The sequence below is a fragment of the Citrus clementina genome, unplaced genomic scaffold (genome assembly GCF_000493195.1).
Source record: "Citrus clementina cultivar Clemenules unplaced genomic scaffold, Citrus_clementina_v1.0 scaffold_3, whole genome shotgun sequence".
NCBI lineage: Eukaryota > Viridiplantae > Streptophyta > Magnoliopsida > Sapindales > Rutaceae > Citrus > Citrus x clementina.
Genome location: NW_006262339.1, coordinates 46,210,222 through 46,278,143, shown reverse-complemented (window position 1 = coordinate 46,278,143; position 67,922 = coordinate 46,210,222). Strand labels below are relative to the sequence as shown.

Here is a 67,922-nt window from a genome sequence, read left to right as displayed (position 1 = left end):
TGGTGATTTTAAGATAGTTAATTCACAAGAGAGTACTATGAAATTTAACATGTCCAATGTTTGTATCGCTTAGATAATTTTTCTTACAAGACTGTGCTCTATAATAGAACTATTATTTGAGGCATTAAAATGTAATTTCTTATTTATGTTAATAAAGAATTAAATATATATGAGGTTGTTAATAAAGAAAAATATAAGAAATGTCTAAATTAATCTAAAACTAGTAATGTCATTATTGAATATTTTGTTGTTATATGTTAACAAAATAGTAATACTCTTCTTATAAAGGTTTTAAGTTTAAGTCTCATTAGGCGAATATGGGTGAATTCTAATAAGGCCTTTGCAAGAATATACAAAAAATATTTTACATTTTTAATAACAACAATATTTTTTTCTAAAGAAAATTATAACAAGATTGATGGCTGAGAATAAATATTGATTTATTATCAGTACAAAATAATAAGTTAATGGGTATTATTAATTATTATTTCTCTTTCTTCTTATTTTTCTTTTGTAATTGATATGCTGTATGCGTGATAATTTCCACCTATGCCTATAAGTTTTGATAAATGTCAATGCATGCCCATAAGATTGATGGCTGAGAATAAATATTGATTTATTATCAGTACAAAATAATAAGTTAATGGGTATTATTAATTATTATTTCTCTTTCTTCCTATTTTTCTTCTGTAATTGATATGCCGTATGCGTGATAATTTCCACTTATGTCCATAAGTTTTGATAAATGTCAATGCATACCCATACGTTTCGACGTGTCATCAAATCACACCCATTCATCAAATTTGACCACTATTGGAATATAATTTGAATAGAATATAGATGTGATTTGATTACATGTTGAAACGTGTAGGCATGCATTGATATTTTATTGATGGATCCCTCTAACATACATTTAATGTATGTTACAACCACTCACATAAACAGTGAGTTGTGTGGGATCCACTCACTGTTCATGTGAGTGGAGTAACATACATTACATGTATGTTAGGGATTGCCTTTATTGAAACTCATGAGTGTGGATGAAAATTTGTCCCCTTTTATTTTTCAGTTTGATTGAATTTAATATTAAAACAGATCATTATGTTCTTTTCTTTGAACAATAATAGTAAAATTTAATAGATGGGTGTGATTTGATAATTTGTCGAAACTCATGGGTGTGCATTGACATTTGTCCAGATTTGTAAGTGTAGGCAGAAATTAATATGCTCTGATTCTATCTCCTTTCACCTGTATAAAATGGGTTAAAATAGAGTATCATTTGCACACACAAACCAGTAAAGAAGATAAAAAAGAGATGAGTGAAAGAAACATACTAAACATTCGTAATTTATCATCAAAGAAAAATGACAGATATCCACTAATGACCAACTAAGCCATTTGTTCATATTAATTTTTTTTCATTTTTTTTCTAGATAGGATTTAAGTGTGGGTTATTAATGATATATACTAATTTTATTAAAAATAAACCAAATTGGTACTGACTAATTCTTATAGCTTGAATGACAAATTACTTCCAAAATTAATTTTTATTAGTCACAGCTCATACAGTAGTGAGAACTGCGTTTGACATTTTGATTACACTGAACCTTCAAAAGCAGCAAAACCTGAGAGGGAAATATACACCACGCATAATGCATGGCACCAACCAACCGATTGCAAATAGTATTTAAACTTTCTTATTTACAAGAATATTACATTATATGTGATAAGGAATTTACATCTCAACCTTTTTAAGTACACCATTATTATTATAAACTTAATCGCACATTCATTCAACTCTCGTGAGCTCAGTACTCAACATTATTGTTCAAACTTTAGCTTTTAAAAATGAAAGTAGCGGTAGCATATTTTGAATGATTTTTTAAAATACAATGAATAATTAGACATTTTGTCCGTACTATAGGAATTAAATAAGAATTTACTAATTTAGTTTTTAGTGCACGACAACGTAGAATACTTTATCAAACAAAATTGAAGTCATATTCCATACGCAATAAAAAAAAGGGTGGAATGTTGGGCACCATAATATATTGCTCTTTCTCCATTAAGTTTTAGTCATAGGTGTTTAAATATGTTTTCATGAATGATTAAAATTATATATTAAAAGATTTAAAAGAAGAAGGTGAAAAGTGAAGCGTAAAATCGCTGACAACTAATGATAAAAAACGTCAACCTCTCTCTTTGTGGGGTGGGGGGAATTGCTATACCATCAATATTTTAGCGGAATTTTAATGTAACCACTAATGAATATTGATAATTCATCTATACTGCTTAATCTTTCAAATTATAGTATTGAGTTATTTTTCTGTTACCTTCGTCAGGATTTGTTAAGGAATCTATGTAAAAATATCATTTTACCATTGTAAAAAGTGGTTAGATGATATAATTTGAAAAATTACCTGGTATAGAGTAATTATCGTAATTATTTAGTAGTTACATGTACTTCTCTAATAGAAAATCAAAGCAAAATTATTTATTTTTAATATTTTTAATTACTCTAAAAAAGAAAGAAAGGAGACAAAAAGCACAAATTCAGCTATTGTTGTAATGGGTGGTTGATGAATGAGAAAATGAAGAAAAATGAGGGAAAATGAGAGAGAAAGAGATACAAAAGAAAATTATAAAATATAAAAATTCAAGTTATGCTGATAGATATTTAAGTTAATCAAAGTGCATAATTGTTTAGTAAGATTGTTGAAGCTATCAATGGTTAATGAAAAATCTAATGGTCACGGGGTGGACGAATGGCTTTTAAAAAATATCGGGGAGAATAATGATAGTCAATTTATTTTGGCTATACAGTCAAAGTTATCATATACTCAAGAACTCAGCTACGGTAGGAAAAGGACGTCTTTGTTCTGTAATAGTATTCAACTACGGTAGGAAAAGGGCCTCTTTGTCCTGTTTCATGATTATCATTTATGGAACAACTGTCTGACGTAACATAAAAGGACCCACGAAAATAGCTTTCCTTTAAGGCCTAAACTTTGCTATTGTTTTTATTCCGCATGAGTGAGGATTCGAGGTTGTTGAGTCAATAATTGCGGATAAGAAATTTTTGGGTGCTTTATTTTGACAAAACTTACACCCACAGGAAAGGACAAATGACGTTTTATGGATTATCACTCAACAGTTAGCAACATGGGAAAATTGTATATAAATTACGCTTATTTTGACCTTTCCATGCTTCACTTCAAAATTTAAATACCAAAAACAATACATGATTGGTTCACTCACCATTTCCTCTCACGTCCACTGGCAAACATTTTGCTATTTCTCCAGCTTTTAGTTCACATTTTCGTACTTGAACTTAGAGAAATCAATGGGAAGAACTCCGTGTTGCGAGAAAGTAGGACTTAAGAAGGGGAAATGGACAGCCAAAGAGGATGAAATATTGACCAAGTATATTCAAGCTAACGGAATAGAGTCGTGGAGGTCCCTGCCGAAGAAAGCAGGTAAGCAATGTCGTTTCCTTCATCATTTCTATTTGCGAGCTCGCATGTGGGTATATGACGTTATTGCTCGTACGTTTTTGGTGGGTTCAAAGGGTTGCTGAGGTGTGGAAAGAGCTGCAGATTGAGGTGGGTAAACTACTTGAGAACTGATTTGAGGAGAGGGAACATTACTACTGAAGAGGAAGAGACCATTATTAAGCTGCATGCCTCTTTGGGAAATAGGTCGGTATTTTTGCTAGTCTTATTGAACCATTATAGACATGCGAAAAATGTGCAAATATAAAACTTACAGTAGACTTGGAAAAGTAATTTTAATGCAAGCCATATTCTATTTCAGGTGGTCGGTGATAGCAAGCCATTTACCGGGTAGAACAGATAACGAGTTAAAGAACTACTGGAACACACATTTGAGCAAAAAAATTCACACGTTCCAGGGTCCAGTTGGTGGTGAAACCCTATCGTTGCCAAAGATGGTGGACGTGGCCAGCGCTAGTGCCGCAATCGACAAGAGGAAGGCCGGCAAAACAAGTAGATGTGCTACGAAGAAAAACAAAAGCTACATAATTAATAAAGACGATGTTACAAGTAATGTCCCCACACAGAGGCCCCAAGTTAATGGTTCTACTTCTACAGATGATATTGGTAATGTATCCGCTCAGAGACCTGAAGCATATGCTTCAACAGACGTTGGTTATGTCTCCACACGGAGGCCCCAAGTAAATATTTCTATTGACAATGATGCTAATGTCTCCACTCCTAGTCATAGACCTGAGGAAAATGTTTCTATTGAGGAAGCCGCCACACCATTGCCAGCCACGCCAGCGCAAGAGAAAGAGGCTTTGCCCAGAACTGTTATTGAAGGCTGCGTGGATTTGGATCCCTATGCAGAAGATGAGGAAATATTAATGGACCCAATTGCATCTAATCCCTGTCAAGAGACTGGTCTGGTTTCGAGCGAGAAAAGAGAAAGCTTCGTTGTTTGCTCTGGTACGGAGGAAACAACAATGAATATATCAATATTGTGCTTGTGTCCCAGGGGCGAGGAAGAGCAAAAAGAGACTGAAGTTTTAGCACCGTTTGATGAAGACATTGATGCTGAAACGTTGTGTTTCAATAACCTTACGGATCTAACTGAGGTTTGGACTTTACTGGAGGAGACAGAGAATTGTGCCAAGAATATTATTAGGGAGGAAACAGAAATTGGAACCCGGATTGTTGCGAACAATATGGCAAAGAGTGAGGAATTAGAGAGTGCTAATTTGGGTGCAACTGAAGAAAGTGTTGCCTGCTCTTCCGTAACTTCATTTTTTGATGATAATAATTTTGACTGGGATTGGGAGAGTGTTGTTCAAGGGCACGATCGGCAATGTGATGAAGAGAATAATATATTTTCTCGGCCGTGGGAAACCGACAATATGGCTGAAAGAAAAAGTCACGAAATTGGAGAAGTTTTAGACTATGATATGCCAAATGACATGGTTGCTTGGCTTCTCTCTTGATCAGATGATGTTGCGCAACACTTGTTATTTCCATTTTGTATTTCGTTTGGACACATGACACAGTAGAGGTGAAAAATTAATGTCTGTGGCTGCCACCAGGCACTTGCTAACTAGTTACGATTCTTTAAATTAAAAGTGCCCTTCAATGAAAATTCTTGGATGCTTCCGGTGCCCTGCTCCTTTCCATTCACTGTTTGTCTTGTACATGCTTCAACCATAATATACTTACACATAAATAATGAGTGGATCAAGAGTAATAGTTCAAGACTATACCAAAGATTCCAAGTCTTGAAACAGTTTGTTGTATTAAAACTATCCCCTTGAAATTGTACGAAAAGAAAATTATAATCATCAAATCCTTGATTAATTAGTTTAGGATGCAGTGTATGGGACTTTTGGTTATTTTGGCTTTCTAAAACAATTCGAAGTGATATATGGGTGTGGCTAAGTTACACTATATGTAGCTTAACTCAAGAGATGTACCCAATAAACCAAGTGTTATTTAATTAGATATAAATTTTGAGTTGAATGTAAGTTATATATAATATAATTTTAGTCACACTCTAACGATATATAATTTGTGCAGTTTCTAGTATTTTACTAAGCTAATAGGCCATATTTCTGGTAAGAAGCTTTTAATAATCAACATGCTGTAGGGAAAATACACATAATACACAATATAGGAATAAGTTCTAAAATTACAAATAACAAATTAGGAGTTTACAAAATAACAAACATTATAGCTTATATAACAATTATTGCAATGAAGTAATAACATAAAATAAAACATAAACTGAGACATGTGTGATACTACAGTTCCCTTAAAACATATTTGTCTCTTACTCTCGGGTGCTTTAGAATTCAAACATCATCTGTTTCCTGAGATATAACAATGATGAATAGTTCTGATAAAAGAGGAGGAATTGAAGATTATCTAATTCTATCATTCTTTCTGGCTATTCTGTATGTCTCTTACTCTCTTTATCATTTCCTTGAAATGAAGAAGAATGTCAATTTATAGAATTCAGTGGTGTAATTAATTACTTTTTTTGTTCTTCCCATGATATTTTCATTTGTCAAAATTTAGCATCTTATTTTTAGACAATGATATACAGTTTGGGAGTTCATTTTTGTTGACGTTTTCACCTTAAATTTTAAATTTGACCACTTATTATTACCTCTCATTGTCAAAATTTTTACAAAAGAAACCCATTCCAGTCACAAAACAACAATATTTCTTTTGATCAAAATTTTAATGTCGAAGAAGTAATAAGGATATTAAGAAAATTGTAAAAACTAATTGATAAAAATCCAAAACTGTGGGAAGAAAGTTATAGCTAGACGATAATTCAGAGGCTTTAATATCTTCTTCATTCCTTAACTCGATAATTCGCACGGTCCAGACAAGCAAAATCCGATGATTAATAAAGTTATTCGGTTTGCAACTTAATCCAATTACATGTGTGTTGGTTACGATAATAAATCATCTCATACTCCCATGATATTCTGCATCATTAATTTTCTTTCGTACTTGTCATGAAGATCTCGATAGTTTTCCCATTTCTGTGGATTATTTATGAAGGGCAAAACTATGTTGCCACGTGCCTTTTTTGTATTTTTCTGGGTCAGAATAGAATACTGGAGTCCTGTTATTTGTTATTAAAAAAGAGAGGAGATTTTATAATTTTAACACATTAGTCCTACATTTACAAATTTTCAATTGCAGTGATGCTTTTAGAAGCCACAACCTGTTTCACACAAGTGCCTTTTTCCAGACACCGGCATGAACACAATACTTTGGCATTGTGGAATTGTTAATTTGGACAATATAAGTCATCTTCGTTAATGCAATATATGTAGAAAATCAATGCATAATTTGCTAGAATAGAAAAAAATTCCATTTCACTACCAAATTTATAAAAAAAAAGTTGGTGGTGGCCATTGTGCAGTTTTTTAAAATATTATGGACTTATATATCCAAATTTTAAAACTTTTGATTTACTGATTTTGCATAAATAATAGGGACTTTTAATTGGACTACTCATGGATTAAATCAAACGGTGGATTTGAAAAAGATAAAAAATGGGCACCGAAACCATGGGTAACAGGCCCTATTTATAAGATGTAAATGTACGTAATGAACTTATTATCATCCTCTTTGGTCTAAGCTATATGGAAGAAAGGCATTTCATTTTTTCTTTTTCTTTTTTTGTAAATAATAGAAACTTTCCACTAATCTCAATTTATTTGAATTTTCTCGAAAAATCATGTATTGTTCATATAATTTGTCATTACTTTTTTTTTTTTGTAATGACACATTTATAAAGTTGAGATATAAATTTTGTTTCACAAATAATATGACACTAATACAAACTCACCATTTGAGTAAAAAAGTGATGAGACTTAATAATTAATAATCATATGATCCTATAAAATATAATCATATTATTTATTATATTCGTTGAGATATAAACTTTGTACCTTAAATACTTATTTATCATATCGTTATTGTTTTTGATTTAATACTTATTAGTTTTTCCTCTTTTTTTTTTTTCAATTTTAAAATTTGTGGTCGATTTCATCCAAAACCAACATCTTCGCAACAGTTTCTCCCCCAAAAAAAAAAAAAAAAAAAAGCAACAGTTACATCCATGAATTAACTTTTGGGCTTTGGGCCTTGTGATGTGGACCCAACATTTTGTTTATTAAAGTCTTTGATCAACATTTATTCACGAGTACTCGCAAAGATACTCTTATCAAATAAACTTATTAATAATAACAATGATATAAAAGGTACGGGACCATGACCATCCAGTAAAATTACTTATTCGGAAACGTGGAATCCACAAAGGCTATATTTAGGTGTTAGGATTAAGAGTAGAATTAGGTTAATTATATAATTAATTATTTATATTATGTTTAACAAGACTCACCTTAGATTAGATTAAGAGATTAAGACATTGTTTGGGATCGAGGTTGGGTGGCAGTAGTTTTCAGCGCTAAAAGTTTTTGTAAACACTAATTGTCGTAACTTGAAAACTATGTTGATATGATTTTTCACTTGTATGATAAAAAATTTATTATATCTTTAATAATTTTGTAAAAATTACTGTTTAAAAATTGTATTTACTGCATACTATTAACTTTTGTTTCATAATTACATTTTTTTCCACAGCATCTATAACTTAAAAGTTATAGTACCTCAATCCCAAACATGACTAAGTTTGAATTTAATCTTAGAATTATGAGATTAACATCCCAATTTATACATGAGTTTAGTTAGGATTAATTTTGAAAACAATTGTCCATTTAACTAATTAGTACTTGTATATCTAATGTAGTATTTAATTTAACCACCATTATACTAAAAATTAATCATGAGAATTAATATATATATATTCAAATTATATTTAATTTAATTTAATCTAATTTAATTTATTTTTTTATTATAATTATGACTACCTAATAAATAATTTTCTATATATTTAATTTTTATTTATCATCTTTTAAATTAATTTTGTTGTTAAATATTCATGAATAGTTGAAATTTATATTTAAATGTTAACTTAAATGCTATTAATTTCGTTCAAATATAATTTAACATATTCCAATTAGATACTGTACCAAATATTATACAATCCATCCTATTTCAATCGAATCGATTCCAATTCAATCTAATCTTGCATGACAAGCATAGCCAATGGTTTTAATTTTGATGGAATGGCTAAATATTTAAATACATGTTCGAGTTTGCTATTATTATTGATTGGGATTATTGAAACTTCATTAATTCAATTAATGACTCGATCTCTAGTAGAAGTGAGCTTGGCAAATGGTAAGGGAGTTCAATAAACCAGGGAGCTTTAGTATGATCATGCCTATTTTGTTCTTTCAATTTTGTGCGTAGATCCTGTACTGCATAATGTGGGAAAATCATAATTTCAACTTTGAGTTTGATTAGTGTAGATTGAAGCATCTTACAATTCAACAACTTCTACCCGTTACCTAAACACACTTGAGATCAAGCTTTCGCTTTACGCAAACTACTGCACAAACAGCAAAGCTGAAAGCCTGAAACTCCTTGCGCGCACAGTTATCATTGGGGAGTGTTGTGGCCTGGTGCCGTCGAGTATAAGGTGTCACTTGGAAGTGTTGATGGATTAGCTTCGGGGTGTAATTAGAAAATATGAAAAAAAAAAAGGGATATAGGCTGATCTGATTGTCGGCTGGGGCCCAGCGTGCTGAGATTGTAGCGCAGCACCCCCGTCTGCCTCTCACCACTCGACACGTCATGAGACCAATGACGCAACGCCACACGCTGGACCTCGGTCCCAAATAGGAGCACGCAACGTCAATCGGTGAATAGAAAAGGTTCTGTTACTCATCCACGTCTCAGTAACTAATCATGGAATGCCACATCAGCAAAATGAGGGTAAAGCCCATATTAACGGCACGAGGCTTTCCACCCTTTAGCCTTTTCTCATTTACAACCAGAAGTCCACTGACCCAACCAAACACGGACTCTATATATAATAATGAAGATCGAGATCATATCGATGAGCGGAGTAAAAACCAAAATACCTGCACAGGGGGAAAAAAAAAAAATAAGAAAGAGAGAAATGGAGAGGTATCAGATCTGGCTAGCTCTAGGCACTTTAACCTTGTTCTTCGTATCAGCTCTAGCGGACGATGTCGTTGTGCTAACAGAAGACAACTTCGAGAAGGAGGTTGGTCAGGACAGGGGAGCTCTTGTTGAGTTTTACGCTCCTTGGTAACGTTGTTTACACTTCAGTCTCTCTTTCGTTTCTATGTCTTATTTTTAGTTGTAATTTAATAATTTATCCGCTGATCGCGATTGTTTGTTATGTTATATAGATCTGTGTGTGAAATGGATTTATGTTAATAATGTTGAGCGTATATGATTGCATATTAGATGGCAAGGATCAAATAAAATGATTCTTTGAGGATAGCTTTTGTCAATTGAAGCTGGGAGACAGTCGGATCACTGATCTTGTTGAATATTAAGGGAAGCTGTGGTGTTGTTATATTAGAAGTTTGCTTTGAAGGTTGTATTTGGAAAATTAGAAGAAAGATGAAATCAATTGTTAGCTTTATTTCTCTCCACAGCTTTTGGCAAGAGGAGTGATTTGAAAGTTTATTCTTCATACTTTATCGGTATCAAAGATGATATTTTTCTCGTACGACATTTCACCACTCTTTGAAACTCTTGCCGCCTCAAGCCGCAAAGTAGCAGGATAGAGTTTGTTAAAAACTTGCTAAAAGTACTTAGGAGTCCTTAACGGTTCAGGCAAACATTCTATACTCATAAAAGGCTATAGAAGTTTTCAAGATGTTTTTGTTTTTTAGTTGCTGGTCTCTGAATTATGAATGTCAGATGTGTAACCTGAAACAATGTTCCTGAATGCGTTTTGTGTTAAATGTGACAGGTGTGGCCACTGTAAAAAGCTTGCTCCAGAGTATGAGAAACTTGGTGCAAGCTTTAAGAAAGCAAAGTCTGTCTTGATTGGAAAGGTTAGCCCTTTACAATTGCGTGCTCCTATCAATATAAACAATTGAATGTTTTTGTTGAACATGGGGCACTTTCTATTATGACTAGTTTCTTGCTGTTTCTTGAGACTCAGTTTTACCTGATGCTTTTAATTTCACTTCTTGTTGCAACTTTTGATAACGTCATTTATCAAAGGTCATATTATTCATTCTTCTCATATTTTTGCTAATATTGTGTAGGTGGACTGTGACGAGCATAAGAGCTTATGCAGCAAATATGGTGTTCAAGGATACCCAACAATTCAATGGTTTCCTAAAGGTTCTTTGGAACCCAAAAAGTGAGCTTATTTGTGTAGGGTTCACCTCAAATTTTGTTTCTTTCTAGCTCTGTGTCTATCTATATTTGCTGAGTACAATAAAATTTAATCTTTTATAGGTATGAAGGGCCACGATCTGCTGAAGCCCTTGCTGAGTATGTGAATAATGAAGGAGGTAATATTGCAAATTTACTTGGCAAAGAAAGCTATATCTTGTTAATGTTAAATTCTGTAGAAAGAGCATTTTCTTGAGGGGGGGATGATGCTAGAACATATATATGCTTTTAATTTGTGTAATGCATCCTCTCTATGTGGTATAGAGCTTTTTGTGGCAGCATGTGCGGTTTGGTTTCTGTTCCTAATCAAATCAATGATCTACAGGAACCAATGTGAAGATAGCTGCAGTCCCATCCAATGTGGTGGTACTAACAGCTGATAATTTTGATGAGATAGTTTTGGACAAAAGCAAAGATGTTTTGGTTGAATTTTATGCACCATGGTGAGTATGCATCTTCCTTTTGTCAAATTTCTGTTTTTATTAGTGTGATCTTTTCTTTTTGATGTGATCATGTTATTTGTTAATTGGTTTCTGGATTGTGCTTCTATCAGGTGTGGCCATTGCAAAAACCTTGCGCCTGTAAGTAAGAGTAACTTTTCTTTGTAAATTGGTGTTTGCTGTCACTTTTGTGCCAATGAGCATCTGTGTTGACTCCCAATTTGTTGCTCCAGACATATGAAAAGGTGGCAGCCGCATTTACATTGGAAGATGATGTAGTTGTTGCTAATTTGGATGCTGACAAATACAAGGATCTGGCTGAGAAGTAAGTGAAACTTCAACAAATATGCTTGGTTATCTGTGAATGATGCATTTTCAATGTTACAGCCTTGTAAGAATGAATGCCACTGCTGTATGTCCAGGTATGGAGTTAGTGGATTTCCTACATTGAAGTTCTTTCCAAAAGGCAACAAAGATGGTGAGGAATATGGGGGTGGCAGAGATTTGGAAGACTTTGTTTCTTTCATCAATGAAAAATGTGGCACCAGTCGTGATGGAAAAGGACAACTTACTTCAACGGTTAGTAATTCATGTTTGTAGTGACCATCATTGCCTTTCTATTAGCACATTTGCTTGAATAATGATTTTGAGAGTAATGTTCCACCTCCCAAGTAATGTCCCAAGTGATGAGACATTCATCTGGTGGATCTGGAATAATTAAGTAAATAATTTCACAAGTTACAAATATTTACCATCTAATGCATGAATGACAGCGCGCTTTCTAGGAAATCTCTTGGGATACTGCTTGGAAGTGTAGTGCTACAGAATTAGTGCCATTATCTGGTGCATTGATTTTAGTACTGTTTGCTTGCATATTGATTATTGATTTTAATATTGTTTTGACAGGCGGGTATAGTTGCGAGCTTAGATGCCTTGGTGAAGGAATTTGTTGCTGCTAGCGGTGATGAGAAGAAGGCAGTCTTCTCAAAGATTGAACGGGGAGTTGAGGTGCTTGAGGGTTCCACTGCCAGGTACTCCTATAGCTATCGGAGAGTTTATGTGCATCACAAAACACAATGTTATGCTTACATTTAGGAAAATCATTACTTTAGCCCAAACTCTCATCTATGAAGTTTCTGTTAGATGTTGATTTATAATGCTCGTCATATCAAATTTCTAGGCATGGGAAGATTTACTTGAAAGTTGCAAAGAACTATATGGACAAAGGGAGTGATTATGCGAAGAAGGAAATTGATCGCCTCCAGCGTATGCTTGACAAGGTGAGGATTATCAATTGTTTTACCAGTTGAGCAATTATTAAGGAATGTTGATAACGTGGTTTACAATACATACCATCTTGCTCTGTTTCTTTTGTTACACTGTCTGTACAGATAATATTTCATTAAATGTGATAGAAAGGTTTAAAGTTATAGTATTATCAGGCAGTAATTAAACAGGATTAATTTTATTTTCTTAAATACATAGAACAGTAAGTTTGTTTAGTTTCATCACTCTTTTGATGTTTGTCGCTTAATAGCTACATTTAGGTAAGAAATATCATAAGTTACTAACATTGGAATTGTATTCTTTTAGTGGCTTTTCTTCTCAAATGACTCCTTCAAAATATTGAGATTTTCTTTTTGTTGGATTTTTTGTGCAGTCAATCAGCGCGGCAAAAGCGGACGAATTCGTCCTCAAGAAAAATATTTTATCCACATTCACTTAATATGTGGGATTATGTTTTTTTATTCATCTCAAATTGGGCTGGGGTTACCTATAAGTCGACTTTATGGAGATTGATGGACCACAGCCATCTGATGTTGCTGTGAATTTATTTGAGCAGAGCTTCTTTTAACGGGGAAAGATCTTGAGGTCTCAGACATAAATGACCACATATGATGAAACTTGTGTTAAGAGAAGTACAATTAGGTAGTGTAATGATTTAGATAAAACGTTCGTTCACAGTTACAATTTTGGGATGCTTTCTGGTTTCTAAACGTTAATGTCGCCGCCGAGTTACTTATTTTGTTTCATTTAGGAACATGGAAAAAAAACTATAATTAGAAGTGACTCATATTTAGAGGCACTTAAAAACTTACTGGGATTAACTTATATTAATTTTATTATGACAGTTTCGATATACTTACTCTCATTTAACTATGGCCAATGGGCCGTGCCGGCACGGCCCACCAATTGTCGGCCCACAAGGGCTCGTGGGCCGGCACGGCACGGCCCACCAATTTGGTGGGTCGTGCCGTGTCGTGCCCACATTTTTTTCAGTTGAGCCCGGCACGGCCCACGGCATGAGCCCTCTCGTGCCGTGCCGTGGGCCGTGCCCAAAAAAAGCCCACTAATTTTTTTTTTTTACGTGCTTAAAAAAGCCCACGTGCCTAACGTGCTTTATTCAAGTCTACGTGCCTGACGTGTTTTTTTAAGCCCACCAACATAATAATAATAATAATAATATTCAAAATCATAATCATATTAATTTTTATTAAGAGAGCAATTAATATTTTTCTTGTGTATAAAATGAAAAATATTTCATTCACAAATGAAACATATCTCTATTAAATATTAATTAAGTTATGATTTAATATTAATATGAAAAATATTTTATTATTAATTTTGTAAAAAAAATTATTTTTTATTTATAATATATAAATTTATGATATTTATAATCTTATTTATTAAAATCATGATATTTAGTTATTTACTTATTCATTTAATAAATTATAAACGTAAATAAATAATTAAATAAATATCATAAATAAAATTAAATAACATTATTCATTTAATAAATATCATAAATAAAATTATGATATTTATAATTTTATTTATTAAAATCATGATATTTACTTATTCATTTAATAAATTATAAACATAAAAGATTAGAATATTTATTTAAACTAAGATTTAATGATTTAAATTAATTTTTAAAAGTCTATGCTAAAAAATATATTAAAACATTTAATTTCAAGATATTGTACTTTAATTTCATAACATTTTATATTTACTTTTTGTTAAAAAAATTTACTTAGATATATTTGGGCCCACGTGGTATTAATGGCTCACGGGCTGCGTGCTAGCCCACTAATGAACCGTGCTTATTACGTGCTTTTTCGCGTGCCGTGCTTTGGCCCATCTCTTATCGTGCCGTGCTTTAAGGCCCGCGTGCCTAAAATTCTAAGCCCGGCACGGCCCACGTGCGTGCCGTGCCGTGCCTCGTGCCTCACCGAAATGTGCTCGTGCCGTGCCGTACGGACATGTGCCGTGCCCGTGCCGTGCCACGTGCCGCCCGGCCCATTGGCCATCTTTACTCTCATTAGTATTTGAAGGATATATTAACTTTATCCATAACTTTATTGGGGAGATGTTCATTAATTTTACCCAATTATAAATATGATCGAGAATTTCGGTCGCAGGACTAACAAGAACTAGCAAACTGGTTCATTATTACCGGAGGAAACTCGGAGAATTTGAGTTTAAGAAGCCTCTTTCTAAATTCCACACGTGGCTATCTATTTTCCTCTTCGTGCAGGGGTAATTTTTAAATATCTCAAAATGGTTAGTGGACTTAATATCCCGGTCCAAAAAATGACAAGACAGCTAATGGCAAAAATTTTACAATTGACTTGGGGCTTCGGAGGGCGATTGGTCGTCACCATCCGCCGCACTGCCTTTGTGGAGTTTATCTGCATACTTTTTGATGTCAAAGTAGCATTTCCCCTCCGAAAATGGCCACCAGCACCAGCAGATCATAATGTTATTTCCATTCAATCTTATTTTGTAATGACTGAATTAATCACCATGATTTTTTCTAGTTATTTGCTTGACAAATGCTGCAAAACTGTGAAGCATCAAAGCCAAATACTTGAAAAGAATCATTAGCGAAATATTAAACAGAGTCCATTACGAAGTTGCAATCCTGTCAATTGGTCAGACTAGTAGCTCAAGATAGTCTGATACAGAAAACTCTTTCCCCATTGGAGTTTCAGCAAGTCCTTCCACATATTGTATGCAATGATGAGACGTGGACATCTAATCCTGAGATTCATCTCTTTTCATACTCAACACCCTGCATGACTTGTCTTCACTATATCCAGGCTCTGACATGCGCAAAGAAGAACATTCCTCAATCTGGTACTCCCGTTCATCTGATAAAGACTTCATATATGAGCATGTCCGCTCTTCAACTTCTATATTAGATACAGGTTCTTGTGCTGAACCAAAAGACAGTTCAAATGATGACAGGCTAGGAGGTTGTGCTCTCATCTGCACAGATCTTAAGAGAGCAGCCCTCCTCAAATCACCGGAATGGCAAATATCACTAGGTGATGATGGGAACCGACCCTCGGAGTCTGAACCTCGTTGACGAGGCTGTGAAGAGGTAACACTGCTGACAGAGCATCCATGTGAGGGATATGAACTTGTGGAAGGAGCAGAAGAGAACCCACTGAGTGGTCTTTGATACCTATGTGGAGAAACTGGACTAGTTGGTAGGCTGTCAGATTGGGATGAGCAACTGTTTCCAGGAGGCTCGCCAAATCGCGAGTCATCTGAGTCTTCTGACATTGGTGAATATTGCATGGACATTTCATCCCTGGACATGCATATTCATAAGTTACAAAGGAAATGAGTGTCATGAAAATTCCTTCTATGCTAAAAAGGAATTAAAATGTAATAAAAGCATTCCTTCAGCCTTAGGTTTGTAGCCGTGGTTATAATATACGATTGGGTAGACACAAAGAAGTGCTCTTTTTAGAAAATAGAGACAACAATGAAGAACACAGTATCAGCATCATTATAGCTACTGAGAGTTTCTGTGTGTGTTCTTTATAAAAAATCTCACAGTGACTCCATTAAGGATATTGAACCAATCAAGGTCAAGTCTAAATAAGTTCAATTGTGCTCAAGCTTGAAATTTTTATTCAATTCGAGCTTCAAATTAGCTTCTAAACCACCAACAATGAGAAAGTCATACAATACACAGACTGAAACTAAAGCTAATACCTGAATTGTTAGCCCCTCTACGTGTCAGAACCAAAACTAAATCTACCCCTGCCACTTCATCTCTTTCCAAATTTCTACCTCCTTGGTTAGACTGCTAACAAGTTTTATTTAGCGCCTAAGGATCAGGAAGAATGAGCCTGGAGGCCACATACAGCTCAGCAGTAAAATATAAAGTATTATCACCTCACACTAGACATCAACTTGAAGAACCCATGTGTCTTGCTAGCAGAAACTCCAGAATGAAGAAATATCAGAAGAAATAAATGTAAGTCCATGTCCTTCACGGAACTAAGACTGAAAGAGTCTGTGTGATGATTCCATTCTTGCAAATGCTGTTGTGTGTCCTTACCACATGATGAGACAAAAAACTATGCTTTCAGATAGCCTCAACTTATTTTATCCTTGGCTGAATAACATTTCTCAACACTTGAATTGATTGTGTTTCTTATAAAAAAAACATATCTTTGGTGACAACAGCCTAACACAATCAAACCAATATTTGCAACATTTTCCTTTCTCTTGAGAAGATAAAGACAATTTAACGGCACAAAATCCATAGTTTTATTTAAACTTAAACTAAATTGAAATCGCTTTTCTACGAATGAAAGAATAATAATTATTGAGCAAAAACAGCTAAAAAACCTCGCAGGAGATTCCATAAGATTCTCCGGGAGAGGGTCTCCAACAGTTAATCCATTTAAGCTGGACGCCATTATCTGCACAACATTAAATTTTCTTGATCATCTGTGAGATAGACCGCATACAAATCTTCATAAAACTTTAAAAAAAAAAAAAAGACTATCTAGACAAACTCTGATAAAATAAGTAACATTAACAACAAAATAACAAAAATCCCATAAAACTGAGCCAAGAAAAAAAAAGGGGTAAATTGAAAATTGAGAAACAGGATCGCACCTCGCTGAGGTAACGCTTGTGAGAGTGAAGATTGTCGACATAAACCTCGTCTTCTGGATCTCTACTGCGTTTGGCACTCGGAGATGTTGTTGGTGTTGACACTGATACAGTCGATGATATGGAGTTTGATTCCGTGCCCATTTTTCAATTACTTCGATCCCGTTTAATTTTGTATTGAATCGAATAAAACAATAAAATTAAGGAAAAGTTAAAATTTTGATTACAGATTTATGCCAAATAGTTGTGTTGTGTTCACTTTTGTTACCCAGGACACGAGAAAAAAAGGAGAGTGGAGTGAAGAAATCCATCCGCCTGGGCTCGAGGAAGCGTGCGCGTGGGAGAGGTCTGTGAACTCACTCCAGGTATTGACATTTGGACACCTTATGATATTTTGGTATTTCAATTGGAATTAAACGACGCAGCGTCAGACGGTTTGAAAGACCGGCGTCGTTTCGGTTACAAATTTATGATCTGTTTGGAATTGCCTTTTGATAGCCTTAAAAGTAATTTTCAAAAGTTAAGTTTTAATTTTAATATTTAGTAAATATTTTTAAAATTTTAAATTTTAGAAAACGGAGGAAAAGTAATTTTTTTTAAATAGAATAAATTTCATCCTATCTCTTATAAGATTAGATTCACATATTTTAATTTATTCTTTAAATATATGAAAATATTTATTTGACTGATGTGGACTTAAAAAATATTAAAATGTCACAAACCCTAACTAACTAATAATTTTATAGGATTAATAAAAATAATTTTATTTTGTCTCTTAAGATTTGACCTATTTCAAGTTAGATGACAACTATATTTGGAAGTATTTATTATTATTATTATTTAATTATTTTACTAATATTTATTATATGGATGAGCAAGAAAAGAACGCACGAGAGGACACATGGCCATCTCAAAAGATGCCAGGAATAGTACTCCAGTATTATTTAAATATATACAAATACATGTGTACATATATACACAAAACTCGGAAACTCGCAATGTCTTCTTTGATGTCGACGAAACCCTTCAGTTTTACTCAATTAAATTATGTTCACAATTGACATGTTCTTGATATTTACTGTTAAGTAAATAAAAGCACCAGGTCGACCATGCTACTATCTCCAGCCTGGCATAGATCACCTCAGCCGTGGGGTACGAGCAGAGCACGGGAGCATATACCGACCAGATGTTCATATCGAACCGATATACATTCCCCAGAAAAGCGGGAACATAATCTCACAGAATCGCGGCAGTTGTGCTTTTCCCAGAACCGTTGAAGGACACGCGAGATCCCACGTTTGCCACAATGTAACAGTCAGAGCCCCATGAGGGGCTGCCACTACCCGAAAAAGGAGGGGTGAGGGGTAAACGGAAATGTGGGATAGCGGCTATAAAAGAAGAGAAAGTCGACGAAGAAAAGGGGAGAAAAAAAACTGAGAGAGGGAAAACGTTGCCAAATTGCAACCAGGCCATTTCCTTACAAATTTCTAACAAACTTCTTGAATCCAAATTACATTGTTTTTCTGTAAACACCTTGTGCTAACTTAGGCATCGGAGGGTTTACGCCGGCAAAACCATCGGCGTCTCTGACCCATTTTTGTGAACGCAGGTCTAGTGAGAGAAAAGAGGGTGATTCCAGCCTTAGTGGTTCGAGCAAACAGTCGATAACATAAACGTTGGTGAAAGAATCTGGTCGGTCCAAGGGCGAGCAGATTTCAACATCAACATTTACTATTTTTTAGGTCTCCGTTTTCTGCGCATTATACATGATGCAACATTTCCAAAAAAAAAAACAATTATATTGAGTAAATATTCATTTAATTTTTATATTTTGATTTAAGTATTTTTTTTAGTTTTTTATTTTAAAAAAATATTTCAAAATACTCTTGTAATTAAATATATTATATTTTTATTCTTTTTTTTTTACAATAATATCTTTATAACAATATACATAGGGATATATTACTGAAAAAAATTATAATTTATCGGAAACTAAAAGCTCCTCATCATATCAATGGGTTATCCATAAAAAAACAAAAGCTCGCTGTTCTTGCTTTTATTTACTTAACAATCTCTATACAGCAAAATGAATAGCATAACAAGTCATGTTAACATATTAACTCATTCATGAATGAACAGCACTGTGATTTTGTGGATGTCATCTGATTTGATCGGTAACGTTTTCTAAATGAAAACAAGAAGTTTAAAGTTGGAATGCCGCTGGATGAGTGGAGAGAGAGTTAGAAGCGTAATGACTACTAATGAATGAAATCGAAAAGTCATCGCATGAGGAAGGAAAATAGCTATCTTAAACTGCATTCCAAAACGAAAATGGCATTGGATCCATCCAATAATGGAGTGTGTATGCCAAATTCCGTTGGGTTTTCACTTTTCACTTTCAGAATAAAATGATAATAATAATAAGGATAAATAACGTAAACGTTTAATGTTTTATTTTGCCATACAATTTTGGAATTTCTTACCCATAGGGTTATTTTAATTTGAAAATTTAAATAAATTAATTTTAAATAAATTAATTTTAAATAAATTAATATTAAATAGTAAAATTTTAATATTTATGTCAAAATTAAAGTTAGAATAAACTAACCACCCTTCTAACCCCTACTTTTTTTGTATTACAAGAACCACTGCAATGAATTGAAATTAAATAGACAGCTAACGAGGCAGAAAAGTAACGAGAGAGGGAGAGCAATTCTCGCCGTCAGAATCAGCGCTCAGTGTTGGCTTTTTGGGCGCAAAACGATGCAGAATATTGATTCATAATTGATTAATGCTGGCTGGGGACCTTCTCTTTCCCCTTCTCCAATCTCAATCTCAGCTGGAAAAGAATAAGAGGTCAGTATTTCTCAACATAACGTGGGGCCACTAAAGGAGTCCATCAAAGATTGCTCGAGGCTGGGTTTGATTTGAAGAAATAGAAAGGTGAGAGAACGAGATGACAAGAAAGTATCAAGAATTGAGAGAAATAGATAAGGCGAGTGGAAAGAAATTCTTTTTATTCAAACAATTATACCCCAAAAAAAATTTCTTTGTTTCTTATTTAAACAATTTTATTCTTTAGTGTTAGATTTTGGGGTCCGCCTATGTTACCACTGTGGTAAGGTACCACACTTTTTGTCCTTATTCTCCAAAGTCGTTGGATGCTTACTTGCTCAATCTAACGAATAAAATTAATTATTAGATAATTGATACAGCTACTTACAACCGTTGCAGCCGGTTACGTATTAATATAGCAGTTTTCGTTCTGATTGAATCACTTAAACCCTTAATTCAATCCGCCGAATCTGCAGATGCAATCTCTGTTTTCCGTTTTGATTGCCGCCAAATTTGCCGCTGCAAATACCTCCATCGTTTGGGAGTTCATTTGTGATTGATTATGGTGTTATCGTTGCCCTTCTTTTATTTTCTCGTTCCTCATTTAAGTCATTCGTTTTTCTCGATTTCTTATCAGTGGCTTTTGCCTTCTCTGTGGCTTTATTGTTCTCTCTCAATCTCGCTCTTCCTCGTTTGCCTTCGATTCCTTTGTTCTTCGCCTGTTCTTTCTCAATTAAACTCACTAATTCTTCCAAAATCTCGATGTCGCCTCTGCCTGTGTTTTGGTCAATTGGGTCAAGGCCCAAGCTAGAAAAGATGGGAAATTCGGGTTGCTGGGTGCAAGCTTACAGCAATGGCAACGTTTATGATGGTGAGTATAACAAAGGGAATGGCGACGTTTATGAGGGTGCAAGTTTACAGCAATGGCGACGTTTATGAGGGTGATTATAACAAAGGGAATTGTTATGGGAGTGGTGTGTATTATTGGTAGATATGAAGGTGACTAGGGTTGATGGCAAATATGATGGATATGGAGTCGAGACTTAGGACAAAGGGAGCCGATATAGGGGCCAATGTAGGCAAGGCCTTAGGCATGGATTTGGGGTTTATAGGTTTTATACCGTAGATGTTTATGCAGATGAGTGGTCTAATGGGCAGAGTCATGGATGTGGAGTTCATACTTGTGAGGATGGAAGTCGATTATGTTGGCAAATTTAAGTGGGGTTCAAGCATGGCATTGGCCATTACCATTTTAGGTAATTTTTCTTCCCCTGTGGACTTAATTTTATTAATTAATTGGGGTGTCTCGTGTTAATTTTTATTAAGTGTTTGTTACTGGATTGTGCTATTTGTTGTTAGAGTTAAGGACTGGTGACCTTTGTTTGTGCATTGGTTTCCATTGTTATTTTTTAGTTTTTACTTCAGTTTTGAGGGCATTGTTGATAGCACTAAATTGAATTAATGAAATGGTACTTGCATTAATGGGGAAAGATGAGGCACTTATCTGTTAGAATATGGTCAACAAGGATCATAGCGTGAGCCGTGTAGTTTTGATTTATGAAATCTATTCCTTGTATCATTTTTTATTTCATCACCAGGAGTTTACTAGAGATATTGATCATGTGATTGTATTTCACTTGTTTCAAATTAGTGTTCTTACATTAGTACTAAACTGTTACCCTTTAGTGGATTCGCTGACAACTGTTGGATGATAATGCAAGTGAGCTTAGGTTTGATTGTAATTTTATTAATCAGTGGATAAAGGTTATAGTGATCTTGAAGATGTCATTCATTAGGATAATTTGTGTTCATTTTGTTGGTCTAGATACCTTGCTTAATTTCATTAGATAGTAAGTTTAATGGTAGATTGTAGCAATTGTTTGTTCTGGTATTTTTTTAATGCATAAGCCTATAAATCTTTTCCTTCTCATATTGATGTTGAGTGTTAGAAAATGCATATATATAAAGGAGAAAACCGTCATTTTACATTTCAAGTCTTACTAACAACCCTTACTTTTATGTATTTAACCTTTTTGTGATTTAATTACATGTGTTTTATTTTAATTAAGTATTTTATCTATTTTAGGGGCATTATAGTCATTTCACAATAAAGGAGAAATCAGACGGCAAAACGGACATCACTTTTGAACTCATGACGATCAAAAACCTTAGGAGGAGCATAAAAGGAAAAATGACACTATTCACATGTACGGTACTATTCACGTGTACGGTACTGTATACGTTACTGTTCACGACACTGTTCACATAAACGGATGATGACGTGGCATTGACCGATGATGTGGCGTTGACTGATGAGGTGTCACGATCCTGTTGGACTAAAATTCTTATGTACTGTTGATGGTGACGTGGCAGTATATCAGTGGACGAAAAATCTCGCGTACGGTGCATGCATCACACAGGATTATTTTCAACCAAACCGCGTTACTGTTCATCCGGGTCAAACCGCGTTACTGTTCATCCGGGTCAAACCGCGTTACAGTTCATCCGGGTCAAACCGTGTTACTGTTCATCCGCGTGGTCAAACCGTGGACTGTTGATTGATGACGTAGCGCAATCCTGAGCGTCCAAACTGTTTTTAATCCGATGGCCATGATTTACTCCATGTATCTATAAAAAGGGGGTCTCTCCCCCCTAATTTGATATATCTGAATCCATTTTTGGGATCCATTTTATGTAATTCCTTCTCCATCTTGTATTTTCTTCGTATTTTAATAAATTCCTATTTTGCCCCTAGTTCAATTATGAGTGGCTAATTTTCTTTCAAGCTTGGGTTGAAGGTGAAGTTTCAACATGTGTCATGGGCTTAATTTGGTAAATTTATTTTCTCTTTCCCTCTAGTTTTTGTAGATGTTTTGACTTCTCGTCGACAAATAATACTAATCTTGTCTAGTACCGCCTTGGTTTCACCGGCCTTCTAGTACAAGGTTATTATTATTTGGCACGATAAGCCCTTAACACCATATTGATTAGAGCGTGGTTCATGAGGTGTGGATTCCCCCCTCATGATTTAATTGGCATTAATATGGATTATTTAGCCCATGATGCATGTTGATGCGGATCCGAATACCCAAGTACGTCATTTCAATAGAATTATCTTTAATTTATTCTCGCCATTGCAAGTCCAATTTTAGAATTTATTATCGCCATTTCAATTCCAATTTTAGGATAATTTAAATCACTTCCACCACAATTCCAACCACCCATTTACAAAATTAATTCTACATATAATTAAAATCCACCTCCTCGTGGGATCGACACTCGTCACCATTGATCTATACTACAATAGATTCGTGCGCTTGCGAGTACATTAAAATTTGCACAACAATTGACATCCAGTTTTCTTACTTAGAAATGGGGAAACATATGGTGGAGAATATTTGCGGAAAAAAAGCATGGATTTGATGTCTATCATTTTGCCAATGGGCATCGGAATGAAGGAGCCTGGCATGAGGGTATAAGACAAGGGCTTGGAATGTACACATTAAAAAATGGGGGTTATTGGCAAAATAGAGGGAGAGAACAGAGGCGACGGCAATAGCTTGTGTTTAAATAATATTTGCCTTTTCCATCTTCTTAAGAATTTTGTAAAGTTAGATGTAACGCAAGAGTTGGAGCGCTGGTAAAAGACTTTCGGCTCAGCCTTTGTTGTATGTGAACTCATTGGTTTTCACAACGAAATATGATCAATGCCGGCCTGTATCTTGGGGAGTTGATGGATTTAATCCAAAAGGATAATCAACCTATGCCTTTGAAGGAATTGATTTCATTCCTCTAAAATACGAGAACAAAACTTTAATTTCAATTGGAGCTAGTTTCTCATGAATGATTACCAATAGTGGAAATCAATTTTCATTGTGGCCCATTTAAATAATTATAGCCATGATGTTTAACACCAAAATTTTGAAGCAACAGACCCTGCAGTTAACACCACAAAACTAAAAGTCCATCAAAATCTGTTTAATAAAGAGATTCAAATTCAAAACTTTCCAAACCAAATATCCAAGCATCGAAATCCATTTAGACAATCCTGCCCCAGGAATTACTCCTATCACAAATAAATGAAAAGAAAAAAAGATAGATTGGCAACAAAATTAACTCAGTCTGCTCCCTCAGCGTCCAAATGGTACTTCTCACGGTCACAGCTCTAGTAATACTGGAAAGGAATATAGGACAGAATTTAGAATCATTTAAATTGAATACTCAAAAGTAAATAAGACAGACAATGAGAATCTTACTTCAAAGTGTAAGCACCTCCAGCTTTCACCTTGCCAAAGTCTTTGCAAGATTCCCACAACCTTCTTCTTCACAGCATACTACCAAGAGCAAGAAATATGTAAACATTTAATACATCCACAAGCAAAAGCGAACAGTCATTGAACCATGAGCATAAAAAGAAATGAAAAAAGATAAAGAGTATGAAAGAGGGGAATGCAGTACCTTCCCACATAATTCACAGAAGCACTTGCTGAGTGGACTGACCTCCATCTTCTTAAGCTGCTTACATAGATGAACTTTGGTTTCTCCTTATCGTTTATAGCTCCTGCTGCAGTTGAATCAAACTTTTATTACATTTCACAGAACCAGATGAACTTTGGACAGGTTCATATTCTGTAGCAATCATAATCCGATATCCCTGAGCTACAATCAACCACCGATTCAGCTGCCAATTCTCCAATTTTAAACTTGGATTTCTCCCTTGATCAAGCAAAACTTGATTCAAGCTCCCCATTTGACACTGCAGATTCTGATTCTAATTCTATTTCAATGTAAACTAACAAGAATAAATTTAAAACTGAAATTTTCGGTTGCATCGTGCCTGATTATCTTGTATCATTGCTTTATCCTGGCTTGTAATGTATAATAGGAGAACATATAATTTAGGAACATAAGAGCCTTCTTTCTAGTGGGCTAGGGATATAAATTAGTCTTAGTACCACTTGTAATTTTTACATTTTATCTATAAGAAGCAATTGTAATAAACTTGATTTGCAAATGCTGCATAACCTTCGGAAAACAATCTGGCAGTGCTCAGAATGTGGGAGATGAGTTCATATAAAATCGAATCAAGCAAGACACAGCAGCAAACCATACAAGATTTTTTTAAACAACAGCTAATATAAAAACTCTATGAAATTCATCAAGTAAGCAAATTCAAGAAGAATGCAACAATCTTACTTCGAAGAAGATTTCCACCATATTACACGGTAGAAGAGAATTAAAACAAAATTGTATTAAGCCAGATTCAAGAATAATAGGAGGATGTTAATAACATTGTCGTTTAAAAAGGTAATGGAGGATGTTAATAATATTGCCGGACATACAAGTTTTAATAGTAGTTGGATGATTGTACCTTCATATTGATTATACTTCTGGGAGACAACGACATGATATCATTCCTAGTAATCCCATAGAAGTTAGTTTGGAAAAGCATCTCCCTGCCACAGAAATACCATCATTTATGAAGTTTCTTTCAATACATCCACAGAATCGATCAACAAGTAAGAATTGTATGTATTTCAATCTCGAAATTATTGTTCATATTAATTAATGCACATAACTGTATTACTTTAACAATATCAAATTAATCTTACCCTTTTTTTAGATCATCATCCATGCAGAAGTTAATCAAACTTTCCTCTTCAATACCAAAAGGCCTAGGCATAAGAAATGGTCCAACCCGATAACGTCCTCTTTCAGGACATATTTTAATAAATGACAACTCTCGATTGACAAAAGAACAGCACTTTCGGTCACAAATAGTAATGGCTGGCAAATTGTTAATTGGTTCACAATGCTTCTGCCGTAGCATCGACTCCTACAAAATTTGTTCCTTAAATTCATTGGAAGTTGGTGCAATTAAAACGTAACTAAAAATTAATATAAAAGTTAAAGAAATTAAACAAGTAACTCGATGAAAATTAAACTTTTCATATCAGTGATCACCTCAATCTCCATTTTATTGTGCAAGTTTTCAACACATTGTCCAGACACGCATGACCCGGTTACAGTATCTTCCAAATGGACTAAATCCATATGTTGTGCTCCTGAGATTGTCAAGGATCCTAGCCCTGAATGTTCGTTAATTCCAGGAGTATGTATACACATCAAATCAGGAAGCAATTAAGGCTTCAAAAGATAAAACTTTCTAAGCATTTTAAAGACAAAATGGGATACTGTAAATGAATTAAGACTATTATGAATATAATCATAAAAACAGCTGAGAACAATATCATCATCCAAGAACAAAATCAGATGTCCTTTATAATATGTTTACTGCTAAATTCTTCTCATGGGTGTTTTCCTCTGCATGCCATGAGAAAGGCACTCTTTTTTACATGTTCCAAATGCATGCTTAATTTAAGAACACCTGCAAACAACCCTATCCTTGGCTCCTTGCTACTAATGGAGAGGGCAACACCTCACACACAAACAGTAAGATAGACTTCGAAGACACTACATGTTGAACAGGAAGAACTTGTCCAAACAGACTCATATGATGGGAACATTATGAAAAAAATATTGAGCCATAAGGTGACTACCTGGTAGAGCCTGACCTTCTCTTAATAGAACCCCACTGAGCAGTCCTACAATATAAAACAATCATGAACATCAACTCATGGCCCATAAAGAACATGGTCAACATGAAAATTTATTCATTTTATGCAACATATATATAGCCTATTTTACCAAGTATACAAAGCATTTCAAGGGGGTACATTCCCAAAGCGCATGAACATGCTTGCTTTTATAGCCAAGCAACTCATTTTTTTCCTCACCTACGTGCAGCCCATTCACAAAACTAAATTAACAATTCATAACCCCAATGTCATCCATACATAATTGGCCACCAGCAGATAACACAAAAAACAAAACAAAATAAAAATAATAACCAAGCAAGGTTAATTGAATCACTGATATGGTTACATTTAACCATTACAAAAAGAAAGAAATATGTACCTTCACAGTTGATTGCAAGATAATAGCCCAATCATTCTACAAAATCTTCTCCAAGGAATTATTTCCCTCTCGCTCGCTCCTTCAACGTAGTGCTTATTGCAATCAAATTAAACAAGCAGTACTTGTTACTAGTCTCGCCTTCACTTATTCTAACAAATAAACATGACCGACACTCTTAAGCAAATTACCATTGCCATATTGTTGCAAACAAAAATAAACATTTTTTTTTCTTTTTAATTACCTGCTGCCTCCGTTCCAGCGGCACAACAATAGATCAAGTGCACGTGAGAAATTGACTCTGTTCTAAGGCAAATTGATGTGTCTAATTGCTAAACTTCCACAACCATCCAATATCTTTTCCAGTTGGTTCCCGTTGTCATGTATCCGCCGTGAATTTTACTTGCATCGTTTCTGCCTTTATCGGGAGATACCAAAACTTTAAACTTCACAATAGCAATTTCTAGGGGAAATTTATCGTCATTTCTGGGGGTGAAAAAGAATTCAATTATCGGATTTTATGGGGGAGGGAACGATTTTGATGATCTTAATTCCTTCCTGGGGTGTGAAAAATCTTTTGATGAAGGCCTCTAGTGGACGCTTATTTAACATTTTTTTTCCTTTGTTTAATTATTAAATTATCTTTCAACAACCGGCAATAGGCCTTTACCCATTTTTCTTTTTCGACCGTTAGATTCATTCAGTTTACATCCAACGGCAGTTTAGGATGGAGACAAAAAGTGTGGTACCTTACCACAGTGGTAACATAGGCGGATCCTAGATTTTGCAATATTTAATAAATATAATTCAAAAAATAAACAATAAATATATTTTATATATTAAGTAAATAATTAATAAAAAATCATTTGAAATAATATACTTATATTATGATGTCGTTAACTACCGCATAGGGGCGGCTCAACTAATTTTGAGGCCTTAAGCGAATTGTTTTAATTAGGTCTTTTAAAAAATTTAAGGTTAAATATATCTATTAGTTTTATTAAAAAAAATTATTTATTTAAAATCAAATTTTCTAACTTTCTTAGGTGCAAAATTATTGATCAAATTTTTATATTCTAATTTTGCTAATATATTTTTCTCAATATAGCTAAATCATTTAACTTTTCTTTTGACTTAGTTGATCTTAAATAAGTTTTTATCAATTTTAATTTTGAAAAATTTCGTCAGTTACTAATTTTTCACTCTAATTCACATCATTTTTACTACTTTTGACAAACTTATCAAGAGCTCCTTTTTTAGATCAAACTAACTTTTTTATTCTTCTCTTTTTTTTCCAAGTTTTTTGTATCCTGATGCACATTTTCTATTAGACATTTTTTCTTTTTTGGTGAAAGAAGAGCAAACAAGCAAACAGTTATGCTAGATAATTAAAAGAAAACAACTATAATATTTTAAAAAAAAAACAACAACAATTGAATAACACAACTAATTAAAAAAAGAATAGGAAGAAAAAACCTCAATATTTGAAACTTTAACTTTAATGGATTGAATTTTTAAACATAAATGATCAATGGAAATAGTTGATATGGATAACAAGTTAACAAATGTGTGACTTTTATAGAGTTTTAAATGAAATACATTAAATAGAGATTTGGTAGGAATTTGATAATTTATTTGAGTAAAAATTATTATAGATTATAGAATAATAACAATAATTAATATAAATGAATAATTTAATAACTATAATGTTCGAGAAAAATTTGGGATCTTCATATATAGTAGGGTTCTAGGAAACTGCCTAAGTTCCCTAGTGGGGTGCTGCCGCACTATCTTATACTTGTGAACGACATGAAAATGATTAGAAATTTACTATCTCTACAATGGATTAATTTATTTGGCCAAAAAAGTTGATACTTTTTAGATTCTGGAAGTTAAGTTTTTCAAACATTGTTTACCTAATTTGAATGAAACACATCCATTTGTTGATATCAATGATGCTCCAATGAAGTTGTTCGTTGGTCAGCGAGTTCCAATGGCACTAACAGTGATATTTCACCTGTGGGTGACGGCAGCAGTGGCGGTGATGTTTTGAATAACTAATAAATTTATTTTCATTTTTCCAAATTAATTAAATTTATAAAATTATTTTATTAAGTTGTTTAAATCATTACCTTACTTTAATTAATATAAAAGTAATTATCTATAATATTAAATTAATAAAATAAAATTATAAACAATAATTATTTGATAACATTAAATAAGTTAATAAAAGTTCGAATGGGTAATTTTGAAAGTTTTAGTTTTCGATAAAAGAGAAATTTGAGTTATTTATGGTTTTAAATAGAAGAGGAATTTAAATTATTTACTCTTAGATATGTAATCCAAATTCTATGACCAAAAAGTTAATTCTTCACTTTTAAAATCTCCTCTCTAACCTCCTTTCTCTCGTACTGTGGAACAGCCCACAAACACATCTTCCTTCTCTTGTATGGTGTTCGTGTGATATGAAATATATTTATGTTTCTCAGGAAAGGAATTTAAATTTCTTTTCTTTTCCCACCCTTCTCATGTCAACCAAACATGCCCTTCGATGATCTTTCAAGTCTCATAATATGAGCCAGCCAGGGAGCAGTGTCATACTGTCATGACAGTTTAACAAAACCAATTACAATTTACATGCTTAAATTCTTAGCCCTTGGGTCTCCTTAACTACAACCATCAGAAATCATTTTTTTTTTCTCTAAAAAGTCGTAGAAATTAATTAACTATTGTTTTTTGTTTATGACTATAAGACCCGATTTAATATTAAAGTGCTATAAAAAAAATTACAAATTATAAAATAAAAACTAATAATGTGTCATAAATATAACGTTTAAATTATAATTTTTTAAACTAATATTTATTAAAAATTTTAAAATGTTAAATTACAGACGCCAATCCTAATACTAAATAAAATGCATCTACTCATGCCCGAAAAGGTCACATACGAAGGCTTTCGTGGGTGGGTCAGATCTATACCTAACAGGACACAGGTCGCCCATGTGGTGGGTCTAATCAGGTTCACACTTCACAGTCCCACACCAATATCATCAAAACTCGGATGTGGGTAACACTCGGGCTCTCGTACAGGTGACCTAACAACAACGCAACACACCCTATCCATGCCATATGTGGGTCAGCTAATATCAGGCAACAAACAGTTGTTGTACTTGTACTCTTCCGGAGAGATTCCAGTAATCCCATAAACGAAAACTATTTGGATCATAATTTGCATTCACATCTCTTCATTAAACCAACCTTCCAGCTAACAAGACCAGTGGGAGCGACTAATTTGAAAGGCCGCCAATGATTGTATATTCTCACGCATGACTGTTGGTCATGATCCATGAAAAAATCTAAAACCCCCAGAGACGCAACTACTATGTTGCAGTAATCATACAAACAGCGCTCCGAATTATCCAAAACTAATGCCAGGGGTAACAGTGGGAACAAATCATTGCTCGGCAGCCATAAAACGATTGTCACTGAGATCGTCATATCATATTCACTTTTCAAGTATCATGAGTTAAATAACATATACTGGGCAGTGGTCACCAGATTTAAAAAAAGAAAAAGAAAAAATGATGGAACTCATAGGCAAAGGAGCTGACGCTGATTCGCAATTCGCAGTGTTATATTAAGCGAGTTAACGATATCTGTACAAACACAAAGCATGGATGAATTAACTGGCAATTTAATAGCAGTAATTAACAAAGCGAGTCCCCGAAAATATCATACGCAGTATATAGGAATTATCTAATTTCTATGCCCGATGTTTATCAAATAGCCTATGCATCGAGCTCTTGAAAATCATCGGCTGAAGAAGCAAAAATTCAAACACAGAGTCACTACTTACAATCTACCGTGCAAAACCATTGAGCCACATTAATTATAATTAGGTTAATAGTTAATACAACAGAGATACAGCACGGAATTATCTCATAAATATATGTAATTAATCATCACTCCAAAAGGCTAATTCTGTACAAGAAAAAAAAAATAACGATAATACGCCGTACGTCAATCCTTCACGGCTAATCAGCGATAGGCTTCAGCTCCTGGCAACAGGCGATAGGCTACCTAGAAGATAGCGGATTAAAAGTCTTGGCGAGTCCATTAAGCGCACCGTATCCTTTAGAACTGAAGCCTAAGCAACCAAACAGCCCCTGCCTATACGGCAAATAAGTCCTCTTCTTCATCTCCTCTGCTTGGGCTCTGTTCGCCGTGTAATGCAACTCGTGAGCGGACGGTGGGACTCTCCGTTTCGATATGCCGTTAGCCGGTTTTCCTTTAACCGTCTTTTTCACCGACGCTTGCTCGTTTCGCTTCTGCTTCTGCTTTGGCTTCTCCTGCGTTTCGTTGCCTTCTTTAGAGAAAGTCAAAGGGGGCGACGCGGCGGGCTTCTTTTCCTTTTCTTTTGAAGGAGAGAAAGAGATCGAAGACCAAAACTTTTCCTTCCCATTTCCTCTCCCTTCGCTTTTGCTTCTGTACAAAAGGTCTTTTAAAAATATCCACTTCTTCGAGTTCCTTCCAGAAGATGAGGACCTCGAAGAAGAAGCAGAACAAGACGGCGTCGTTTCACTCTCGCTTGAAACAGTTCCGCCCTCTTTACTCTCCACGTAATGTTTCAAGTCTAGAATACTTTCACTAACCTCACTCCCGGACCCGGTGTTGATATCCTCTACGTGCCACTCAAACTCGCCGTTTCTTAACGGAGACAGAGATCTGGCTTTCCTGTGAAGAGATCTACTCCGTAGCCTCAGATCTCTTCCTCGTTTAACCGTTTCTTCGCCGTCTTCTTTCTCAGCGACGTCGTCTTCTTCACCGTCCAGATCTATAAGAGGAGCCAAAACCTGAGGCCTTTGCAAGTGGGAGGAAAGCTTCATAGGCCTAATCTGCCCGTTCAAGAACAACTCATCAGCCGAGCTCATTGATCCAACGGCTACCGAACCATTACTCGAGAGACGAGACGAGAACTCAAACTCGAAGTCAGATTGAGTCGATAAGAACGAAGACTCTGATGGATGACACGTGGCGGACGAAGATAAGACATAATGCATGGGGCTCGCTGGCGCACTGAAAAAGTAACCACCGGCAGCGGGGGGCCCACGGCCGGGACTGGAAGGCGCGCTAACGTAAGGCGTGGAGCACGTAGAATCCAAGTCTTCACTGAGACGGGGCGTTTCAGTGACATCCGGTTCAACATTGTTAGGGTTTTGGAGGAGAAGAACCATTATGGGAGAGAGAAAGAAGGCAAACGGCTGGGTTAATTTGTTGGGACTCTCACTCTGAGAGAGAGCTGAGCAGAGCTAATTGGCTTGTGCGACAAGCAATAATATTTGTGCAGAGAGAGCACTCCGAGCGAGGAGAATGCATGTGCTTATGATCAGTTAAGAGTTAAATCTCTCTCTCTCTCTCTAGCTCGGGCAGTTATGTTATAATGTTGTAGTTATGTTTTGTTCTGTTGTATGAATTTTTAGAAAAATGGTTGTTTTATAACGTCAATTACTTTTGTCTTGTTTTAAGGCTTTAACAGTGGAGTGACTACTTTATCCGTCGCGAATCTCTCTCGGATTCTTTTTCATTTACCATAATGCCCTGTCCATCTCCATCACATGCTTCGATGCTTGTGGCCTGGCTGATGCCCACTTGTACTTTTGCTGACTAATAAGTAAATAACATTAACCTTTCAAGTCTGCGAATGTAAGATATTTATTGTAATTTATAATTATATTTTTTAGTGTAAAATAAATAATAGAATAGTCAGTAAATAAATTTTTTATTGTAAATTATATATTAGATGCAATCTAAGAGAACCCTTTTTTAATATATATATATATCGCGATGATGACATTGATATGTATGCATAATATAACATATCTTTGTACCACGCATAGAGGGAAATTTACCCATTGAACGAACAGACATAGTGCAGACACTATTCCATAGTGAAAACAAAAGGTTTTATATTCAAGTTCAAAGGTTCCCTATTATTTGGGGTCGGAAAAAAATAGTATAGATTTCTTGTCACAAAATATGTGTTGTATATATATTAAGGTTCGTAGAGTAAATTATTTTGTGATGTTAATCACTATCGTTCAGTCATGATTTTTTTCGAGTATTTAAGAGAAGAAAATGAAAAATAAGTGTAAACTTGCATGGTTTGTTAACTTTTTAGTGATAATAAAAGACGAGCGTAAAGTTAGTTATATACAGTTTGATTCTAAAATTATTGTAAACTCGCATGGTTGCATTTGTGAGAATTTAGTAGTGTAGTTTGGAATTAATGAAATATTATAATTTGCAAGTAATGCTTTATTAGGAGTCATTTTCATCCAATCAAAACACATAAATTATAAATTTATAGTAAATCATATTAATTGTATAAGATTTTACACTTGTCATGCTATTGATACAATAAGTTAAATTTTTTGAAGTTAACGTATCTCTATGGGGTAACTAGTTCAAACTAAGGCATATTATTATCATTTAATATAACATTATAGGATTATGTGATACACTTGCAAAGTTAAGGCATCGATATAAAATTGATCATTTGGATGAAATTTAATTAGACTTAATAATTAATTATTACATGATCCTATAAAATAATGTCATATCATTTGATATTTCAATTATGATACAAATTTTGTGAACTTATTATTGTGAGTTATTTTCAACTAGAAAATATCATTTGAAATTAAGCAATAGGTAATTATTTTTTTTGTGAACCTTCACCAAAAAACTTAATGAAGAACATCACTAAAAAACTCTTTAAATAAGATTTTATTATTTATTTGAAGAGCTACATCAACATTTAAGGCTCCAAAAGACACTCTAATTAAGATTCTTCAAATAAGAAATGATCATCTCTCTTCAAATTTGAAAAGTTACTTTCTCCCTATTTAATTTATATTTTATTATTTTTTATTGAAAAAAAAAAGAAAAATGTGTTTTAATCACTATTGACTTTTCCTTTAAAAAAATAGTTATTTAATTAAAATAATATTAACTCATTTCTATTTGAAAAGTCTTTTGTAGAACAATATCTTTTTCACTCATCTATTTGTCACATAGGTAAGTAAATGAATATTTGAATAGTAAAATTTATAGTCTTTTAGAAATACTCTAATTTTCCAACAAAAAAAAAACTAGCTATTGCTTAATTAAACACTAATTTTATTAGACTAATGCCAAGTTACATGGGAATCCATCTTATTAATTAATGATCCTGATCTTTTATTAGTTTTCTTTCGACTCCCTTATTCTCATGGCTTTGGAAATGGCAAAGTCGATATTTTCGCGCTGAAAAAAATAACGGGGAATATAGAAAGGAAGTAAAAAAAGAAAAAAAAAAGTGAGGGCACTTGGACCAAAAAAGGCAGGAATACAGACTACATGGATCGTCGTCCGGTCCGGACCATTGCATGTGATGTCAGCAGTGACCTGACTCATCAGTGATTCAGAGAAAAAGTGGCGGCACGTGCCTGGCATCAGCTTCCCATGATACCTTATGGATTTTATATCTATACTTGCAACCTTCATTGATGCAATAGATTTTATTATAACATCAAGGGGCTGTTTGGAATTGGAGCCGTGGCAGCAATCCCAAATGCATTTTCCAAAGAAAAAGGGAAAAGGGTTGAGGAAGGGAGTAGGATTAGCTGGGCTGTGGCAGCCCAGTTCTCCCAAACTGGCCCAAAGCCCAACTTGCTCAAAGTGGATGCTTGACTGTGTATGTTGGAATATTGACTAAGCTCATCTGCTTTGGGCGTGGACACTGAGCCTCACGCTTAAGCTCACTGGGTCCAAAGTACAGAAGTTAGTTACATTCTGAAATTTTAATGCCCATCTCTTCTCCAATTTTCCCAAGTTCGCACTTTTTGTGCTCCTCCGACACAATCTCAAAAGTGGCATAGCTTACGTTACATACTTACATTAGCCGTATGTTACAGCTAAAAATTTTTAAACCCTTAAAAAAGATAATAATTATTGAAAAGATTAATAATTTTTATAGTTTTACTTTACACCCCCAAGCTGCAGCCAGGTAATAGAACCGTTAGTCTTTTTTTTTTTTTTTAAGTTCTCCATTTATATTTATAGCAAATTTAGTACTAAATTACTCAACTTTTTTTTTATTTTATTTAATTGAATCTCTAACTTATTTAATCTTATATCTATTGAGTATTTATTGATTATATTAATGGTCTCTTATTTTAATATATCATGATAATCAATATTGAAGCCTTTTATGAATTGTTTAATTTTATTAAATTCTTTACTTAGTTGATCTCTTAACTTAGTAATTTATTTTATATTTCCTTCATTGAAATTATTAATTTCTAATATTTTGTTTACCATTTCTATATCATTTATAGATTAATTTGAGCTTTCTAATTTATTTAATAAATACAGTGACATTTAATTTAATTGATTATTTCTTCACATGTTTGAATCATTGATCAGATCAAATGGTTCAAAATCTTTCGTTAAAAGTTTTGGTAATTTATTCAATGTAACATCTTTTTAATAATTCATTAGATTTATAATATATATATATATATCACATATAATATCTCTTATAATTCAAGATACTAAATTTAAATTAAAAAATCTATGTGACATCACTGATAGTATGTATTTCGGATGAAAAATAGATTGAATGTGCATGTGTGTCCATGTGTTTGTTAGAAGAAAAACCTAGTCTATGTCTTAAGAGAGAAAATAAATTATAAATGTAGGTACAAAAATTTATTCAGAATTTGTGATTTTTATAAATATATAATAATAATTTAAATCTTTATAAAAATATAGTAAAAACTTTATAAAGTTTTAAAAATAGTTATAGAAGAGATGGATGAGAAAACCATTAATTATAAAAAAATTAATGAGGACTTATTTGAAAAAATAAGTAAATATATGATTAGAAATGAAATTTTCTATAAATAACAATTATACATGTACTTCGTTTTAGGTTAAAATTATTTTTATCCATTAGATTTAAGAAATATCAAAATCAATGATCTATATTTATTGATTGTTTGTTACATTATTTGTAAGGTAAGCTTTGCCCTCAAAAGTTATAGTTTCATTCTCAAACCAGAGGATGTGTTTCTTCTTCGTATTTCCCTCAACGTGCATACGCAGCAGAATCCATCTCCATCCCATTGTGTGCTCTTCAAAAACAATCTAAAGTTGTAGATACCGCGTAAAAAATCATTTTTAGATGCTTGTGAGTCATCGTGATCAGGATTGCCTTCCCGATGCAAAAACCGAAAATTAAAAACAGACAGACAGACAGAATCACCCCGCTAACATTCTCCTTTTGAACGTTATTTTCTAAAATATCCTTAGTTTAATTTACAAAATACAAACACATATATTAAAAATAACCATCTTCCCATAAAATTTTTTTATCCTAAAAATTATATATTTTTAAAGTTTTATTTGTAAATTACATACAACTTTTAAAATCTTATATTATTATTTTTTGTTATATAGTGTTTATTTTCATCACTTTATACTCCTATAATTTTTTAAAAATATATTTTAATTAAAATTAAAATATAAATATAAATTATGAAATAGGACGGGTGTAAAATTTTTGTTAAAAGAACAATTTATTTAAATAGTGAACTGAATTTCTATTTAAAAATAAGAAATCAATTAAATTGTAGTTGATTATTTAGGTAATTTCAGTCAAAAGACCTAGTCCAGGGTAAAATATGTTTCAAAGGAAATGGCTGCAAGCCCATATATTCATTGTGGCCTAAAGTCAGTATAGGCCCAATATTATATAAAAAAGATAAATATGAATTTAATTAATTAATTAAAAATATGTTTACACTTACGAAACGTCCTCTATTTAAATGATAAGATTAATTTTATAAAATAATAAATAATGTATAATGATAAGATTAAAAAAAAAAAGAATTATGTTTAAAATTTAATTTTAATCAAAATAAGAACGGTGTTAGGGGCTTTACTCATTTACTACTTGGGCTCCCGTAATTTAGCCCAATACTCAGGATCGTCTCTTCCATCTGCGATCGCGAGAGCAATCAGTTAAACTGAAACTAGGTTAGATTAAGTTCTCAGAAAACTTAAAACCCGTGTTCCTCTGTCTGCCTGTCTTTCTGTCTCCATGGCTCTTGCTTTCTCCCGTGAAAAGATCTTAAGTGCAACTTCTCAGTGCATGAACTTCTGGTAAAACTCACTGCATGTCATTTATTTGTTTCGGTTAATTTTTACTTATTGGCTGTTTCTCTTATTCGTTTCAATTCAGGCGGAAAATGAGTACGGTGTCGGAGAAGCGAAACATAGAAGATCACAAACGCAGATTGCTGGCTACTAAATTCGAATTGAAGCGAAAGCTTTACAAATCCCTTTACAGAGATGTCAATCTTCCCACCGAGGTGCGTGAGAAATACCTCTGTAAGTTAGCCCGTTTGCCGAGAAACAGTTCCTTTACACGCCTAAGAAACCGATGTATTTTCACTGGTCGATCTCGCGCCGTGTACGAGAAATTCAGAATGTCTCGAATCGTTTTTCGCAGTTTGGCAAATCAAGGCATGTTGATGGGCGTCAAGAAAGCTTCTTGGTAGCCTGAGCTTTGGTAGGTATTTTACTGGAAAATATCCAATGAAATAATTGGGGTCTGGCCTGCGTATGTTTATTCGGGGCGTTTTGTAAGTTTTCATACTTTGTGAAATTATTATTTATTTTGGCCCTGTTAATCATTTTTTTTTGCTTAAATTGATATGAATATGCCATACACAGTTCAGTGAAATTGGGAGACTTGATAATTTTGAAGATGTGTGTTATTGTATTGATGCTTGGTTGATATTTGATAATTGATATGGTTTTAATATGTTTTGGTTGCAAGAAATGGGAGGAGAGGCGAGGAATGGAAAGGAGAGGAGGGGAGCGAAAATGAGAGAGAAAGAGGGTCAATCTCAATTTGTTTAGTTTGACATGAAATTATCCATTCTTCCCTTACGTCTTTCCCCTTTCCTCCTTTCCTCTCCTCTCATTTCCTTTCGTGGGTAAGGGAAGCTGATGGTATTTGAGAAATGTAATTGTTACCATGTGTTTAGCAATTTTTGATTATGTGAGAAGTGAAGACATGATATTATGATGACTACGGGAAGTGAAGACATGATAATTGTTACCATGTGTTACCATCTTAGTTTGGAAATTAAGATTAGTGAAACAAAATGATGAATGGAGTGATTTATTTTGTTTGGGCTTCCGTTCGTATGTTTAAATATTCGGAATAGTCAATTTTACACTTTCAGATTACTGGAAGGATATTGCGCTTAATATTGAAACAATGAAAATTTTAGAAATCTGTTACACCTCCTCTTATTGCCTTTCGATAGCTAGGATGCTTTCTTTTTACAATCATCTCTATCCAAAATAATCTGCACTATCTGTCTTGATTAGCCTCGCTCAACTAAGAGCCGACTCTATCAATGGAGCTTCTTTCAAGTTAACAATATGGCATTCAAATTTCAGTTCGTATATTGGCTGTGGCATAGTGGTTGGAAGCATATCTTAATACATGTCAGAATGGAAGTTGATCTACAACTTTTCACCGTCTAGATGGTTCTAGATCATTTTTACAATTATAAGGTAGTTTGTTTTATGGAGGAACAAATTCTTAGATGCAAGGTGGGACACCTGCTAGTTATATCTGCATTGCTCATGCTGCTGCTTTTCGCTTTTCTAATTGGGGGTGGCTGGATTGCATCTGTGTTGGTTTCTGACATTAACTGTTTTATCCCTATTGTACACATAAAGCTCCTGTGTTTATTAAGTAGTGATCAGTGAGTATACATAAAGCTTTTGTGTTTATTAAGTAGTGATCAGTGAGTATAATAACTCGTAAATCCCTGCCAGCATGCTGCCTCCTCATAATCTGTTTAGTAGTTAAGAGGGTGGTTAATTTTTCAGTGGCCAGCTTCAGTTAAGGCCTGAAAATCCTTTTGACATGCTCATTTGAATCCAAGCTGATTTTCTGTTTTCTTCTTTCCTCATGTGTGAAGATTTTGCCATACCTTGTTTACTTCATTTGGAGACACAAGCCTGTCCCAGGATGAAGAGACCGAGTAAAGTGATGATTTTTTTTTTTTTTTCATTTAGGCTGAAATGAGCAATTATACCAGTCTTCAGTATCACTAGAAGAGGAAATATATATTGTCTGTATTCTAATTTTATAATTCAGTCCCATTTTGGCCAGATTTCCAGCTTAATTAGTAGTCAAAAAGTCTTCGCGACACGAACATGAATGTTGGACGATAGGCTAATTGCAATTTCACCAAGGATATTATATGAAACTGTTCTACTTGATATTTCTGCTAATTATCACCTGCGCGTGGACTCTTTTGCCCGTTCACTAGTTAAACGCTCGCTGAATTTATTATTGCTGTAATCCAGTCTTTCGTAAAGGCTAGAGCCCTCCCATTTTTTTATTTTATAGAGAGCGGAGCACTCTCTTGTGCCATTATCCGGATGTTCTTGAAATTGTAATATATACCATGGGATGCCATATGTATTCCTTTAAATCTAGCGCTGTTACAAGGGTTTTTTTTGAATATTTGGCAAGAAAATTTTAGTAACAAGCACTTTCTGAGGAACAATGCAAAGTGTCTGCGAATACAACTCTGTGTATTATATATTGTTTATTTATAAAATTTGTAAACACTAGGACTCGTTATTCTACATACAAAAAGCCGCAATAAAAGTGTGGAATCAAGAAGATCACCGAAAGCAAAATTTTTTTTTTTAAAAAAAAAAGATGAAAATGTAAGAAACGGATCATCTACTTTTTTAAAAAAAAAAAAAATTATGAATTAGTTAGCCTCTCATTGTACTCCAAATATGAAATCTGTCTCTGCATCTTTATTTGCTGATAGAAGTTAACTATGAACTCCTCAGCTCTCAAATCAATCCCTTCTTCCTCCGGTAGGATAATCTCTTCATTAGCTTCATACCCGTATGCGTATCGTGCTCGTTCTTCATTATCTTTCAAGAAACTCTTCTTTCCACTCCCAGAATTATCATAATCATATCCATAAACTCCATCCTCAGTATCACCGTCGTCGTCAAAATCATAATCAAAATCAACTTGCTGGGTAGGGGTAATGCAAGGGATCAGCAGGTAGCGCATGGAAGCTGGACGATGCATCTTGACCTTGAAAATGGGTGTCTTGTCAAAGGAAAGCTCCCGCTCTCCATAATGTAGTCGATCCCGCCGAGTTGAGGTTGCGTGGCCTAACCTTTTTACAAATTTAGGCACCACTCGTAGCTCCATCATCAGACGTCTCTTAAACACCCCGCCTTTTCTTGCCCACAGCAACGCTAGACGTAGCAAGTTCCACGCTCTCTGTGTTACATCATTGGTTTTCTTCGGCATTTTCTTTTCTTCTAGTTTTTTTTTACACCCTCCTGCGAACTTATGATTATGACAACAAAACAGCAGAAAGGAGCTAGAAAAGTTTGAGTTTGTTAATTAGATTTTCAGGTGATGAGCGATGGTGGAGAGAGTGGTGATATACTATATATACAACTAGAAAAAAATGATACGCGGAGAGGAGTGGGCAGCGCGGCCACGTGGCTAACACGGCTGTACGCGTGAAATCGCGTCATAGCCCTTTTTCTTCCAATTCTACCCCGGCCTTTGCATTTGTTAGCTTTCCCATTTGTATTGAGGCAAAGCAACATTAGCGTTTTTGCCTCTACTACTTTTCGTTCAACGAAATCAGATCATTAAAAAAAATATTTATATATTTTGGCTTTATTTGAGGACAACTTTTAAAATATATAAGAAATATTGTGACAACCATAAAATAAATAAATAATGTTATGATATGTATATATTTATTTTGAAAAATTATCATGCAAGTAGTAGTTATATTAAATTTAACTACACTTGTCACATATATTAGTTGATTATATTGTCTCTAATGTATTCTAGAATTACTCCTATTTGGGAGTTGCAATGAAGCTTGCTTTTATATTTCAGAACAATCTTTTTATTTTTTTAATGTCAATATTTCCCTTTAGACGATTTCAATCAAGCTAAATTTTTCTAAATTGATGCTCAGCTACTTTAATTAATAAAATTTAAGTTATTGAGTTTAAATAATTAATCTAATGTTTCGCTTATATCAATATGAGTGACGAAGAAATTCAAAAGAAAAAAAATTAATAATAAATATTATTGATCAATGATTATATGACGAGATGTGCAAATTCAAAACTTTTAAATTTAACCTTTGTTGTTGCTTGCAAGAAAAGAAAATTAGGATACATAGCGCAAAATTAGGTAAAGGATTGGATTTTTTTTTTCTTGATATTTTCCTCGTGTTCTTGATGATTAATTCATATTTTTACAAACATGTTAGGATGTGTAAGCAGTTTTGGAAGGCCAATTTGGTCATGTGATAAATATGAGATCAGAAGCGAAAGAAAGGACCCACGTACATAAAGTAGTAACACTTTTAGTTGGGTTTAGGTTTCAAATTAAGAAAGATATAAATAATATGAACATCCACGTTCTAGAGTCAAGACTTTCGCACAAGTAAACGTTGCTTATTAATGTCAATAGGTAAAAATTCAAAATAAAGTAAACTAATTAGAGAATCGTAAGCTCAAAAGATGGAGCGATGTTTCTCTGTTAGTTCTTTGAATGGAACTTTCAGTTGTGGCTATGATTTTTTAAATATCTACTGATCAAACCGCGTCCGGTCTCTGGAGCTGTGCTAATCATTGATTTTCGTATTTTTCATTTTTTTAATTTTAAATTACAGCGTCAGAATCTTCTTATAAACTGCTTAATTACAAATTTACAATGGTCATATATATTCCTTTTCAAAAGAAATAAAAAATATGACTTAACAACAAGACTTTGAAGGATAAAAAAAAGGGAACCTCAATATCGTTTATAAACTGATTTAGGATGTGTTTGGGGCAGCTGCGCTGTGTTCTTCACCCTATATTTTAGAGAATATTCTCTTAGAATATGGCATGGGAAGCAATTGCCCCAAACGCATGCTTAATTAATTATGATATGATATATTTTGTATCTAAAGATATTAGAAGAATTTTTGGAGTCTCGAACTCATCCTCCGACCGATGGCCTCAGTGCGGAATTTTCTTTTTTTTTTTCTTTTCTTTTGTGGACATTCAGTAATAGAATCCTTTGATAATTATTATTAATAATAAACTTGGCGTCCTGATACCTAACCATAGAAAATTGATAGAAATAATTTTAGAGAAACCGCGGGCAACTAGTGTTGAAATTTTTGAAGTTTCTTAGTAAACGGCTAGTTTTTTCTTTTTTGTACAATGTCCAGACAAACTTACACTGGGATCAGAATCAGTGAGTTGTAGCGAACTGGATATTGCGATTGCATGCAGATGGGTCAAAGTTCTAGTGGGTCCCATGATAGCTAATCTTCACCAAACTGGGGTAACTTGTAAAATAATCGGTGCCACCTGTCTCTATTTTGTTGCCACCACAATACAACTTGTCACCTAATTCATGCCAGAATTATTTATGATGGGTAAACGAAGTGACAGAAGAAAACAAGCAACAGGAAACCAGTGCAGCAACCAGTTGGCAGCCGTTTTCTTGTAATGATTGGTCATAGTTTTCAACCTATATAACTATAACAGCTATTGAATTGAGTTACAAGACTACAATTACCCCTGAAAAGACAAATAAACGAGAAGAAAAAACAAATAAAGTTTCCAGAAGCTTCCAAATCATAATAATAAAAATGTAAAACGACAGATAAAACTATATGAGTATACTACCTTATTTTATAAAGTTTTTGTAGTAGACACTTATAATATTTCCTAAGTAATTGGCCTTAATAGAGAATGGATTTAAGGCATTTTTAACAACATTTAGGGGCATTTGTAAAATTTCACCGGTAGGTATTTTTCCTTATAATATATGCCCGTAGGCAATTTATGTAAAGTATGCCTATTAGTGCGTTCCATAAAACGTATGGTAGTGTATAAGTTTATTTTGTAGAATGTGTGTTTATCTGTAAATACATTTCATAAATGTTTATTGGTCGGCAAGATTATCCCATAGAACATATATTTGTCCGTAGACACATTTTTATAGAGAATAAATCTAGATCATTTTTAAAGAAGATGCTTTTAGACGTGTTGTCGATTCTTGCCTTTAGCAATTTACCAAGAATTTTTCAAGCACCTAAGTCATTCTTGTAGAGAACGGGCCTAGATAATCTGTTTAGAATCATGCTCTGGGATGTCTTGTCGAGATTCGCTGTTAGGTGATTTAGGTAATTTACTCTGAACTTTCTAAGTAACTATGTCATTTTTATAGAGAGTAGATTTAGGTCATCTTTGTAGAATCATTTCTTTGGACGTTTTGTTGATATTTGCCCTTAGGTAATTTACTTAAAATACTTTCTAAGAACTTAAGTTATTCTTGTACATAATTGACGTAGATCATTCTTTATAAAATCACGTCTTTGGCTCTTCATCAAAATCTTGGCCTTTGGGCATTTTAGTTAAAAAGAATTATTTTCTAAATACCTAAATCATTCTTTGTAAATAATGGACCTAGGCTATTTTTTTAATGAAAAAACTTTATTGAACTTTTATTTTTCGTGCGCTTTTGGGTATTTTGTAATCTGGTCTAACAATTTCAATGGTTGTAGATGAGTGAAGCTATTTTAATATTTCATATGACGATTATTGGCTACTGCTATAATGTATAATCACACACATATTCAATAAGGATGTAAATATAGTTTAATGACTTTTTTTGTCTCATATCTAACATATATTTCCTATATGCTCATTCTGTAGAATATGTGTTTGTTCGTAGGTTTATTCTCTACAAGAATGTGCCTACAAAAAAAAAATATATTCTATAGAATAATCCTACAGGCCAATAAAAATTCTATGGAATTGTGCCATTAAGTATTTTGTCGATTCTTGCATATAGCAATTTACTCAGAATTTAAGCCATTATTGTAGAGAATGATCACATATTTGTGTAGAATTATGTCCTTGGACATTTTGTCGATATTTGCCTTTAGATAATTTAGGTAATTTACTCAGAACTTTCTAAATACCTATGTCATTCTTGTAGAGAATGGACTTAGGTCACCTTTGTAAAATCACATCCTTTGACATTTTGTCGAGGTTAGGCAATTTATTTAGAATACTTTCCACGTACTTAAGTCATTCTTGTAGATAATAGATGTGGGTCATTTCTTGTAGAATCATGTCTTTGACTCTTTGTCCAAATCTTGTCTTTTGGGCATTTTACTTAAAAAACAAATATTTTCAAAGTCTTCCAAGTTAATGCTAGATAAAAAAAGATTTCGATTAAAGTTTTTTTACGACAATTTGGGACGAGACGGTACTTATGAGATTTCGGCTTGGGATGCATTTTATTCCTAAATCATTCTTTGTAAATAATAGATCTATAATAGTTTCAATGAAATTTTTTTTATTAAACCTTTATTTTTATTTTTTGTGGACTTTTGGGTATTTTGTTATTTGGTCTAACAAATTTGACAGCTGTAGACCAGTGAAGCTATTTTACTATTTCATATTACCATTACTGGCTACTACTATAAGTTATAGGCAGGCGCTAAGTTACGTTAAGCTCTCCCTAAGTTATAATATATGGTCACATATAAAATGGTGGATGTGTGTGTGTATATTTCCGATAAGAATGTAAACATAGTTTAATGACCTTTTTTGTCCCATGTCTTTCGCAGATATTCACCGCAAGTTACAATCCAATTTAACTTAATAAATTATAATTTTAGATGAAGTTGTGAATCCCTCGTAATTTAATTAAATAAGCTATTTCAAACGAATATCGGTGATATAATCGAAAGGAACCCATCCTTTTAGTTGAATCTTATTATAATCTTGTACTAACAAGAAAGAGTTTACTCTTTCTCAGTTATGTTAATGTAATGTAATTGTCGTGCGCATTGCATGGAATTCTCCAATTCAACAACTTAAAAATAAGGCAGGCAGCCACCGGAATTGGCGGATTGCAATTAATTAATTATTTCAAACAAATTTTATAATTTTGAGTTTTAAAGATAATACTTGTACGCAAGTGCGGTTCACGATCCTCATCAGTGATAATACTCAGACAGCATGATATGATTAGACATTAGCGATCGACCTATAATGATGTGGGATCCATGTAACTGATTGGGTAGTTATGTAACTTATGTTGATGTATAATCATAATCAAATGGTCACGCTGGTTACATGGATGCGTGTTTTGGGGCTATTTTCATGTAATTTAGGGAAAGCTAGCTAGCTTAAATATTTAGAATTAAAGGATCATTTACCTAATTTTTTCTTGTATTTTGTGGAAATTGGTCCAAAAGCTTATGTAAATTCTAATTTTATGTTAAAAAAATCGATGAAGCGCAATTCTTTAAAAATATAAGTAATGCCTAGATTCTATCATTTGAGTTCTAACTTATATGATATTTAGTTATTCAATGAAAAAAATAATAATTTTGTAAGATATGAAATTCATTATGCAATAAATGAGTGACCTATAACATAATATTGAAACTCTAAATCAACACTCAAATGCTGAAATTCTTAATATTATTGTAAAGATTTTTCATCTTGATTTATATTTGAGTAATAAAATCTCTAATTCACAATCAGACGATTCAATAATTACTCGTTACCAGCGTAGATTTCTAGACAAGTTAGCTATTTTTAAGGCGGTATAAGACGTAGAGTCACAAGTAATTTTCTCCTTCTGAACAAAATCAATGCAGAAAATAAAATTTATTCTAAAATATTCTTTAATTGCCACACCGTTGAACATGACCCTACATTCTAATTAGTAAATAACATATTTAGTTAATTAGCAGCTGGCATATATAGTCAAAGCTGTTACTTGATTTGCTCTTGAGTTTCTCTCCGTAACGCTCTTAATTAACTTGTAAATGATCTCACCCTGCTCCGTGCGGGGATCCCGATTGCATCCTCTCATGGAGCCAAAGAGATCAAACACCATCGGCACAAATAATAAAAGTAATAACACCATTGTCGCAAATGAAGCTGATGATGACAATAAGAACAAGACCAAGATCAAAGATCATCATCATCATCAAGCTGGGCAGCATAAGCCAATGAAGAAGCGCGGGGCAATGCATCTCATTAGGGTTGCATTGTACATGCTACGCCGCAAATCAAAAACATCAGTGCACGTTGATTTGGCTTCCAAGGTTTTGGGATCAATGCGTTCATTGCGTCTCCATAGCAATAACAATGATAATAACAATAACAATAATCAACGACAACAACGTCCATCAAAAGATATTGAAACCCACGTGGCTCCTCCGATGATTGAACAGACGACGTCGTCGATCACTGAGGAGGTTCTTACTCCACCTGTGTCGCCATCGGCACCCAAGTCAATTGCTTCCTCTAGCTCTGTGGATAGCTTGAGCCAGTATGCTTCTGCCACGAATCTTCAAGAGCTTGACGCTAGCGAAGAGGAGGATGAGGATGATGATAATGATAATGGTGGGGATGAGATGATTGATGCCAAGGCTGAGGAGTTTATTACTCAATTTTATGAACAAATGAGGATTCAAAACCTTGAATACATGAAGAGTCACAAACAGATGAAACTGAAACAGGCAGATATATCAGTGGCTGATGGTGATGTGGGTGATGAATCATTTTTTTTTAATTAATATTATGGGTATGCAATTTTGCGTGCAAGCATTGTTCCCTCACGGGCGTTTCTCTTTTTTTCTTTTATTTTTTTCTTTTTCGTTACTTTCTTATATTGTCAATTTCTTAATTAGTGATTTGTGCCGGGATATGGATGGGCCAATCACCATTGGGTTGCTTATGAATGCCAAGAAAGAAAGAAATTTATGCATTGATTTGGTGTTTTTTTTTTAAATTTTATTTTAGCTTTAGCATCAGTAAACAACAAGATTGAAACATTGAATGATTTTTTTAGCACTGCATTTTCTCCATTTATTATTTATCATGTGTATCCTTCGTCATCTAATCGTTCTAATCGTGATAATGTGTATATATACATGACAAGCAATAAATAGTTAAAGAGTAATACTTGAGAGTTGAGATGCACAAAAGACCTTCAAACGAAGCATAGTCTTAAAAAATTTACGAATAAAATAGTAACTAAGGAAGAGGAAGATTTAAGATGGATTTCTATGTCTCTTCCAGTGTGTGATCTTGATTAATTTCATTCTATTAATTTTTTAATCTCATACTTGTCATTGTTCTACAATTCGAGTCACTATTTATTATTAATTTTTTTGACTTTTTGTCAATATATAATTAATTTACCCAAAAAATTTTGGATTGATGGAGTTAATTTCACAGGAGTTTAGGCCCACAAATATTCGAGAGAAGAAAGCAATTCCTCTATAATGAATTAATGATACAATTCTTTATCGATCCTTTTTCTTTCTAATTTGGAATTTGTACGGGATTACATGAATGCCCATATCCTCACCGGAAAGCGATGTTGACAAATGTTCCAGATACGACTTCTGAAACTTCAAGACTTTTGTGTTCGAATGCATGACCTAATAAAGAAAGCGCATTGAGGCATTATCAATAAGTCTGTTATTCAAATGAATATAACATCTGAATTCAAATTCTGGTCACTCTGAGGTGTTTGTGCCGTCGGTTACATCATTTGACAGAATAAACTACAGAATTGGGTCTCGCACAATTGGACTCATTCGAGAGAAGGACCAGAGAACGAGCAAACCCAAAGTTTAAAGATTGGGCTTTGGTGTTACAAAGTTAGCTGGGTAGGTGCAGCTTACGAAGACCTTCTGACTTTTGGTGACTTGGTTTGGTAATGATAAATAATCACTTTCGAAGGAACCAAATCATATGATTTAATCCCCATTGGAAAATTACAAAAAAATAAAGCAATACAAGGATACAACTGAATTACTAGTTCTGCTAAAGCCTTTTACTACCTTTCATTAATGGTGTATTTACTAATTGATAATCGAAATAAATTGAAATCAAAATGAAATATGAGAATTAAAATAAATTATTTATTTTATCTGTAGAAATAAGAATCAAAATGAGTTGTGTTGTTTAATTCTGATTTCAAATTTCAATTTCCCAAGTAAATACACCGTAACGGTGTAGATGACATCAATCTCACATGGTCCCTCTCACTCGAGTAATTTGACATGAAATTTTATGAAAAGGCAAAAACAAGAAAAAAAGAATAGACAAATCAATAAATAAATAGCCATATTTCAAAAATTAAAAGAAAAAGTCCACAACAAAACCAACTATAGAGAAGAGAAGAAAAGAAAAGACCTATACGAGTTCGACGACTACACACTCCCTCTCTCTTCGTCTTATCTAATTTAAGCTACTTCCATCAAGATCTTGCCAATTCAGCAATCAAGATGGAGGCCTTCTGACGTGTAATGATCACAGCTCCATATAGCAAAAAGCTAGCACCCATGAACGATCTGAAAGCACTTGTTCTTGATCCAACGTAGCCCTTTTCTCAAAGAAGCCTTGACTTTACCTTCAACAGTGTAGACCTTATACTTGGCGATCCTCTTCCGTCTCTTCATCTCAGGATCGGTGAATCCCCAAGGCTTTAACGACGCGTCGTGACTCTGCCGAGGCATGCGTGGCGGAATCTGCGGCAGATCATGAGTCGCGTAGATCTGATTACCACCAACAGCAGCGCTAGTAAAGCTCTTCCCACTAACGCTAACAATCTCCAGCCTCCGATCACCTCCGTATGGCCTCTGACCCGAGCCATACCTGTACCCGTCCATCTAAGTGACCGGAGCTTTAGATTCAGACGCGAGAGAGAGAGAGAGAGAGAGAGAGAGAGAGAGAGAGAGAGAGAGAGAGGAGAGAAGTGTTAGGGTTTATACTTTATGCAATGCGATTTAAGAGACGAGAGAGCCGGTTTCTACTGAAGGTTAAAACTGGAAAATAAAAATAATAAAATAAAGAACAGAAAGGTACTTTCGAGTTGTAGCAGGACCATTATGCGAGTGAGTTTTATGCTGGTGGTTCTTGTTCTATTGTACTCAATGCTTATTTTTTTTCCCTCCTTTTTGCGAATGCGAGGGATTAGCTGTGAAGAAATGTGGACAGCCTCGGTTTTGCTGATCTTTGGTTGGATGAATGTTTCTGTCTGGGCTCTGATTACTACACTTAATTATTACTACTTAATTGCTTTCCTTTAATTTTGTTGACCAAACATGATATGCTTTTGAAATTTTTTTTAAGACATTTACATGTTATTAATATTACCCAATTGAACTTCTGAAAAAATATATATATATTACCTGAATGAAGATGGATAACCAACTGGTCAAATTTCTGTAAGACACACGTTTGGAAATGAAATGAAATTGGTGAACAACTTTAAAACAACCAATCATCAGTTTCTTTCTTCTTCTTCTTCTTCTTTTTTTTTTTTTTTTTTTTTAACAGGAGCTAATTCTGTTATTCCAAACGTCACACGGTCATTTTACTAGCGTTATCTCCAGTACTTAGTGTAGTTATTATATTAAAATGTTGCTTAATATTGTTAAATCCCCTCATGACTTAACATATAGCGAGTATCATTTGCCGTTTCTTAGTAATACACAAATCTACTTTTAAAGTGTACATACACAAATGATCGCAGCAAAATGGTACAATTAGTTGATGCCTTCAGAATCACTCTCTTAAGTAACCACTATAAATGATTAGAAAAATCAATACACTAGTCCACGCCATAAGGGGGAAAAAAAAACAAATACAAAAACAAAAAACCAAAGAAAGAAAGGACATTATTCCATGCCTTGCGGCATGTATATTGGGATTATTAATTATTTAAACATGAGGAAGACAGTTTAAGATGGAGATCAACGCCTGCTATGTCTTCCTGATCAAGCAAATTAATAGAAAATTCGGCATGCGAATGTATTGCAGGAGCAACGTGTAAGGGCTGAGGAGCTGCTGGTGATGATGAAAGCAACCATGGCCGCCTATGATAATCGCTAGTAAATTCTCTTTGATAAATGGCCGGTGCTGACTTCACTGCATGTGAGCTGATTATAGGTGCAGCGGTTGCTACCGACACGAAGCGTTGCTGATCGCTGTGAAACTGGGCGCGTTTTGTTCTTGGACGCCCCCTTCTGTGTGCATTTTGATGCCCTCCTAGCGCTTGAGAGTTAGCAAACGCTCGACGGCAAAATTGACACTCGAACTTTCTGTTTTTTCCACTAGTTCTTGTTTTGTCTTGAATCTTATCTTGCTGATCACGATCAGTTAATGGAAATCCAAATAGCTTTAATGCTGCAATGGGTTTAGTATGATTAGTTTGTTTGTCTCTTTGCATTTCGTTTGATGGTAATTTGGCTGAACTTGAGCTCTCTCCCATGAGATGTAGTTGGGAGTAGTGGTTGTATTGTATATGCATGTAGTTTCCAATTCATTTATAGGGAACTGACTTAGAGGAAAACTAAGTTTATGTGTTTGGTTGGAAGAAATGATAGTAGAGGAAAGGAACGGAAAGAAAAAAGGAGAAAAGAAAATGAGTGAAAAAGAAGATTAATTTCATTTTTATTATTTGGTTGGATATGAAATTGATCTTTCTTCTCTTATTTCTGCCTTTTCTCTCCTCTTCTCTTCTTAATTCTTATATTTCTTCAAAGAAAACAATTCATAAGATTTTGTTTGGTATTAAAGTTGGAGAGCTGTAATTTAAAATATTATAGTGATTGATAAATACTAATATTATTATTACTTCTGTTAAAATTATTATTTAAAAGTTATATTTATTAAATGTTATTAATTTTTATTCCATAACATTTTTTCTCTAACATTTTACTATTAAACATGACACATATTTTCTTAGAAACCGTACATAAAAAATTTATAGAGGTTAAAAAAAAAAAACCTATAGCTTTAGTCCTAGCTTCGATAATAAGCTCTTCTACACTGCAGTGTTCTTACAAATTTTTTGATTGGTGGAGGCAGATCCTGAGGATATATTTGATGGTATGAAAGTGAAACATATGAAGCAAAAAGAGGCCGAGAATAAAGGGACGTTGGCCTTTGGAGTCATTGTTCAATGTGCATTGTCAAGTGTAGGCACAAGCTACTCTTAAGGTTGTCCGGTCCTGCCACGTGTCATACTCATAGCACAAATAAATCAACGGGTGGGGATGAGAAATATGGATCATATATCACTCAGTAAATTATAAAAGCAGTGATTATATGATTTCCTGTGGATGATATTAGAAAGTGAAGTAAAACTGAATTTGGTACAAATAATACGAGATGGGCAAGCATGAATTAGGTTCCAAAATCCATCAATGACATTAGCTTACCAACATTATTAATTAGCTAATTTAATTAGGTTAAGGTCTTTCAACATATCAACAGACATATTCCTCGTGTTATTGATGATAAGAACTTGAACCTAACTAAAATGGTAGTTATTTAGGTTGGTTCTTGTCGCATATTATATATTGAGTCCGATAAGATGAAATGAATCTTCAGTCTTGTTAAGTTTTGAGAGACTTTAGTTAAGTGATGTGAAAAAAAAAACGATAAGTATAAAATAAAAGTTAATAATGAATGGTAAATATGATTTTTGAATAATAATTTTGATAGAAATATTAAAAATATTATAATTTTTTTATTATACAATCGGTGAATTAAATTAACTTGTCACCAAACGGAACTTTCTTCTATCCCTGGCAGGACATATTTAGTTCTTCAAACTGCAAAATGCACACAAAAACCAATAGATATTGCGTTGAAATTGAAAAAAAGGCTTATAGAAAAGTGGGCTACAAGTTGCAAAATGAGACATTAACAGTCGTGTTCAAGAATGACAAAACTATACCTTTCCTTGTTCAACTTAGTTATTTTAATTTTTACATTAATTGTTAGTTATATCCTCAAGTTCAAGCTTATGAGCACCCATGATAAAAGTTAGGCGAAATAGAAATTCATTAATTTTCAATCACTTGAGGACGAACCAATAGTGTGTCGGGACTGCCACAACGCTGCATTCCCCTAACGCAATTGCTATGGAATATGAGTTGAAAACTCATGTTTTGGAGCTGCGCTGTGACGGTCAAGCAGCTCCACTGATCGGGCCTAAAATTAAATTTCAAGTGAAAATTATTAACTGGGCATTTCATCTCTACAATTGATTGAGATTTAGGTTTTATTTAAAATTACAATTGTTGTGAGAAAAAAAAACTATAATCATGAAGTAAAAATTAATATTATATAGTACATATAAATTTTAAATAATAATTTTAATAAAATTAGTAAAAATATAATAAATTTTTCATTATACAAATATAAAATCAAATCAACTTAACTCACAAAGTACAATTTTTACCAAATACTAATTTTATAACTTTTAAGTTATCTTTAATCCTAAACATGTCTTAAAATATGTCCAATCATCTGTAACTTTATTTTCTAATAAGTGAAGTGTGTTTGAGAGACAAGCAACACAATTTAAACATGGCATTTTATCTCCCAATTAGGGCTATACAGATGAAAGTAAACCATTTATTGTACTTTGCATGATCACCATTCTCATCATGTATGGACGCGTGCTAGTGCGATCACTGGTTCATCTACGAGAAAGGCTGTCAGCCAATAACGTGCGCATGGAGAGGCTCGCATCCTTCACCGCTCCTACCCGAGTATGAATGATCAGTGTCTCCCATATACTATACAATCATATCTCGATTGACGTCTTCTTTTCCAATCCCTTAGAAAACGTTACGTCGTCTAATTAACTTCTAAAAATAGATCTTACAACAATTAGGATGAATTACAACTAGCTAGCACGCATATGTTTGAGGTTGCAAATGCATTAATTAATTATTGTAATATTTAATTTGTTTTATTTAACGCGAAAGGTGAGTTCAGACTTCAGACGCTTTATCTTGGGGTTGGAGACACATTGCAGGTCATGATTGAACCTCACCTTCCCCGCCGCTGCCTTTCTACTACATGAAACTGTTCTTTGTCACTCTATTATTGATTTGTAATGAATTTAACCTAAAATCGTAGGCTTTTGGTTGTGGTGGTTTGTTTTTAGCTTGGTGGTATCTCAATCGAGTGAAACTGTGAATTAATCGAGCGAGTCATAATGGCTATGTATGCCCCGGTGCTTCCGTATTTAGGGCTTTTGCCGGTTGCCACAACGTAACTCACATGTCACTGAGAAAAATCCGGTATATCAGGATGCCAAAACAGAGTTGGTCCACGGTGTGACCCTACCACCGGCTTATGGTGTCAAATCACCATTCTCCTCCATTAAATTGTTTATTTTGATTCAGGCCGTCATGCAAAAGTCATTGAGTGGTAAACTGGCCCCACGCCTCTACTTCGGCGTTATCTTGGTTCAGTCCCCAGTCCCCAGTCCTCAGTTCATTCTCACAAGTCACAGCACCATTTATGAAATGTAACTATCACGCTTGTGGACAAAGACAATGATATCATAATATCTACAATATATTGATTCGATTTGCTTTCTCAAACCACAGCGCTTCTGCCTCTGTTGTACATTGATTGAACTTCTGATACTTCACAAATTGGGTAAAGCTTACGTTACATTAGCAGTATGTTACGTCTATAAATTTATAAACCCTTAAAAAAGATAATAATTATTAAAAAAATTAATAAATTTTAAAATTTTAATTTACACCCCAAACTGTTAATACTCTAAGCTGTTTACACTCAAGTTGCAGTATTTAATTTTTTTTTAAGTTCTTCATTTATATTTATATCAAAGTTAGTACCAAATTATTGAACATTTTTTTCTATTTTATTTAATTAGATCTCTAACTTGTTTAATTTTAGATCTATTGAATTTTTATTCATTATATTAATAATCTTTTAGTTTAATATATCATAATCTTTAATGTTGAATTTTTTTATGAATTATTTAACTTTATTAAATTCTTTACTTAGTTGATCTCTTGACTTTTTAATTTATTTTATATTTCCTTCATTGAAATTATTAATTTCTAATATTTTGTTTTCTTTTCTATATCATTTATAGATAAATTGGGGTTTTCTAATTTATTTAATAAATATAGTGATATTTAATTTAATTGATTATTTCTCTGCGTGTTTGAACCATTGATAAGATCAAAAACTCGAAATCTTTTCACTAGAGGCTTTGGTAATTTATTCGTTGTACCATCTTTTTAATCATTCATTATATTTATAAGATATTTATCACATATAATATCTCTTATAATTTAGCATACTAAATTTAGATTACAAAATTTGTGTGACTGCTTGATGATATGTATTTCTGATGGAAAATAGATTGAATGTGTGTGTGTTAGAAGAAAAATCTAGTTTATGTCTTAAGAGAGACAAAAAAATTATAAATGTAAGTGCAAAAATATATTCAAAATTTGTGGATCTTTATGAATATAATAATCATTTAAATCTTTATAAAAATATTGTAAAAACTTTATAAAGTTTTAAAAATAAATGTAGAAAAGATGGATGAAAAAATCATTTAATTATAAAAAATCAATGAGGACTTATTTGAAAAAATAAGTAAACATATGATTAGAAATAAAATTTTCTGTAAATATCTATTACACCTATACTTTGGTTTATGTTAAAATTATTTTTATCCATTGAATTTAAGGAATATCAAAATCAATAGCCTATATTCATTGGTTGTTTGTTACATTATTTGTAACATAAGCTTTGCCCACAAATTGCAAACATAACTGAGATTACAATGCAAATAATTACCGTTAATTTGGACCCGCGGTAACTTGTGGCTTGGTCTCTATTAATTTTTTTTTTATCAAGACAAAGTCACAAATGCTTCTGGGTGTATATATATATAAGTAAATGGCTAAATGCTGTGCTTTAAAAATGAAAAATTTTTGCGGTAAATGCATTATAGTATTTCGGGACACTGAACGTACAGAAATTAAAATGACCCACTCCGAGTATTTCTTTCTTGTCTCTTAGTTATTTCCCATTTTATTAAATTTCTTTTTAGGCACTTGAAAAAAAAGGGTTCCTCACTTTGAAAAATTCATACGTGGACACTTTATGTGGTCGCCTTTTGCGTTTTCCACTAGAGTTTCATCAAAGTTGCATGTGTGCAAATGCTTGCTTGTAACTTTTTTTTTTAATACTGATTAATCATGAAATTACTGCATTACACAGATATTTACAACAACTACTTATTATAGTAGAGATATTATACTGATATTTATAATCAGATATACATGATTGAGACTTATATTATTACAATGAATTTTATGAAGTACATGTCCAGACAAATAACTCCTCATAGGAAAGAGATGTCCATACTCCACTTGCATTTCATAAGGGAAAAAAATTTTTAAATATAAAGAACATTAGCCCCCACAATGCTTTTGTGGGGGCTAGAACCGCTGCCCTCACAAGGGCAGCAGCCCACCACTTCGGCCTTGGCCGAAGTGGCTGCTTGCTTGTAACTTGTATTCTCAGTTTGAGTTCCACTATATGCTGTAATAGTTGGTGATGCAGCCACAGTGGTCACATTAATAAAGAGCAGATATTAATTTGTCAATTTCTCTCTTTCAAACTTTTGATTCAAGGGTCGATAACGGTTCTATGCAGCATACATAGCCAATTATTTAATTTGGCGGAAGGCAGGAGCGAGTGAAGCATAATTCTTGTGACGAGTTACTTTGTGTAGATAACTCTTGCAGCACGCCAAGGTCTCATCAGGAGGTCAATCAGGTGCACATAACATTGCATCTCGACATGGGGATATGTATTTCTCCCAATACGACGAAATCAAACAAAAAAGTGAGTGCTGCAGTGCGCTTTGGCAGGAGGGAGAGGGAGGCCCAGGACTCACAATCACAAGTCACAGTCTTTGTAGTTTTAGGACGATGGCTAGCTATGCTTAGGACTCCATTCAAATTGTACTTAGTTTTATCTTCATCTACTACCGGGTCAAGGAAACAATAACTTTTAAAACTCTTGTGGCTGTGCAAACTAAGATTTTGCCATCTTTTCTTACCTCTGTCCTCAAATCATTATTTTGGATTGTTTATTAGCATTTATCAAGATGAGTAGTGTCTTTGAATTAGAATAAGCTGCTCTCTAGTTTTTATCTTGACCATCAGCATTAGCCATTTAATTCACTTGAACCCAATAAATACTTTATGAGAACTTTGATTGACAGATTTCTAATGTCATCAACCATATCATTTAGAATATCAAGCTTAAACGATGTACGTACTAAAAGATCAAGAATGCAGCTATGATTGGTGATGATTATGTTTAGGCAGTAAGTAGATAAAATTGCTACATGGGTCATGTGTAGAACAAGAGACAAAGTAAAGCCTATAGTTTGGAGTTATATGATACAGCACCAAGACCTTAATGGCTAGCTAGCTATGAGTTATGGTATGGCAATGGTTAACCTAACACCATTGGCTTGTTTCTACTTTCTAGTAAGTGCATATCAAGGCCAACTAATACACTTTTCGGCTTGTGATGATCATGATATATAATTCTAAGATTTTATTCGATCGTGATGTCATCTCTCAACTATTTTTTCATATAGAATTAGAATGCCCTTCTAATTTTAAAATCTTGTATCACCTATCTTTTAATATTACTGTATAATTAAGATTTAATTATCTTTATAATTAGGATGAATCTATGATTATGACAAATCAACTCAAGTATTCATACTGTAGTTGTTCGTTTTGTTCTCCAATTGTAGGTGAGAGCATGCATGCTAGTTGAGTGATTATCCAACCCCCACGAATCATGTGATTTGCGTCAAAACTTGAGTACGACAAATTTCTTCCACGGCTTGTCTCTTGCTTTTATGATTATTATTATTATTATTATCATAGTTTGACATCCATTAATTTGAATAGCATGCCCATATAAGTGGACGAGGATTATTATTATATGTAGTGCTGGTAACTGCAGCATCAGCATAGACAGGAGTTGAGTTTTAAGTATTGGATTTGTTACCAAACAAACCACATTGATCTCAAGTAGAAGTGGGCCCCGCCACTTCGGCCTTGGCCGAAGTGGTGGGCTGCTGCCCTCACAAGCATTGTGAGGGCAGCGGTTCTAGCCCCCGCAAAAGTATTGTGGGGGCTAAATATTCTTCATATTTAAAAATTATTCTCCCTTACGAAATGTGAGTGGAGTATGTACATCTCTCTTCTGTGAGGGGTTATTTATTTAGGCATGTACTTCATAAAATTTAATGTAATAATATAAGTCCCAATTATGTATATTTGATTGTAAATATCAGTGTAATATATCTACTATAATAACAGTTATTATAAATATCTGTGTAATACAGTAATCTGATGATTAATCAGTATTAAAAAAAAAAAGTAGAAGTGGACCCCGTTTCTTTTGCTTTAAAAGAGAGAAATAAAACCAGCTATACACATATACACACACAGCATTAATAAACAGATTTTTTTTGGTCTTTTCCTAAAGAATATTTATACAAAGTAGTTTCCATCAAATATCGTACGCAGAGAATACAAAATCTTTCATGCCACAACCCTACTATATATAGCCATTTAACCACTCACTAGCCTTCTACCACGTTAGCTGTATTGCCTTGCCCTCTACGACTAGTAATACTAGAGTGTCATATCTCGCTATTAAACAGAAAATCCGTAACTTCATGATCAACTTTCTAATACATAGGACCCGAATTTCACTAAAGTTCACACACAGTGAACTTTAGTGATATTTGAATCCTTTTATGTATTTCATCATTCTTTATTTTTAATAGATCCCATTTACTTTATATTAAAAAAAATAATTATTTTTACTTTATATTATTTTATTTCTCTCTCATCTGCTCTCTTTCTCAAGCTTCACCGTTACCCTCGCCAAGTCCATCATCACCGTAACTACCCTTGTCATTGCCTAATTTCATCCTCATCTGCAGCACCTATTAGGTTTTTATAAAATTTTGTGAACAAGTAATGAGTTTTATTGTTGTTTTTGATTTTCTATAATTTTAATTAGCTAGAGATTTATTTTAGAGTTCTAGTTGAATTATGTACTTAATATAACAACGTCTACCAATAAGGAAGCCAAAAATACCCGACAAGAAACTCAACTTCCCAGATGGCATTTTTGGTGCAACTTTTCATCAAATTCGTACCTCATGTGCAAACACCTTCGATCTAGTCACCTTCATCCAGTTCAGCATCAACGCACTACTTTGCTTCCTTCCACATTGCCTTGTAAGTTTCTCTCTAGCTCTTGTGTAAAGCAGAGATTTGATTGCCTTCGTACCTCCATTGTATGATGATGTGCGAGAGGAGGAAATAATAAACGTGGAAAAGATTATGTAAAGGATAATAATTATTTTTTATTACAGGTAATTTTTGCTGAAATAAACAGGGTACATTAAAAAGTGTGAGTTTATACGTAGAATATCATTACTCACTACTGCTACCCAATTGTGGGTTGAAAGCCCATCTACCGAATTGGGTCTCTCTGACAAAGGTCTCTATGCTCACGTCACTCGATTCTCATGTGAATTGTTAGTTCAGCCATAGCCCGAATCTGATGGTCATAACTCATTGACACGGTGTCCCTCTGTCGCGACGACACCATTTTGATCCAACGGCTAAAATTGAAACTACGTGCTTTCGTTACCCCATGTCGCCTCTTGGCGCACCGAGCCTCTCTTTGGCTATCTATGCAAGCTATTGTCCTCCTTCACGGATGCGCGTTACTCAACCCCCACCAATGAAAAATGTAAGTGCAATTTCACTTCAAATAACGATTTTCTGCGAGTATTTAGGGCTTGTTCGGTATTGTTATTGAATTTGTATTTTTTGTATTTTTTAGACTAAAAATAAAAATGGTGTTTTTCAGTTATTGTATATCAAATTTAAGTATGCATTTGGTATTATTTTCTGTATTCTATATTTTAAAAATTAAAACAGTAAATGCGTTCAATAGATACAGTTGAAAATGGTAAAAACTGATAATATGCGTTCGGTAATACATTTTTAAACCTTTAGCGACCAAAATTTGATATATTACGATGAATAGTTTTCGTCGCTAAAAATAATTTTAGCAACGAAACAGAATAAATTTTATTACTAGAACTCTTTAATTTACCAAAAGAGCATGTTTTGGCGACAGAAATAAATTTCGTCGTTAAAACTCTTTGATATGCCAAAAGTGCATATTTTGTTGACGAAAATAAATTTCATCGCTAATAATAATTTTAGCAACGAATTCATAATGTGAAGAACATGCCTACAAGGCTACAAGATGTTCTTTTTCTTATTACAGAATCAACTAAGTCAGAAGAATGTCTTGATGTTGCAATGGTGTTATTTAGTATCAATGAATTTCCTAAGCCAGTTTATAGTCCTAATCATGTTGCTTATATAGCCCATCTGACTCATCAATTCTTCTGGAGGTTGAAGATTCTGATGGAATCATCCAAAGTTATGTTGTTGGGAGTTATAATGAGTCTCAGAGAGGAAACCAAGAGATAGTATAAATATTTATAGAATTCATGTGCCTTTGGATATGATGTGACTGATTGTCCAATGCTGGGGATTTATTTAGGGTAATTGTTGCAATAGGGTGGATGCATCCTGCTGGCTTATGCTTATACACTAATATCAGAAAATCTTTCAATCCTCTCAGCACTTTCTTTTTCCACTTCCTTTTGTAGAAAATATCTCTGAATTCAAGCAATACTAAGTGTCACTATTCATGTGAGTTGACTAGTTCATTAACCCTTTTATTATTGGACATTTGGTGAAGAAATGTTATATGACAATGTTCTTCTTACACAAAAAGGTGATTATGCTTAGTAATGGGTCGGGTCGGGTTGGGTTCGGGTGTAGATAAGTCTGAGTCCAATCTTATAAATAAAATAAAGGGTCCAAATCCTTTAAAAATATAGTCCTTTGAACTTACCATATTTTTTATTTTGATATTTGAAAATTAAATATGAAGATGCTTAAAAATTTAAACCTTTACATGGAGGAATAATGGGTACATTTACTGAAATTTGGATATAAGATTAAACCAAAAAAAAAGAATAATTACATATTGTATATAAATATATAATACAAATTGACCGCGATTTTAGTGGTGTGGCTAGATGGCTGGCAGTGGCTTAGTGCCGTGGTGGTGGATGAATAGCACAACAAGATTAACACGGTGACCGTAGCACCAACTGTGGGAGTGGCGTCGTACGGTTCAAGCCTCTCTCTCCCCCCCCCCCCCCCCTATGCGTGACTGTTAATTTTAGTGGCAAGGTGGCTAGCGGTGGTGCAGCAATGTGGTGGTAGGTCATAGGTGGCCAATGTTGGTCTGAGCGTAACGCGTGAGTTCGTGACAGCGTCAGCATATGGTGATGAGTGGCCGATAGTTGCCACAGTCGCTGCCTCTCTTTCTTCTAAATCTAAGCATTTACAAAGCTAAAGTAGTAAAGCTTAAATGTTAGGTTTCTCACTGTCTGAATTGTATTTGTAAGTCAGTGGTTGCGTTTAAGTTGTAACATGTGTTTTTTTTTTTTGTTTTTTCAATTTAAGCGTTAGGGTCGGGTCAGGGTTTTTGGGTAGGGCCCAAACCCTGAGTCGAATATAATCAAGTTCTAATTTTTTAACCCCTAACTTGATCTTTAATCTTTAAAATTGGGTCAAAATCCAAAAATTTTATGCGGGGTCAGTTAGGTCAAAAATAAGGTTGGGCATTTTTGTTCAGTCAAAACCTAAAAATTTTATACGACCTTTAATCATGGTATATAACTCGATCTTTAATCTTTAAAATTGGGTCAAAACCCAAAAATTTTATGCGGGTCACTCAGACCAAAAATAAAGTTGGGCCTTTTTGCCTTCGTTAGATGATGCCTAAGCCTAAAATGGAAATTTGAGTGATCTGAATTTGCTGGTTAACTAGGCTATGCCTCCACATTTCCCACTACTGCTCTTGTTGTGTCTGCTGATATGGGATCCTGGAGAAATGAAATATTGGTTATCCCCGATTAGTTCTATTACATATGGTGCACAAATTTTTATATACAATGATTCTTCTCATAATTCATTTCCCAGGTTTTTCATCAATGAGAAATACCTCATATTCTCAAAGACTCAAATCTTATATGCAAAATTAGAGTAATGCTTCGGTACTTCAAGTTGGTTGAATATTGGCTAAGATTTGTTTTGGTTTCTCAGTTAGTACTTTTGTGTTCCTTGGTCTATGCTATACAAAAGTGGCTTATCGAATATGATGCGAAACGATTTGTTGAATGATGATACAATTTCCTTTCCTAAATCGGTTTTGACAATGTCATTTTCGTTTTCTATGCATTGTGAACAATGTTTCTCGACTGGTGAACTGTGTCCTTAGGCGACGTAGAGTGAGGAACTAAACTTGTTTATTAGAAAAAGATGGTTTTATACATCCACTGTAAATCCATCAAGCATTTTTTCCCCCTCAGGTTCCTTGATATTACACTTTATAATGCGAGAAAGTAAAAATCAAAATGCCCAGAAACCCGTGATATATATTTTGTTGGACAAGATGAAATTTCTATCATAATTGACTACAATGTGAGACAGCATAAATTAAATACAGCCTTTTAACTCTCTTTCCCTAGCTCTCAGTATCATCTGCCAAGGAAACCTTGCTCAGCCTGCTTGGTAATGTCCTGGCATTGTTGGTTGTATCTTTTCTACCGCGGCGACTGCTTGAACCATAAAGTGCTCTATGAGCAAGTGCTTTCCCGAAATTGGATTTCCTCTGCTCTCTGCTGTCTGCTGGTTGCAGTTGCTGTGTGGCATTGTCTTGATCTTGGATGGTGAGGTCTGAGATTTCATCTTTTGCTTTCTCACCGGCCATCTTATGGAAAAAGCCGATGCAAATGTGTGGCAGTTTGATGAGTGCTTAGTGTTTATACTGTACGTTTTGAACGGAAAAGATTGTTAAAGTGAAGCACAGACCTTACCTAATGAATGGTATTGGAATCGAAAGAGGATCTTGGGGCAACACCTTTTTTGGCCGAAAGAATGCTCTTCATAGAATAATTTTTTCATGGTTTTTACCAACTTACAAGTTATGTGAATCTTCGATATCAAGAAACTATAAATTGCCAAAACACTGTCGTCTCACCCAAATCACGCGTCGTGTTATTTTTTATGAAACTAATTTTATTGGACACCTTGAGTCGCTAATAATCTTATTGGTCACCTTATTGGTCCTTGTTGTTGCCCGGGATATGTAATGTACTCACCAAATTTCATCTCAGCGGAATAACTTTTAGCTACTTTTTTTTTTTTTTTTTTAATTTTTATACACCGGAAGGAGAGGGTCTCAATCTTTTATTATTATTATATTAGTTTCATGTTGCACCAAAAGACACTCAATTTGGACTAATTTAGCTCTTTTTGGTGGTTATGTCTGTTCTTTATTCTGTTCATGATAATGACCTAAATACCGGACAATCTATGTTCAAAAGGGCAAGAGAGAAAAAAAAAAAAAACGCTCAGTTACTCATCCCATCAATAAATATCCTCTCCACCACACTTTTTCTTTCTCTTTAAATAACAAATATCGGAATTTTTCTATGATATTGTATGACTTTTACTGTGCAGAACTTTAAATTTAAGTATTTTAATCTCTATTGTTTAAATAAATAAATAATTAGTAACAAGATAACATTAAGGTTGTAGGTACATTAGTTTTTTTTTTAATTAATTGAGGCAGAGAGAAAAAAATCAATAATAATTGCTGGATATGCTTTGTTGGCATTTATATAAATTGAAAAAGAATTAACTGAATTCGGTAAAAATTTTGCTTAATTTATGTAAATTTAGTTCAAGAGAACTTGGAGAAATGTTACATGGAACAAAAGTGTTTGGAAACATTGGGAATTTGATTAAAGATCGTGATGAGAAAATTGATTTAAAAGAAAAACAATCGAGGCAAAGTGAAAAATTGAAGATGGAACTTGAATCTTCGAGTCAAGAACTGATTGATGCTCATACAAAGCAACATGAAGTCAGCAATACCGCGGGCCCCCGATCAATAAGGGTCGGGTATGGGTCCAAAAATCAAAAAAGAAAATTGGGGTCCATTTTGGGATGAGCCCATACCCAAAGAAAACCCGGATTCAGGTTTGGGGATTTTTCTGGGCCCCAAACCCGACCCGAAATAAATATTAAAAAAAAAATTAACTTATTATCTGGAACAAAAAGAATATGTTCCCTCGTTTCTTCCGCCAGCTAAACTCAGCTTGAGTGATCAATTCTTTTTGTTAGCTTTTATTGCTTGAACGGTATGCTTTTTCTTTAATTTTATACTCTCGTTCTTTTTTTTTTTCCTTTGATGGTTATGTCTTATTTTGTGTAAGTTTATGAGGGTTTTTTTTTTACTCTCTTATTTTGTTCTGTTTAGTAGCTTTACAGTATTGTATTTGTTGATGGTTTGTTTTGTGAAGCTGTATGTAAATTTGAACAAAATGGTAGTATGGGGCATGGCAACAAATGGTGATTATATCAGGCTTTGTGGGTTTTATTGTATTTGAGAGCTTAATGGCTTAGGATTGTGGGATTGTTTGTCGATAGTTTTCAAATCAAACTGCTATCTGGACTTGCAAATTTAGGAGAATATTTAGGGATTAGGTGGTAAAGGCGTGAATTCATTGGTGGGTAATTTTTCTTGTGTTTTTGTGGGTTTTCAAGTAATTTGGATCGATCTCATAAGCTAATTTGCTGATTACAAATATAGTTTGTGAACTAGTTAGGAGAATATTTGGGGATGACATTGAGGTAATTAATGGGATAATGTTGTGAGTTCTTTTAACTGAAAATTCTCTATCTTTAAGTTCTTTGAACACTGAAATGGTGTTGTTAGGTTTGGATTTCTTTGAGTTGGAAAATTTTAAATATGATTATCCACCTTTGGTTGTTGATTATTGGTCTTGGCTGTTCGTTTTATGCTCATGGAATAAGTCAGTAAGGTTGTGTTAGGGTGCTGTAATTGGAGTCAATCTTGTACTTAACTGGCATAATATTCTTGTGATATTCTCTCTTCCATTCTTGGTATGTAAATCAATTAGTTTAGGAAGGTTGATTGATTATAGGAGGTCTAGCTTGATTTGTGGAGAATACTCGAAATATAATCTTGTATATATATGTATAGGATGGAATAACAGAGCAGGGTTTTTCACACCAAAATTAGTTTGTTCATGGTATCAGAGATTTGCCATGGAGACCAAATCAGACACATCAAAGGTGAGTGATGAACATGTGAAAAATCAGATTTCACCATATTACCTCTCGGCAAGTGATAATCCTGGGAATATTATCACACAAGTTCAACTAAAGGGAGACAATTACGATGAATGGGCACGAGCGATAAGAACGGCGCTACGAGCCAAAAAGAAATTCGGCTTTGTTGACGGAAGCATGAAAGAACCTGCGAAGGAACCTGAGCTAGACGATTGGTGGACAGTCAATTCCATGATAGTGTCATGGATCTTGAACACAATCGAACCGACCTTGCGCTCCACCATAACCCACATGGAAGTGGCGAAGAAGTTATGGGATGATATAAAAGAGCGGTTCTCGGTTGGAAACGGACCACGTGTTCATCAACTCAAATCTGAACTGGCTGAATGTAAGCAACGAGGAATGACCATCTTGAGTTATTATGGCAAGCTGAAACTAATTTGGGAGGAATTGGCAAATTATGAACAATATCCGATATGTAGCTGTGGAGGATGTACATGTGAATTGGAAGCCAAGCTTAACAAGAAACGTGAAGAAGAGAGGCTTCATCAGTTTTTAATGGGCCTGGACGATACAATATATGGGTCCGTTCATTCTAATATTTTAAGCACCGATCCCCTACCGCCATTAAACAGAGCATATTCCTTGGTTGTTCAAGAGGAGAGGGTGCAGACCATAACTCGGGGAAAGGAAGGACGTGGAGAACCAGTAGCATTTGCTGTTCAAGGAGGAGTGAAAGGGCAAATAGAGATCAGAGAAAAATCTAGTGTAATCTGTAAACACTGCAGAAAAACAGGGCATGATGCGGATTCGTGCTTCCAATTGATTGGGTATCCAGAATGGTGGGGAGATCGATCACGGACTGGTGGGCGTGGAGCAGGTCGTGGTCAAGGTGGACAACGTCAGGGCATAGCACAAGGAGGAAAAGGGAGAGGAAGTCAGATTAAAGCCAATGCAGCCCACGTGACAAGTGAAGGAAGTGGCATACAGGGCCATGTCTTAGATGCAGATAAAACTGGACTCAAGGGGCTGAGTAACGAGCAATGGAGTATGCTTCTTAATCTTTTGAACGCACAGACGGAAAAGAATCAAGAAAAACTAAATGGTAAGTATAATATGAGAGCTTGGATAATTGATACCGGAGCCTCTCATCATATGACAGGGAGCCTCAAATTGCTATGTGACGTGAAGACTGTAATCGCATGCCCAGTTGGTCTACCAGATGGGAAAGAAGTAATGGCAGAGAAGAAAGGGAACATTGTCCTTGATGGACGTCTAAAATTAACCAATGTGTTATATGTGCCTAGTTTGAATTGTAATCTGATTTTAGTGTCGCAATTGGTCGAAGAATCAAATTGTATTGTCCAGTTCACTAATAAATTTTGTGTTATACAGGACCGCACTTCGAGGATGCTGATTGGTGCGGGTGAACAACGCGGGGGGCTCTACTACTTCCGAGAAATTGAATCTACAAGAGCATTGCAGACTGTTGCAAAAGGGACAGTTGATCTTTGGCATCAGAGGTTGGGCCACCCTTCTGAAAAAGTTATTAAATTGTTGCTAATGGTTGATACTACGAAAAACAAGGCATATCCCAAGAATTGTGATGTTTGTTTACGTGCAAAACAATGTCGTAATGAATTTATTTATAGTAATAATAAAGCTTCTGCTGTTCTGGAAATGATTCATTGTGATTTATGGGGTCCATATAGGACGCCAACTTTTTGTGGTGCTTATTATTTTCTGACTATTGTGGATGATTTTTCGAGAGGATTGTGGGTTTATTTGGTAAATAACAAATCAGATGTGGGACGAATCATTTGCAATTTCTTGGTTATGGTGGAAAGACAATTTAATGCTTTTGTGAAAATAGTTCGTAGCGATAATGGCACTGAGTTCACTTGCTTAGATGGATTTTTTGCTACCCGTGGGATAATTCATCAAACCTCATGTGTCGGAACACCCCAACAGAATGGAAGAGTTGAACGGAAACATCGTCATATTCTTAATATTGCTAGAGCACTTCGTTTCCAGGCAAACTTGCCACTTGAGTTTTGGGGAGAGTGTATATTGACAGCAAGTTATTTGATAAATAGAACTCCAACTCTTATTTTAGAAGGAAAGACACCGTATGAAGTTTTATTTGGGAAGACACCTTCATATGACAATTTGCGAGTGTTTGGTTGTTTGGCTTACGCTCATAACTGTGGGAATAGAGGAGACAAATTCGATAGTCGAAGCCGAAAATGTATCTTTGTTGGTACCCTTTTGGGAAAAAAGGGTGGACCATGTATGACCTGGAGACAAAAGAGTTTTTTGTCTCTCGGGATGTGGTATTTATAGAGCATGAGTTTCCTTATATGAAGAATGTAATTTGTGATGAAGAAACAAGGAATATGACGGGATCTAATGATGTTTTTGTAGACGATGTAGAATGTAGAGCATATGCAGGTGAGCAACCTGTTAGGGAGGAAAATATCATAAATGGACAAATAGAGGAAACAAGGGAGGAGCCTGTTGATGGTGTGGCTCCTGAGGCAAGGGGGGTTGCTGGTACAGAACCACAATTGGGACGAGGACATCGACAACGCCAATTGTCTACAAGGCTGAAGGACTATGTGATCCACACCACACAGGTGTTGCACCCCTCTATTCGGCCCCCTGCATGTTCACTTGGCCATATGCAATCCTCAGGTAGCCTCTATCCCATAGCACGTTATGTGAACTGTGATAAATTTTCTTTGCGACATTGTGCTTTCTTGGCAGCCATAACTGCAGGTGTTGAACCCAACTCATTTGTTGAGGCAGTCAAAAATAAGAAATGGAGGGAAGCAATGCAACAGGAGATACATGCATTAGAAAATAATGGCACATGGATAATTGAACCATTGCCAGTTGGGAAACGAGCTATTGGGTGTAAATGGGTGTTTAAGATCAAGTATCAAGCTGATGGGACGGTTGAACGTTACAAGGCTCGTTTGGTGATACTTGGCAACAAGCAAGTTGAGGGAATTGATTATAAGGAGACGTTTGCACCCCGTGGCCAAATTGGTGACTGTTCGAACCTTCCTCGCAGTAGCTGCAGCTCGAAAATGGGAACTTCATCAAATGGATGTACATAATGCTTTCTTACATGGTGATTTGAATGAAGAGGTGTACATGCGTATGCCTCCTGGCTTTCATTCTCAGCAACGAGGAATGGTGTGTCGCTTACGAAAGTCATTATATGGTCTTAGACAAGCTCCTCGATGTTTGTTCGCTAAGTTAGCTGCTGCGCTGAAAAATTATGGCTTTTCACAATCATATTCCGACTACTCTCTCTTTACTCTTCGTCAGCATGAGCGGCAGATTCATGTTCTTGTCTACGTTGATGATATCATTGTAACGGGAAATGATCATGCTGCTATTCAGAACTTTAAAACATACTTGAGTGATTGTTTTCATATGAAGGATTTGGGGGTGCTGAAATATTTTCTTGGGATTGAGGTGGCTCGAGGTCCAGATGGGATTTTTCTCTGTCAACGCAAATATGCTTTAGACATCATTAC

The 67,922-nt window shown here is 34.3% G+C and overlaps 8 protein-coding genes and 1 long non-coding RNA gene across 12 annotated transcripts; 4 read left to right on the top strand and 5 right to left on the bottom strand.

The window, feature by feature from the left end:
• The first annotated feature begins 3,331 nt into the window (after window positions 1–3,331).
• On the top strand, window positions 3,332–4,975 carry LOC18049114 (transcription factor MYB41). Its single transcript, XM_006444395.2, has 3 exons — window positions 3,332–3,476; window positions 3,569–3,698; window positions 3,814–4,975. The coding sequence occupies exons 1-3, from the start codon at window positions 3,344–3,346 to the stop codon at window positions 4,973–4,975; spliced, it is 1,425 nt and encodes a 474-aa protein (XP_006444458.1). The 5' UTR covers window positions 3,332–3,343.
• Window positions 4,976–9,509: 4,534 nt separating this feature from the next.
• Window positions 9,510–13,436, top strand: LOC18049113 (protein disulfide-isomerase like 2-1). Its single transcript, XM_006444394.2, has 11 exons — window positions 9,510–9,746; window positions 10,423–10,507; window positions 10,724–10,821; window positions 10,920–10,975; window positions 11,182–11,299; window positions 11,410–11,437; window positions 11,530–11,621; window positions 11,719–11,875; window positions 12,203–12,327; window positions 12,477–12,576; window positions 12,957–13,436. The coding sequence occupies exons 1-11, from the start codon at window positions 9,511–9,513 to the stop codon at window positions 13,020–13,022; spliced, it is 1,161 nt and encodes a 386-aa protein (XP_006444457.2). The 5' UTR covers window position 9,510; the 3' UTR covers window positions 13,023–13,436.
• Window positions 13,437–14,644: 1,208 nt separating this feature from the next.
• LOC18049112 lies at window positions 14,645–17,588 on the bottom strand. 2 transcript variants are annotated; one of them, XM_006444393.2, is made up of 4 exons: window positions 17,222–17,588; window positions 16,949–17,022; window positions 15,768–15,896; window positions 14,645–15,689 (listed from the first exon to the last, which is right to left on the bottom strand). In XM_006444393.2, the coding sequence occupies exons 1-4, from the start codon at window positions 17,360–17,362 to the stop codon at window positions 15,335–15,337; spliced, it is 699 nt and encodes a 232-aa protein (XP_006444456.1). In that variant the 5' UTR covers window positions 17,363–17,588; the 3' UTR covers window positions 14,645–15,334. The 2 variants fall into 2 exon arrangements, with proteins under 2 accessions (XP_006444456.1, XP_006444455.1); XM_006444392.2 differs by having other exon boundaries at window positions 14,645–15,896.
• Window positions 17,589–25,454: 7,866 nt separating this feature from the next.
• LOC112100252 lies at window positions 25,455–26,446 on the bottom strand. The gene is made up of 3 exons (XR_002906569.1): window positions 26,349–26,446; window positions 25,666–26,142; window positions 25,455–25,509 (listed from the first exon to the last, which is right to left on the bottom strand). It is a non-coding gene; the product is annotated as an uncharacterized LOC112100252 (long non-coding RNA).
• A 4,442-nt stretch (window positions 26,447–30,888) lies between these two features.
• Window positions 30,889–32,671, bottom strand: LOC18049111. Its single transcript, XM_006444391.2, has one exon. The coding sequence runs from the start codon at window positions 32,260–32,262 to the stop codon at window positions 31,105–31,107; it is 1,158 nt and encodes a 385-aa protein (XP_006444454.1). The 5' UTR covers window positions 32,263–32,671; the 3' UTR covers window positions 30,889–31,104.
• A 4,348-nt stretch (window positions 32,672–37,019) lies between these two features.
• Window positions 37,020–39,743, top strand: LOC18049110 (ribosomal protein S14, mitochondrial). 3 transcript variants are annotated; one of them, XM_024189200.1, is made up of 3 exons: window positions 37,020–37,234; window positions 37,314–37,643; window positions 39,076–39,743. In XM_024189200.1, the coding sequence occupies exons 1-2, from the start codon at window positions 37,173–37,175 to the stop codon at window positions 37,630–37,632; spliced, it is 381 nt and encodes a 126-aa protein (XP_024044968.1). In that variant the 5' UTR covers window positions 37,020–37,172; the 3' UTR covers window positions 37,633–37,643; window positions 39,076–39,743. The 3 variants fall into 3 exon arrangements, with proteins under 3 accessions (XP_024044968.1, XP_024044969.1, XP_006444453.1); XM_024189201.1 differs by lacking the exon at window positions 39,076–39,743 and adding an exon at window positions 37,914–38,466; XM_006444390.2 differs by lacking the exon at window positions 39,076–39,743 and having other exon boundaries at window positions 37,314–37,840.
• Window positions 39,744–39,790: 47 nt separating this feature from the next.
• LOC18049109 lies at window positions 39,791–40,548 on the bottom strand. The gene has a single exon (XM_006444389.2). It carries the CDS (start codon window positions 40,443–40,445, stop codon window positions 39,876–39,878), a length of 570 nt encoding a protein of 189 aa, XP_006444452.1. The 5' UTR covers window positions 40,446–40,548; the 3' UTR covers window positions 39,791–39,875.
• A 5,447-nt stretch (window positions 40,549–45,995) lies between these two features.
• On the top strand, window positions 45,996–46,933 carry LOC18049108 (putative vacuolar protein sorting-associated protein 13F). The gene has a single exon (XM_006444388.2). It carries the CDS (start codon window positions 46,018–46,020, stop codon window positions 46,771–46,773), a length of 756 nt encoding a protein of 251 aa, XP_006444451.2. The 5' UTR covers window positions 45,996–46,017; the 3' UTR covers window positions 46,774–46,933.
• A 1,487-nt stretch (window positions 46,934–48,420) lies between these two features.
• Window positions 48,421–48,966, bottom strand: LOC18049107. The gene has a single exon (XM_006444387.2). The coding sequence runs from the start codon at window positions 48,877–48,879 to the stop codon at window positions 48,544–48,546; it is 336 nt and encodes a 111-aa protein (XP_006444450.1). The 5' UTR covers window positions 48,880–48,966; the 3' UTR covers window positions 48,421–48,543.
• Window positions 48,967–67,922: the final 18,956 nt, after the last annotated feature.

Coding starts and splice junctions, on each gene's coding strand:
- LOC18049111 (XM_006444391.2), bottom strand. CDS start 32,262: ATGGTTCTTCTCCTCCAAAACCCTAACAATGTTGAACCGGATGTCACT.
- LOC18049112 (XM_006444392.2), bottom strand. CDS start 17,362: ATGGGCACGGAATCAAACTCCATATCATCGACTGTATCAGTGTCAACA. Junction 17,023..17,221: donor ACAAGCGTTACCTCAGCGAG/GTGCGATCCTGT, acceptor AATGTTGTGCAG/ATAATGGCGTCCAGCTTAAA. Junction 15,897..16,948: donor CTTATGGAATCTCCTGCGAG/GTTTTTTAGCTG, acceptor ATGCATGTCCAG/GGATGAAATGTCCATGCAAT.
- LOC18049113 (XM_006444394.2), top strand. CDS start 9,511: ATGAAGATCGAGATCATATCGATGAGCGGAGTAAAAACCAAAATACCT. Junction 11,438..11,529: donor ATTGCAAAAACCTTGCGCCT/GTAAGTAAGAGT, acceptor TTGTTGCTCCAG/ACATATGAAAAGGTGGCAGC. Junction 11,876..12,202: donor AAGGACAACTTACTTCAACG/GTTAGTAATTCA, acceptor TTGTTTTGACAG/GCGGGTATAGTTGCGAGCTT.
- LOC18049110 (XM_024189200.1), top strand. CDS start 37,173: ATGGCTCTTGCTTTCTCCCGTGAAAAGATCTTAAGTGCAACTTCTCAG. Junction 37,235..37,313: donor TCTCAGTGCATGAACTTCTG/GTAAAACTCACT, acceptor GTTTCAATTCAG/GCGGAAAATGAGTACGGTGT.
- LOC18049109 (XM_006444389.2), bottom strand. CDS start 40,445: ATGCCGAAGAAAACCAATGATGTAACACAGAGAGCGTGGAACTTGCTA.
- LOC18049107 (XM_006444387.2), bottom strand. CDS start 48,879: ATGGACGGGTACAGGTATGGCTCGGGTCAGAGGCCATACGGAGGTGAT.
- LOC18049108 (XM_006444388.2), top strand. CDS start 46,018: ATGATCTCACCCTGCTCCGTGCGGGGATCCCGATTGCATCCTCTCATG.
- LOC18049114 (XM_006444395.2), top strand. CDS start 3,344: ATGGGAAGAACTCCGTGTTGCGAGAAAGTAGGACTTAAGAAGGGGAAA. Junction 3,477..3,568: donor GTCCCTGCCGAAGAAAGCAG/GTAAGCAATGTC, acceptor GTGGGTTCAAAG/GGTTGCTGAGGTGTGGAAAG. Junction 3,699..3,813: donor CATGCCTCTTTGGGAAATAG/GTCGGTATTTTT, acceptor ATTCTATTTCAG/GTGGTCGGTGATAGCAAGCC.